Here is a 72,089-nt window from a genome sequence, read left to right as displayed (position 1 = left end):
CCTGAAGTGAAATCCTTCCTGATGTTTGTCTGAACTCTCCCTGTTACCAGTCTCCACCTATGGCCCTGTGCCTTTTCTGATGGATTAACTTTGAAATCGCAGCTGGCATCGTTACTTATAACCTGAATGGTTTTGAAGACCTCTATCATGTCTCTGTTAGTTCTACATCTACCTAGGCTAAAATATTTGGTTATTTCAATCGTTCTTCTTAGCTCATACCCTACAGACATGGAGTAATTCTAGTCGCCCTTGTCTGAGCTGTCTCCAGTGCCTGCACATCCTTCACTCTATATGGAGATGAAGATTGTACACAGTACTCATGATGTGTCCTTATAACCGCATTATACAGATCCAGGTAAACGTCTCTAAACATGAACTCCACTGAGTTCATTGCATAACTCAACATTCTGTTAGCTTTCTTAATCGCGTCTGTAAATTGTCTCGATGTTGATAGTGATGAGTCTAACAGGACTCCCAAATCCTTCGCATACTATTTACTATATAAGTCAAGACCCGCCATTGTATATTTATGTCTAATATTTCTACTTCCTAAATATAATACTTTATATTTACTTACATTAAATGTTCTGATGTTTATATACTCAGATCTGGATTTTATTTGGATCTAACTGTATTGATTCTGCTGCCCGAATACCATCAGCCCATCACCCTAATTCTGTGCTTAACCAAAATATTAATGTTAATTAAAGCCCCAAAACCGATTAAAATCCAAAACCGAAACCTGCGGAACCCCACCTTTAAAATCTTCTATGTGTAAAAATGATCCTCTCACAATAACTCGCTGTTTTCTGCATTTGAGTCAATTCGCCAGCCAGTCGTATGCTTTTCTCTGATTCCCTACCTCCTGTATTTGGATAATTAGCATAATATGAAAGTCTTGGAAAATGATATCAACCGCTCTAATGTTTTCATTAATGTTATTTTTCATAGAAATTCAGCATATTGGTAAAACATGATTTCCGCTTTCTGAGACAATGCTGACTTTCTACGGACATGCTGGATCTTATCAGCTGTTTTTGCTTCTCATTGTTATATACCGGGACAACTTTAGCCGATTTTCCCTCCGTAGGGATTTCCCCAGTCATCAAATTCTTCTGAAAAATACATGTTTGGGGTTTGTATGTACCCTTGGATATCTGTTGTCTGGCCCTGGGGATTTATTAACGTTCAGTTTTTTTTTCAGATGAAGATGACCTCACTTGCTAAGGTCTATAAGTCACCTAAAATATCTTTTTTTTTCTTTCTACACTTGCTGGCATATCGCTAGCATCTTCACGGGTGAATGCTTCAGCAAACTATATGTTAACCGTATCCGCTATGTCTATTCCAGCATAATTTAAAACCTCACTGTTATTCTTAATACACTTAAGTTCTTCCACAACATTCCCTATACTACTAATTTTTTTTTTTTTTTTAAGTCTTTGGGTCTATCAACGGCAATATACATCTCAAGCTGCCTTTTGGCAAAAATGCAGTTCCCCCTTCTCTCTAGCTCACATATTTACATATATCCTACAGTTGACATCATTAATATGTTTCTGTATTCCTTATATAGCTGTCTTTTCTACAATATTTTATCTATACCTTCATTCATCCATATGAACTTCTACAGATTTCTTATGTATGGCTACAGGAAAAGAATCTCAGGGCTGTGTGTGGTGTCATATCTGTATTCTGATAATGATTTTTACACAGAGTCGACTGTACTTCCTTAGAACGTTGGCGTCATTCAATGTCTGTAGTGAGATGCTGAAGATGTTCTATAGGTCAGTTATGGAGAGTGCCCTCTTCTTTGTGGTGGCGTGTTGGGGAGGCAGCATTAAGAAGAGGGACGTCTCACGTCTTAATAAGATGGTAAGGAAGGCGGGCGCTGTCGTGGGCAAAGGACTGGAGAGTATAACATCGGTAGCTGAGCGAAGGGCGCTGAGTAGGCTACGGTCAATTATGGAAAACCCTGAACATCCTCTACATAGCACCATCCAGAGACAGAGAAGCAGTTTCAGTGACAGGTTGCTATCGATGCAATGCTCCTCAGACAGGATGAAGAGGTCAATACTCCCCAATGCCATTAGGCTTTACAATTCAACCGCCAGGACTTAAGAACTTTTTAAAAGCTATTATTAATGCTTTTTGAGAGAGTGATTTAGATGCATATCATATTTTTACTGAGTTAAGTGTTGTATGTAATTAGTTTTGCTACAACCAGTGTATGGGACATTGGAAAAAATGTTGAATTTCCCCATGGGGATGAATAAAGTATCTATCTATCTATCTATCTATCTATCATTGACCTATTGTTTTAATTGCTTGTTCCGAGAAGGTTTTCTGCACTGCGTGTCTTACTTCTTTAAATCGGACCCATTGCTGCCTAACTGACTCAATCTCAAGCAGTTCTTTCCAGTTGACCTTCTGAAGTCTTAGCCGCATCTTCACACACTTTTGTTTTCTGGAATTGAGTTTACTTGATTAGGTTTTTACTGATATACTCTCACAAAAAACTTCGAGACTAACAATGTTATAATCACTTGTTCCTAAAGGCTCAACAACTTCCGTATTCTAAATTCTATCCTGATAGTTACATAATAAGAAATCAAGACAAGATTCTCCTCCCGTTGGTGTATGAAAATATAAGGTTAAAAAACAATAATATAACGTTTTGATGATATCACCTTTCCTGTAATCCATTACTCACTGGGTTTTCCCACTCGGTATTTCGGAAATTAATGTCACCCATAACTGAAACACACCCTCACAATTTGCTTTTTAAAAATATTCTGATGGAGAAATACATAACGAGGAATTGTCCTCATTGTGTAGACTACGATTCTCATGCAGGTATGAATGAAAATAAATAAATTATTAAAAACTATGATAAAGGTTTGGATGATTACCCACGGGGAGTTATGACGTGTCGTATCTAAACGAAGTCGGAGCAGAAGGATATTTAATTGAGTATTGGGGGAATGTCGTCAGCAATCGTAAGTACAGCGGAATAATTAAAATAAACATTTATGAGTTGTATGAGGTGGTGTTCTGGTTTGAAGAGAAATTATTCACCTTAAGGGGAAGCCGAATAATTTACAAGGAGAGTGGGTTCGGGGAGCGTGGATAATGATGCATTCGAATCAGTTTTAGAAAGCTTATTATAGTAAAGAGTGAGTGACTAGAAACATTTTAGCTTGTACTAAAGTGGAAGGATTGGGACAGAATTGCACCGATTTAAGCACATTATGAATGCAATTCCTAAATCAATATCAGAAAATAAACATAACACTAGAGATCAGAGCAAGTGTCTAAATCAGATAGAAAAGCTGCAGGGCCATCTTGCCTATTCAGAGAGAAATAATATGGGTTTTTGAAATAGAAGGGGACGTAGTGACGCAACTCCGTACGGTTATGACGATGATAGGCAGCCTCGTTCCAAACATCTCTTGCCAGCATACAAACCGAAGAACACTGCACTACTCTTGCCGGTTTCCCCGTGTGGGACCAGTGAGAAATCGCAATGTAAAGAAACGAGGCAGGAAACTGAAACAGGAATATAACATGCACTGCTTCCTTTGTGTTTAAGCTTTTGAGAGATATTGCTCAGGAAACTGGGATATTAGTGCCTGCGAAGAATCATACTCAGCTGTGGCAGACAACTGATCACCAGAGCAGTACACGGTCTAGGTACCGCTGTTGAAAGGAAATTGATTTGAATGTGTTTCTGTTGGAACATATCATTAGCTCATAACACATAGCAGCCTTTATAAGTCTCAGAATTACATTCTGCACACTCGAATTTGCGGCAAATACAACAAAAAGGCAGCACGTGAAGAATTAAACAATCCCTTATTTCGAGGTATGAACAGAGAATCTCATTAGACATGCCAAGCAAATGTAACCGGACGAGCGGCAAGCACTCAACTGCATTTATGTTAGATCTATGAATGGTATTCCAAGGTCCACAATAAATAAACATTAATCGAGACAATTTAAAGCCAATAGTCAGATATATGTGGTGGCGACATTTAGTGTCCCGCAACACCGACAAATCTAGAAAGTCTTTGATATTGTTTCATCCCTCTGTCCTAACACACAATGAATAATTGAGACAGTAAAACGTTTTAGAGTGTGTATAAGAAAGTGCAATTGTGAAATTATAAGGAAGGTATCGCACTAAAGGAATATACATTCACTCCATCTGTATGGAGATAAAGGCGATAGTTCCGGACTGGATTTCGTTAGCAGTTAATGTTCCCAGTACTGTATCCAAACCTATTCATTCAGCAGTGGTAATGAGGATTATTAGCCTGCTATTATGCAAAAAAAAAATCATTTACTCCGAATCCTATCCATGATCAGAGATTGCAGGTGAGAGATCGTGGACGCCACTGGAGATTAAAGTGGACAGCTATGTGTGGAGCCGAAAGACATGGGGGAGAGTTTGAACAATTTATTTTCTTCGGTTTTCACTAAGGAGAAGTCTATTGAATTGCGTAAGGTAAGGGAAGTTATGAGAAAACAAAAACAAAATGTGAGAGTAAGCATTCGGCACGGACTAGAAGGGCCGAAATGGCCTGTTTCTGTGCTGTAATTGTTATATCGCTATATTGATATATTTGATGACGCGATGACGTTATTCTTAAATAGGTTGAATATTAATCTCCGGATGATACATAACCTCCAGCTTTCATTTGCTTTAGAGGCGAAAAGACTTCTTAAATGTTGTATGATTCTAATTATAGATCATTTGTAAATTATTCCTTGTTCTGCGTTTGTTTAAAGTGTGAATGGATTGCGAACGTAAAATATTGCACACGGACTGGACATTTGTCAGTTCACTTGAAATATAAAGAGAGATAATGCGTGCGTGAATGAACGAAAGGCAGTCGTGTGTTTGTTCGGCTTGTATTGACAGAATGTTTGAATTAATCCTCTGTTTCACAAGACGATATGATTATCGGAAAATGTCTGTCTCATTGTGTGAAATACATTGTGTTCTTTTATTTGCCTGCTTTTGTATTGAATTCAAGAGGCAGACGCGGATTCCACACCGGCCAGGTTGAATCAGGGTTAAGGGGATCGCGATATGAGTGTATCTATTCCGGGTATGACAAACCCACTGTTCAAGGATAAACTGGCATAAAGAAAAATTCATATATACCTGAAATTGGAATTTGAAAATCGCATTTTTGGAGATTGGTTGATTTGAGAAGCACAAACAGATGCTACTGAAGACTTTGAATTGTTGACTGTATGGGTTCATTTGGGAAAAAGAATGTTTTGATATCATTGTAGCACAGGCCTGCAATATGCAAAAGGAGGTCAGATTATATAGCGGTCAGTTCCATTCAGAAATTTTGCACTTTGCATACATCCTCAGCTGTAAATTCAATAAAATCGCATCATTCTTCTCTGTGGGAAAAAAAACACAATCGCTATGCCAGTGGTTCATGCATTTTAGGGGACAGGAGTGAGTGTCATTGCTATTTCAAAGAGAAAAGAGCCTGGCACCTCAAATGTCTTACGGTTGATAAGTCACTTGTACCTGATGGACTACGTTACAGATTCCAGAGAGGTAGCTGATGAGATAATGGATGCATTCGTAATGATCTTTCAAGAATCACATGAAACTTGCATGGTCCTGGAGAACTGGAAGATTGCAAATGTCACTCCACTCTTTAAGAATGGAGGCAGGCACAAGAAAAAAAATTATAGGCCATTCAGCCTAACCTAACCTCAGTGGTGAGGGAAGTGCTGGATTTCATTATTAAGGGTGAAGTTTTGGGGTACTTGGAGCCTAATGATAAAATAAGTCAAAGTCAGTATGGTTTCTCTGAAGGAAAAGCTTGCCAGACAAATCTGTCAGAGCTCTTTGAGGAAGTAACAAGTCGGTTGGATAAATGACAGGCAGGGAAAGTCATTTAGATGGATTTCCAGAAGACATTTGATAATGTGATACTGATGAGACTGTTTAGCAAATTAAACTTCTATGGCATTACAGGACGGATACTGGCATGGAGAGAGGAATGGTTGGCGGACAGGAGACCGTGAGTAGGAATAAATGGGGCCTTTGCTGGATGGTTGCCAGTACTAGTGGTGTTCCTCAGGGGTCAGTATTGTGATCTCAACTTATTGTGACCACTACTTACACATTTTGTTTGTCTATAAATTGGATAATATAATTGAAGGCTTTGTGACAAAGTTTGTGGATGATGCAAAGATAGGTGGAGGGATTGGTAGTGCTGAGGAAGCCATGTGATTGCAATAGGAATTAGACAATTAGGAAGAATGGGCAAACAGTGGCAGATAGAATACAGTGTTGGAAAAGAGAACGCATTTTGATAAAAGGGACAACATTGCAGACTATTATCTAAATGTGGAGAAGCTCAAACATCAGAGGTGCAGAGGGACTTAAGATTTCTTGTGCAACATTCCCAGAATTCTTCAAGGGGAATAGACCCCAAAAGCAAGGAAATACTGGTGAGCCTTTATAAGATGCTCGTCAGGCTGAGCTTGGAGTATGGTCAACAGCTCTGGGCCCTATATCTCAGAAAGGATGTATTGTCATTGGACAGAGTCCAGATAAGTTCACGAGGATAGTTCCAGGAATGAAGGAGTTGACATATGAGGAGTGTTCGGCAGCTTCCAGTACTCACTGGAATTTAGAAAAATGCCCAAGGATCTCACTGAAATCTATTGGAAGTTGAAAGGACTAGACATGGTGATTTTGGAGAGTATTATTCCTATGGTGGGGTTATCCAGAACTGGACAGCACAGCCTCAAAATTGGTGGGTGACCTTTCAGAAAATAGGTAAGGAGGATTGTTTTAGCCAGAGAATGGTGGATCTGTGGAATACTCTGCCACAGACTGCAGTGGGGCAGAAAAATTTGTAGAGGCATTGGCAGTGATCTTTCAACAATCACTAGAATCTGGAATGGTTTCAGAGGAATGGAAAATTGCAAATGTCACTCTACTCTTTAAGAAGGGAGGGGGCAAAAGAAGTAAATAATAAGCTAGTTAGCCTGACTTCAATGGTTGGTAAGAATTTCCAGTATTAAAAATAAAGTTTGGGGTACTAGGAGGCATATGATAAATTAGGCCATATTCAGCAAGGTTATCTTGCCTGCCAAATGTTGGAATTCATTGAGGAAATGACAGGTAGGGAACACATAGGAGAGTCCGTGGTTGTTGTTTACTTGCATTTTCAGAAGGCCCTTGACAAGGTGCTGCATGAGAGGCTGCTTAACAAGGTAAGAGCCCATGGTATTACAGTAAGGATGCCAGCATGAATGGAAGAATGCCTGACTGACAGAGATCTGGGAGTAGGAATAAAGGGGGCTCTTTTCTGAATTCCAGTCAATGACTTGTTTTGTTTCACCCTGATCGGTGTTGGGATCACTTCCTTTCACATAATATTGTATGTCAATAGTCCGGATGACAGGATTGATGGTTTTATGGATGATACAAAGATAAGTAGAGGGAGGTAGCGTTGAGCAAGCAGGGTGCCTACAGAAGGACTTACATAGGTCAGGAGACTGTGCAAAGTGTAGCAGATAGAATACAGTGTTGGGAAGTGTATGATCATGTACTTTGGTAGAAGGATTAAAGCTGTAGACTTTTTTCTAAAAGAGGAGAAAATTCAGAAGTCAGAGAATCAAAGGGATTTAGGAGTCCTCCTGCAGGATTCCCAAAGGTTAACCTGCAGGCTGAATTGGTGGTCTGGAATGCAAACATGACGTTAGCGTTCATTTTCAGAGGACTAGAATATAAAAGCAAGGATGGAATGCTGAGGCAGTTGTCTGTGTCAGACTGCCTTTGGAGTGTTAAGTAGTTTTGGGGCCCTTTTCAAAGAAAGGGTGTGCTGGCATTGGAGAATATCCAGAGGAGTGTCACAGGAATAATCCTGTGAATGAAAGGGATAATGCATGTAGAACATTTGTTGGTTCTGTGTAGGTATTTGCTGGAGTTTACCAGAATGAGGAGGATTTAATTGAAACCTATCGGATATTGAAATCCCTGGACAGAGAGTGGTCATTGGAATTCATTGCCAAAGATGGTTGTGGAGGCAAAGTCTGGTATATTTAAAGAGGAATGTTTTTTTAAGTGACCTGTTTTTACAGATTCCTTCTAAATAATATAATGTGTCTCTGCAGTTACTCTATTTCAAATAATATTACTGCATGTTTTAATCCTGTCTTTTTTTGACACCACATTTGCAACAGGAAACACACAGATTGAGAACAAAGGGCTGTTCATCTCACTCACGCAGGTATCACATGTTGAAAGCCACAAATGCAAATTCACCCACAGAGAGAGGTGACAGTGTTTCCTGGAAAATAGGGTGGTAATGTGGTACAGAGAGAGAAAGGGTCAGAGAGATACCATGCAGTTTCTAGAGCTGAATATTCTATTTCCCTGCAAAATTGACAAATTATTTACTCTTGCTTCTGTGACCAATCCTGATCTAATAGGAATATCCCTCTGGTTAATTCAGCCTGGCTCTGTTCTCCTGTTCGCCACTGAATGCAAACAGACTGAGAACAGACGGATTTCACATCATAGACATAGGTAACATTTGATGAAAGGTCACGGAGCCTTTTATTTTTTGCTGTAGAGCCCAAATCCAGGGAGAATTAGAAAGCAAAAAAAACTAAAAAATTCAAAAGTTAATAGTATTCATTCCCATTTTCTCATTAATTAGTTGAATCTCTCACAGCTATTACAGAGACTAATGTTTTAAATTAGTGTACTAAATTTGACCAATGTGATGGAACAAGATTTGCTCATTATTCCTTGCAAGATTGCTCAAGCTGTGTCAGATTAGTGGGGAGCAGTGGTGGACAGCCATCAAGAGGTCTTGCCAGAGATGTTTGATCGGTTAAAGTCCAGGATCTGACTGGGACAGGGGCATTAATTTTCTTCATTTGAAGCCACTTCATGATTGCTCTGGCATTGTGCTTTGGGTTGTTGTCTTAATACAAGATGAACATTAAGCTTTCTGGCAGAGGTAGCAGGATTTTATCCAGAATCTCTGTGTTTAGCAGCATTCATCTTCCCATCAATACTGACCAGATTTGCAGTCCCTGCTCTTGAAAAGCATCCCCACGGCATGATGCTACCTACATCAGTTTGTCTTTTACACATTGCTTGTGTGTCAATCTTTATTTGTGCATAATTTTTCATTGCTTCTATTGTAATTCTTTATAACACTGAGTGTCTGCATGGAAATGAATCTCAGGGTAGTGTATGATGACATATAGTATACTGTATGCACGTTGGTTATGAAACGACTTTGAACTTTGAAAACACTCTAGTCATAAAACTGGTAGCACGTACAGGACTTTTGGCCCTTCCAGACCATGCTGACCATCAAGTACCTATCTATACTAATCCCAATTGAACACACTTCCTTCATCGCCTCCTACACCTTGTTGATTCCAGTGCTCATCTGGATATTACACTCTCAGGAACTGCATTCCAAACTCTGAAGAGCCCCTGGGTAAAAATAGAATCCTGATATCTGTTGTGAACCTTTGACTACTGACCGTAAGACTGCACCCTATGGTAATAACTATCTGGTCTGAGATGGCCACTGGTGCATCTGGGCATTGGGAAAGGTGAGGGAGATCAGTTAGAGATTATTGTTTAGCTTGCTCTTAATTTCAGAGCAATGAGATGTTGCAGTGTCTGCTCTGGAAGTTGGGTTGATGGTTAAAGAGCTGGAGTTCCAAGTTTATAATCTCTGTTACATGCTCTGAGTTTAGAAATATGAGGATTGGTCAGTGATTGCATGGCTATGTGACATTTCAGAGGAGCAGACTTTAATTCAAGGTGCTTTTGGAAAAAGATATGGATTTAGATTTTAAATTTGGAGGGGAGATGTAGCCATTGTGTTGTAATAAGAGAGACCCTGGCAAATCATAAACATGAGATTCTGCAGTTGCTGGAAAACCAAAGAAATGCATGTAAAATGCTGGATGAACTCGACAGGTCAGGCAGCATCTCAGAAAGGAATGAACTGTTGAAATTTCAGGCCTGAACCCGAGGGGGGACCAATATCATTGCAGACCTTCTTTGACAGGGAACTGGAAACTCGAGTTATAGGGCTGAGGATGGGAAGTTGGTATACAAGTGGATACAGTGTATGGCTGAGACAGTGAGGAAGGAAAACCAAATCATGTTTATTGCCATCAAAATACGTAGATGTATACCATCAAAGGAGACAATATTTCTCTGGACCAGGGGTAAAGGGCAGATATGCACATAACACACATACAAGGTACCATAACTTGGGAAAGTTAGAATAAACTCTGCAAATGAATTACGCATAAATACACAAAATGCATAAATTAAATATTGTTGGGTACAGAAACAATGAACTGGTGACATGACAAATGAGATGCAGCAGTGAGTTCAGAAGGCTAATAGCCCAAGGGAAGAAATTGTTTCCCATCCTGACTCTGCTTGTCTAAATGCATCAGAGTCTCCTGCCTGGCAGTAGAAAGTGAAAGAGGATGCTGGATGGATGGGTGGGATCCTAAGGGCCCAGTGTACACAGCACTCCTGATAAATGTCCCCGATGGATGGTAGGGAAACCTGTTCTTAATGCTGCCTCCCCAACACGCCACCACAAAGAAGAGGGCGCTCTCCACAACTGACCTATAGAACATCTTCAGCATCTCACTACAAACATTGAATGACGCCAACCTTCTAAGGAAGTACAGTCGACTCTGTGCCTTCCTGCACAAGGCATCTGTGTTGGCAGTCCAGTCTAGCTTCTCGTCTAACTGTACTCCCAGATACTTGTAGGTCTTAACCTGCTCCACACATTCTCCATTAATGATCACTGGCTCCATATGAGGCCTAGATCTCCTAAAGTCCACCATCTCCTTGGTCTTGGTGATATTGAGACGCAGGTAGTTTGAGTTGCACCATATCACAAAGTCCTGTATCAGTTTCCTATACTCTTCCTCCTGACCATTCCTGACACACCCCACTATGGCCGTGTCATCAGCGAACTTCTGCACATGGCAGGACTCCGAGTTATATTGGAAGTCTGATGTGTACAGGGCGAACAGGACCGGAGAGAGCACGGTCCCCTGCGGCGCTCCTGTGCTGCTGACCACCGTGTCAGACCTACAGTCTCCCAACCGCACATTGATGCTATTTCTCTACAGCCATGATTCATGTAGATGTGCTCAATAGTTGTGTGGGTTTTACCCATGATGTCCTGGGCTGAATCCACTACCTCTTGTTGGATTTTCTGCTCAAAGACATTTCTGTTCCCTGACCAGGCTGTAACACAGCCAGTCAGCAGACTGTACCACACAACTACAGAACATTACCAAGGTTTCTGATGACATGCCAAATCTCTGCAGACTACTGAGGAAGTAGAGGTGCTGTCATGCTTTATTCACAATTATCTTTCTATAATGGGTCCAGGACAGGTCCTCTGAGAGAGACACCCAGCAATTGAAACTTACTGACAAGCTCCCCCTCTGATCCTTCGGTGATTACTGGCTTATGGACCTCTGGTTTCCTTTCCTGAAGTATACTATTAGTTCTTTGGTCTTATTGACATGGTGTGTGAGGTTGTTGTTAGGACATGACTCAGTAAATTGTTCTGACTCCCTCGATATGCTGATTCATCACCAACTTGGATACAGCTCACAACAGTGGTGCCATCAGCAAACTTGTATATGGTGTTGGAGTTGTACTTTGCCATGTCATAGAATTCTGAGAGACAGTTGGCATTGGAGTTCATAATGGATCACTGGGAAATGTTGCTGGTGATGTAGTAATGGTGGACAGAGAAATGGCAAATGAACTTAATGGGTACTTTGCATCAGTCTTCTCTGTGGGGGGGGGGGAAGCAAGCACTGTGCTAGTGATTCATGAGTTTTAGGGGACAGGAGTGAGTGACATTGCTATTACAAGGAGAAAAGAGCATGGCAAACTCAAAGGTCTTAAGGTTGGTAGGTCACTGGGACCTGATGGACCACATTCCAGATTCCAGAGAGGTTGCTGAAGAGATAATGGATGCATTCGTAATGATCTTTCAAGAATCACAAGAAACTTGCATGGTCCCGGAGAACTGGAGGATTGCAAATGTCACTCCACTCTTTAAGAATGGGGGAATGCACAGGAACAGAAATTATTAGGTCATACAGCCTAACCTCACCTCAGTGGTGAGGAATGTGTTGGAGTCCATTATTAAGGGTGAAGTTTTGGGGTACCTGGAGTCTAATGATAATATGTCAAAGTTAATACGGTTTCTCTGAAGACAGACAAAGCTTGCCAGACAAATCTGTCAGAGCTCTTTAAGGAAGTAACAAGTAGGTTGAATAAATGACAGGCAGTGAAAGTCATTTAGATGAATTTCCAGAAGGCATTTGATAATATGATACTGATGAGACTGTTTATCAAATTAAACTCCTATGGCATTACAGGAAGGATACTGGTGTGGACAGAGGAATGGTTGGCGGACAGGAGACCGTGAGTAGGAATAAATGGGGACTTTGCTGGATGGCTGCCAGTACCTCGTGGTGTTCCTCAGCGGTCAGTATTGTGATCTCTATTTATGGTGACCACTACTTACACATTGATTGTCTATGAATTGGATAATGTAATTGATATCTTTGTGACAAAGTTTGTGGATGATGCAAAGATAGGTGGAGGGATAGGTAGTGCTGAGGAAGCCATGTGATTGCAATAGGAATTAGACAATTAGTAAGAATGGGCAAACAGTGGCAGATGGAATACAGTGTTGGAAATGAGAAAGCATTCCCAGAAGTCTGATTCGCAGGTTGTGTCTGTAGTGATGAAGCAATGTTGGCATTTACTATTTACTTCAAGAGGAATAGACCACAAAAGCAAAGAGGTACTGGTGAGCCTTTAAAAGATACTAATCAGGCTGAGCTTGGAGTATGGTCAACAGTATTGGGCCCCATATCTCAGAAAGGATGTATTGTCATTGGAGAGAATCCAGAGCAGTTCACAAGGATAGTTCCAGGAATGAAGGTGTTGACATTTGAGGAGTGTTTGACAGCTTTCAGCCTGTACTCATTGAAATTTAGAAAAATGCCCAAGGATCTCATTGAAACCTATTGGAAGTTGAAAGGACTAGACATGGTGATTTTGGAGAGTATGTTTCCTATGGTGGGGTTATCCAGAACTAGAGAGCACAGCCTCAAAATTGTGGGGCGGCCTTTTAGCACATAGGTAAGGAGGATTGTTTTAGCCAGAGAATGGTGAATCTGTGGAATGCTCTGCCGCAGACTGGTGGGGCCAGTCCATGCGCACATTTTAAGGCAAAAGTTGATGGTTCTCTGACCGGTCAGGGTATCAAGTGATATGGCAAGAATATAAGTGTATGGGGTTGAGTGGGATCCAGGATATGCCATGATGGAATGGTGGATTAGACTCGGTGGGTTGAATGGATTAATTCTGCTCATGTGCCTTCTGGTCTTGTGGTCTTACAGGATTGGGAGGATGCAGAATCCTTGTGGGTAAAGCTAAGAAACTGCAGAAGTAAAAAGACCCTACAGGAATTATATGCCAGTCTCTGAACAGTAGCTGGGATGCCGGCTACAAATTACAACAGGGGATAGAAAGGTAAATTACAAGAGAAGGTCAGAGAGATGCAAAGTATTTTGTGGGACTGAATATTCTGTTTCTCTGCAAAACATTCCAAATTATTTGCTCTTGCTTCCATGGACATTACAGACGTAATAGGATCATCCCTCCGGTTAATTCTATCCTGTTCTCTTCTCCTATTTGTCAACAGATGCAAGCAGAGGGAGAACAGAGGGGTTTCATGTCCTAGAAAGAGTAACATTTGGTAAAACATCACAAGTTGAAACACAAGGTATTGCTACAATGTGAGGAGCTGGGGGGGGGGGTGGGGGGGATGAGTTAGAAAGTGTAAGACGGTAGAGCTGAGAGAGGAAGGGAGAGAGTCAGAGTCATACAACACAGAACCAGGCCATGAGGAATTTCTCTTTGCAGGTGGATTGGGAAACTAAGATTAGTACTGGATCCCAAAAGAAGGAAATAGTACAATCCCTATGAGATGGCTTCGTATAACAGCATGTGGTTGTGCCCACCAGGGAGAAGGCAGTTCTGGATTAGGTATTGTATAATGAGTCAGTGAGGATAACATAACAAAATTCACCCTGCAGTTTGAGAGGGAGAAGCAAAAATCAGATGTATGATTATTATTACAGTGGAGTAAAGCACACTACAGAGGCTTGATAGAGGAGGAAGCTGGTTTATTGGAAGGCAACACTCACGGGGTAATGGCAGATATTCACCGGTGGGATGTTCGGGGAGCAATCTGGAAGGCCCAGGATAAAGCAATCCAAAATACAATGTGTCTAACGGGAGGTTGAGCTGGCAAGGGAAGTCAAAGAATGCAATGAAACAAAAGACAAGGCATAGATAGCAAAATTAGTGTGAAGCAGTAGGATTGGGAAGTTTTTACAAACCAACAGGAGGCACCTTTAAAATGCAATAAGGGGTGAAAAGTGAAATATGAGGGCAAGCTATCCAATCATATAAAAGTGGATACAGAGAGATTTTTTTGGATACATAAAGAGGAAAAGAAAAGTGGGAGTGGGCATTGAAGCACTAGAAATGATGCTGGAGAGGTAATGGTGGACAAAGAAATGATGGATGAACTGAAAATGTATTTTGTGTCTCTCTTCACAGTGGAAGACAGTATGGCAGAAATTCGAGTGTCAGGGGTCAGAGTGGGCGTGGGTGCCTCAAACACCATCTATAAACTTGCTGATTGCACTGCTGTTGTTGGCAGAAGTTTAGTGGTGAAGAGCTGGTGAACAGGAGTGAGATAGATCAGCGAACTGTGTGCTGTCTGAACAACAACCTTGGACTTAACATCAGTAAGACCAAGGAATTGCCTGTGGACTTCAGGAAGGGGAACTCAAGGGAATTCATACCAGCCTTCATTGAGGGAATAGCAGTGGAAAGGGTGAGCAGTTTCTAGTACCTCGGTGTCAAAATCTCTGAAGATCTATCCTGGGCCAAACATTAATCAAATTACAAAGAAGGCATAACAGTAGCCGTATTTCATTGTCAATCTGAGGAGACTTGATATGTCACCATAGACTCTCAGAAATTTGTACAGATGTACAGCGGAGAGCATTCTAACTGGTTGCATCACTGGCTGGAATGGTATTGTGGTGGGGGGAGGGGGGTGCGGGCTGTACTGGTTCAGAAAAAGCTGCAGAAAGCTGCCAACAGACTGATTCCTCTAAGGTGCTATACTCCCCAGCAGTGAGGACATCTTGGACAGGCGGTGCCTCAGAAAGGCAGCACCCATTATTAAGGACTCCATCACCCAGGACATGCCCTCTTCTCATTGCTACTGTCATGGAGGAGGTTCCGGAGCTTGAAACCAAATATTGTTTTAGGAATAGCTTCTTCCCAACGCCCACCAACATCAGCATTATGAATGAACAATGAACTCACATACTCAACCTGTTTGCTTTTTCGTTTGTTTTGGTTCTTTTTAAGCACTACTAACCTTAATACTATATATAAATGCAATTACTACTGTAACATCCCACAAGATCTGAGGGACCTCTATGTATTGATTAAGGAAAAACTCTGAACACATTTGCCAAACCATCCCATTGAGTCTTTTTACACTAGTGGCATCCCAGTCAATATGTGGAAAGTAAGATCACCTACTATCACAACCTTGTGTTTCTTGTCACAGTGTGTGATCACTACAAATTTGTTCCTCTAAATCCAGCTCACTATTGAGTGATTTATAATCTGATCCCTTTAATGTGGTCACCCATTTTTATCCCTTAGTTCCACCCATTTATCCTTAGTCATTGATCTCTCCATCCTGTCCTGTTCGAACAGTGCCGTGACATTTTCCCTGACTAGTAATGCCACCACTCTCCCCTTCAATCCTTTCTGCTTTGCTGTGTCTAAAACTACAGATCCATGGAATACTGAGCAGCCAGTCCTGCCTCTTCTGCAACAAAGTCTCATTAATGGCCATGGAGTCATTATTCCATATGCTTGCCCATGCCCTGAGCTCAGCTGCTTCTGCTATAATACTCGTTGCATTAAAATTTAAATTGAAATGTACAGAACTCAGAAAATTAACCTTTCATTCTCAACCTTTTGATTGCTGACTTCATATATAGGCGTAACAATATATTTCCCCACAACCTCTCCACGATGTGATCCATTGCACTGGTTCCCATCCCCCTGCAACTTGAGTTTAAGCTCCACCACCTCCACCCAAACTCCACCCAGTCAACCAACCTCGTGCAGTAGCACTAGCAAACATTCACCCCTTCTCACCAAATTCTGGAAAGTCTCGACCTTATGAAATCCCTCTCCTGCTACACACAACCGAGCATCTCCTCAGCAACTGTGGTATACTGAATGCAGTTAGAGGTGCAAACGGACTTGGGAATCCTCGTGGTTAAATTCCAAGTTGAACTGACAGCAAGGAAGTTAAATCCAATAATAGCATTTATTTAGACGACAAAAATATCAAAGCAAGGATGTAACACTGAGATTTTATAAGGTATTTACTGGACTGTATTTAGAATATTTTCAGTAGCTTTGGGATCCTTACCTATGAAATGATGTGCTGGTATTGGAAAGCATCCAGAGGAGGTTCATGAGAATTTTTCTGTGAGTGAAAGGGTTAAAATACACCTGAGGATCATTTGATGGCTCTGTGTCTGTACTCACTGGAGTTTAGAGGAATGGGGTTGGGGGAGGGGTGATGAGGAGAAATTTATTGAGCTATGTGGTGGTAAATATGTGGAGTTCATTGTCATAGATGGCTGGAAAGATAAAGTCTTTTGGTATAGATACAGCAGAGGTTAATAGATTATCGATTAGTAAGGGTTCAAATGTTATAGGGAGATGCTGGAGATTAGGATTATGGCAGAGCAGATTCAATGGGCCAAATGGTTTAATTCTGTCACGATGTTTTATGAAAAAATAACAAGAATTCAGAACTGTCATATTTCCATCAATGTAAGAACCAAAGGTAACAAGTACAGACAACCTAATATGGTGAGGGAAATGTCGAGGGTTAGGTAGAAAGAAGAAAGATATTTCATAGATACAGACAGGATAAAAAGTATAGGGGATGGCTGAAAAGGAAATTGGGATGGCAAGGAGAAAATCTAAATTGGAGAAAAACAAATTTTGATGGCATCAGACGGGATTCGCTAAATGTGGTTTTGACAGGGTAGAGATGCCTGGTGAATGGGAGGCTTTCAAAAGTGAAATATTCAGTGTACAGAATCTGTATGCTCCTGTTAGAATAAAAGGCAAAGCCCACAGGTTTAGGGTACCTCTGTTATTGATCCATAGGTTGTGGAGACAGTTCACCGATGAGGCAAGGAGTAATGACTGTTCCTGAAACTGGTGATGTGAGTCCTGAGGCTTCTGTACCTGTTTCCTGATGGCAGCAGGTGAGTAGCGAGCACAGCCTGGATGGCGGGGTTTCTTAATGATAGATGTTTCTTTCTTGTGACAAATTAGGAGAGCTAAAGGAACACATGAGGTTTCTCTGTCAGACGAGGTAAAAGAGAATCCCAATGGCTTCTAAAGATACATTAAGAGCAAAAGAAGAGCAACGGCCAAAATTGGTCATCTTAAATATCACCGTGGTCATCTATAAATGGAGCCATATCCAGATAAAACCCTTATCAAAGTACAGATATGTTACACATACAGATATGCTGAAGCTCTGAAGAACTGCAGCAAAAGAGTAATGAGGTCATGAACCATATCCAGATTCCAGAGGAGGAAGTGCTTGCTGTTTTGAGGCAAATAAGCCCTGTCAAGATGTCCCCTAGCCTTTGTGGAAGACTAGTGTAGAAGTTGCAGTGGTCCTGTTAGAGAGATTTCAAATATCCTTAGGCAAGGGTGTGTGCCAGAGAATCGGAGGATAGTTAAATGTGTTCCATTGTTCAAGAAAGCCTCTAAAAATAGGCCAGGAGATTATAAGCCAGTCAGTCTGACATCAGTAGTGGGTGAATTATTAGTTAGCATTGCAAAGAACAGGATATATAAGTATTTGGCTAAAGAGAGTTGGTTAGAGATTGTCAACAAGGCTTTGTGCAAGGCAGATCATATTTAACTGAATGTACTGGGTTTCTTGAGTAGGTTACCAAGAGGCTGATGAAGGAAAGGTGATGGATGTTTTTATGTGGACTTTCACAAGACTTTTTGCAACTTCCCACATTGGGAGGTTGGTCAGGAGGTTAATTTGCTTGACATTCCTAATGACGTAGTTCATTAGATTCGACATTGTATCAGTGGAGTGGCCAGAGAGTGGTAGTGCGCTGGTTGTCTCCAACTAGAAGCCTGTGGCTAGTGGTGTCCACAGGGGTTAGTGCTGAGTCTGTTGTTTGTCGTCTGTAACAACAATCCGTTGACAATGTGGTAAACTGGATCAGCAACGTTGCCAATGATGTCAAGATTGTGGGTTTAATGGACAACAATAAAGGCTATCAGTGCTTGCAGAAGATCTGGAGCATCTGAGAGAATGAACTGAAAGGGGCAGGTAGAATTCATTGCAGATTAGGGTGAGATGTTGCAATTTGGGAGGACAAACCAGGATAAGATTGGTAGGGCTCTGAGGTGTATGAGCCAAGGAACCTGGAAATACAGATTTATATGCTTGAAAGCAGTGTCACAGGCAGATACATTTCAAAAGAGAGCTTTAGGTATAATGGCCCTCATATATCAGGGCATTGAGTACAAGACATGATGTTATGTTAAGGTCAAAATATGTCAATTAAATTGAAAGAGCTGAGAGAAAGTTTACAAGGATCTGAATTACAAGGAAAGTTTGAATACATTAGGAATTTATTTACTGCTGTGTTTAGTCAGAACAATGACATGTTTGAGAGGAACCTGAGTGGAGAATTCACTCGGGTGGTGTCAGAGGAATGAGCTGCCAACAGAAGTGGTAGATGCAACTTCTATTGTAACGTTTCGGAAAAGCTTGGGTAGCTGGATAAGATAGTGACCATGGATGAGAGATGTATGGTATGGGTGAAGGTAGATGGGACTAGAGAGAACAGGCTGGCATGGGCTGAAGTTGTTGTTTCTGTGCTGTAGTGCTCCATGACTCTCTGACCAACACTGCCTGCCCCCCAATACACTAAAGGTCCACCTGCCAGTTGCCTTCCTAACTACGTTTGGCTCTTCCTGCAGTCTGAGATAAACACCCAATGGTTGACCAGTGTGACTACACTCTTACTTCTGTATAAAAGTCTTTGCATTTTTCGTAAAACTCTCTCTGAATCCTTTCTCAGTTATAGGCCCTGAACATGGTCCACTCCGTGGTACTGATCCATTTCCAACCTGACTGGAGGTTTATCCTGCGTCTACTCCCAATAATGTGTTAATCCATTACAGATGATATATCCAGTTGCACACCTTCCACTCCACAATTCTGCCTATTTTAAACCTGACAATTGTTATCCTGTGACTATTTTGTCTCCAGCAGCTATGTGCAATCCTGTTCTTCAGCTCAATACTGACCCATCACTGAACCTTTGGTTGTTAGGGGAAACGGACTGACAGGGAACAATAGGCTCTTCATTGCAGAGGCTCAGGATAGATGATGTTTGTTTTATTTTGCATAATTTTTCCAAACATACTGTTGCAAAGCTGCTGCACTGCCCAGCTCAAACTTCATTGCTTCGAGAAGCCGATGCGGAAAGTAGTCGACCTGTCGCTGAGCCTGACACCACTCATTGCAGAGAGTGAGGAGGTTGTTGGTGGTCCCATCTCCCTCCAGTCACACACCCACATCTCATCCGGATTCACACGTGAGTAGACATCCCCAAACCTGCTAGAACTTGAAATTTGTCTTATGCTCTGTTTGCATATGTGTGTGTTGCACAGGGACAGTGTGTGGGGATGGGGGAAGAGAGAGAGTGTAAATAAATTAATGCTGATGGACCTCCTCTGTCTCATCCATCTGTAAGGTTTCAGAACACAATTCCTCACCTTTGTTTAGTGCCTCAATGAGGGAGATCTTGACTCTGTCCGTGGGTTCCCAGTGAGGGAGATCTCACCTCCATCTGTGGCATCTCAGTGAGGGAGCAAAGGAGATGAAACCTCTTACTGTGGGGTCTCGGTGAAAGAGATCCACCTCTGCCTGTGGGGTTTCAGTGATGGAGGGATATATCTATCCTACTACAGTTGGCAAACCATTTTGATCCTCAGTTTCCTCCCCTATTTACACTTTGTCCTCAGCCCCAGTGTGTCATTTCTCACTGAGTTAATTCCAATCTTTCATTTCCAGAATGTTACCGGCTGAGCTGATCATTTTGCTGCTGATCCTGGGTTCTCTGGGTGAGTAATGTGTTGTAGGGACAGACTGCATGCGGTGTACAGTAAGAGGAAGTGGATGTTATTTATTGTTTCTGTAGCTGAGCCTGTACTTAATGGGGGAAAAGTACTGAAGGACATGGGGAACATTATGAATCCAATTTGACTCTGGAACATATGGCATTAAAGTCGGTGATCAGAAACATCCAGATACCCAGTTTGTTAAATAAACATTATGGAGTGGAGGGAGATGATGGGGAGGCTGAGATCTTTCAGCAGAGAATTTCAGTCTTGAAGACAGAGGAGAAAGCATGGCTGGCAATGCAGTGATTACACTCTGAGAGGCTGGGACTGGGGGAGTTTTAAGAGGCTGGAGGAGATTACACTGGGAGGAGGTGGTGAGTCTATGTCGGGATGTGAAAGTAAAGTTGGATTGTACATTATGTAACCTGATTAGTGGACATGGATGGTTGGTGAAGGAGCCTTGGTACAATTTCAGGCATCAGAGTTTGTGAAGAGCAGAGGGAAGAGTGGGAGATAGCAGAAGGTGTGAATGAGAGATGGAGTGATGCAGAGGCGTAGCTGGGTGACGTTACAGAGCCGTTTGTCACGGTAGGGAGAGGTGTGACTGGAGCACATCCGTGACTGCAGCAGACCCTCTGACTGAGAGAGAAACCTCAGGAACGGAGGTGCCCCTGCTCCTTGGCACGGCTTGAGGAAGGACCAAAGGCAGTTCCAGTGACCCAGTTCAAACCTGATCTTCATGGAGCTTGCATGTTCTCCCTGTGACCATGTGGACTCCAAACGGTTCTCTCGTTTCCCTCTCATACCAGATGTGGTCAGGTTTGGTTCAGAGTGAGACAACATCTGTGGAGAGGAATAAAGATCTGATGTTTCAGTTCAGAACTCTTATCAGGACTGCAGGTTTGATTGGTTAAATTGCCACTGTAAATGATCCTTTGCCTGGTGGTGAGTTAGATCCTGGAGGGAGTTGTTGGGTACATCTGGATGATTAAAAGTGAATAGGGTTGGACTGGGGTAAGTTGGTGTGTGATGCTCACTGTTCACCCTGTGAGCAGAAGTGCCACTTTCAGTGCAGGATATCCTGTATAAAAGCTGGGGCTTGATTGGTGAGATTCAGACAGGACCCTTGCTGTTAGTCTTGGGGTATCCCTGCCCAGGTCGCCTTCAACCTGACGCATGAGCATTGACTTCTCCTTCAAGTATTTTATTCCCCCCCTTTCCTCCTCTTCTATTCCCATCTGGCCTGTTACTTTTTTTCATAACCTGCCTATCACCACCCCCTGCTGCCTCCTTCACTTTTTCTCATGATCCATTCTCCTTTCCTATCCGATTCCTTCTTCTCCAGCCCATTCCCTTTTCCACCACATGGCTTGACCTATCATCGTCTGTCTAGTCCTAACTTCCTTCCCACACCCCCCCCCCCCAGACTCACCTTTTCTATTTTGGCATCTTCCACCTTCCTTTCCAATCCTGAATAGGGGTCTCAGTTCTAATTGTTGACTGTTTACTCATTTCCATCGATCCTGCCTGACCTGCTGTGTTCACCTAGAATTATGTGTGTGTTGTTCTTGCAATCAGTGTCACTTTATACACCCATTATCCAGTTTATTGGGTATTGAACTTTTTTGTTGTTGTTTTTTTTCATGATTCTTTGTAAACTCCAGAGACTGATGTGCATTAAAATCCCAGCAATTTCTGAGATACTCAAACTACCCCCTCTGGCACCAACAATTCTACAATCAAAGTCACTTAGATCACATATGTTCCCATTCTGATGTTTAGTCTAAACAACAAATGAACCTCTTGACTATGTCTGCATGCTTTTATGTATTGAGTTGAAGCTACATGATTGGCTAATTAAATATTTGAATTAACGAATTAGTGTTCAGGTGTACCTAATAAAGTGGCCACTGAGTTTATCCCGAATAACTTGGCCAATGCAGCAGTCTGAGTTCCATTGGTTCACCACCCTCTGGCTAAAGAAATTCCTCCATATCTCTGTTCTAAAGAGCTATCCTTGTATTTAGAGGCTCTGTCTTCTGATACAACACTCTCTCACTGTCGACATGTCTCTGTTTCCAGTCTATCAAAGCCTTTCATTATATGATAGGGCAGGTAATGGGACATCGATGGGCACATGGATGGTAGAAGCATGGAGGGTTGTGTCAACTTGCTCAGGATCATCCTGAAGTCCATGTCCAGAATTGCTCCATCTCCTGTTGGTTTTGTTATGTACGATTCAAGAATGGTCTCTTCTGTGGATTCCAAGAGCTCTACTGATTCTGTATCCTTCCGGTGGTCCTAACCCAATTAGTGACAGGATAACTGAAGCACCCAGTCCTCACGCAGCTCATAAAGTTGCCAGTGCGTTTATTCTTTGATCTTCCACTGATATTGTGCAGCCTGTTGTGCACCTCACAAAGCGTTTGTCCATTTAAACTTTCCCAATTTAACCAGCATGGCCTTAAATGCAAAATACTCCATGTATACTTTTAGTAAATATGTCCCTAACTCTTTGTATTTCATCTGAAATTTGTAATTGAGAACATTTGGTGGTTTCTTCTCCAACACAAAGGCTTGACACTATCATAAGCCTGCCAGAAAACTTGGTCTCATATTGTTCATCATATTTCTTTCCCTGATCACGTCCATTACAAATTGAACAATTGAGACAAGACACAAAAATGTTTTCTTTCTCTTTGTTGCACTGCTTGATACCGCTGCCTTCCCCACTCATATCTCTGCCTTCGGCTGATTCCTCTGTACTCCCATACCCCTGCATCTTGTTGAAAGCTCTGAGCTGCATTTTGGAAACTTGAGAACGTAGATTTGGGCTGATTTGTGGAACAGTACTGACTTAATTGTACAGGGATATGCAACATGCTGCAGGAAAATTAGAAAACCTAATGCATTGTCGAGTAAATTAATTCAAAAAAGAAACACATTGATTTTAGATTCTTCATCATTTCTGCAGTTCAGAAATTAATCACTGTTTTTTCAGCATTTCTAATTCAGTTATTCAGTACACTCAGCTTACGTAAAGGATTTACATGATATTATTTGAATGAAGTGATTTCTTACTGAAACCTGAGTTCCGTGAGGGTTTCTAACTTCTTGTTTTATTCTGGCATTTACTGTTTTATTGTATATATGACATCATCAGTTTGTTTCTGACTTTTCAGTATCAATGTAAGCTTCTCTGTGACAGACTGAGCTGCCTGCTTCAGGGAGTTAGTTGGGGGTTTGAATGTTCTATAGGAGCAAAAGACATTGGAGCAGAATTAGGTCATTCAGCCAGTCTAGGCTTCTTTGCTACGCCATCATGGCTGATTTATTACCACTCTCAACCCCATACTCCTGCCTTCTCCCGATAACCTTTGACTCCCTGACTAACCAAGAACCCATCAACCTCTGCTTTAAATATACTCAGTGACTTGGTCTCCTCAATCATCTATGGAAATTAATTCCACAGATGCACCACCCTCTGGCTAAAGAAATCCCTCCTCATTTCTGCTCTAAATGAATGCTGTTCTTTTCTGAGTTTGTCTCTCGTGGTCCGAGACTCAGTCACAAAAGGAAACATCCTCTCCATATCCATGCTATCTAGGGCTTTCAATATTCAAGAGGTTTCAATCAGATCCTAGCACATTTCTCTAAATTCCAGCTAGAAAAGCCCAGAGTCATAAAATTCGCCAAAAATTTAACCCTTTCATTCCCAGAATATCTCCTGGGAACCTCCACTGGATCTTTTCTTAAATAAGCCCAAGACAGCTCACAATATTTCAAGATTGGCCTAACCTCCATATGACATCCTTGCTCGTATATTCTAAAAAAGAACGGTAACAGTCCATTTACCTTCCTAACCACCGACTCAGCATGCAAGGTAACCGTTAGGGAATGCTGCACAAGGACAAGTAAGTTCCTTTGCAACTCTCATTTTAAAAAAATCTACCCGTTTATAAAATTGACTATGCCTTTATTTCTTCTACCAAATTGCATGAGCATACACTTCCTGACATTATTCTATCTGTCACTTCTTTACCCATTCCCCCAATGTGTCTAAGTCCTCCTACAGACTCCCTGCTTCCCAACATTACCTGTCCTCCACATACCTTCTATTCTCTGAAAACTTAGTCACAAAACCATCAGATCCATCATCCAAATCATGGCCACATAATGTAAAAAAGTAATTGTCCCAAAACTGGCCGTTGTGGAACAATCACCAATCAACAATCATCAAAAAAAAGCCCCCTTTATTCATTTTGTTTTTGCCTGCTTCAAGTCAGCCAATATTCTACCCGTTAATATCTTTCCTGTAATGCCATGGCCCCTTATCTTGTTAAGCAGCTTCACGTATGGCAGCCTGTCAAAAGCCTCTGATAATTCAAGTAAACAACATCCACCAACTCTCCTTTGTCTATCCTGTCCGCTATTTCCTCAAAGAAGTCCGTCAGAGTTGTCTGGCAAGGTCTCCTCAGAAGGAAACCATACTGACTTTGGCCTACTTTATCACATGCATCCAACATCTTCCCAACCACTGAAGTCAGGCTAAATGACCTTTGATTTCCTTTGTTTGTACTCCACCACTTCTTAAAGAGTAGGTAGACATTTACAATTTTGCATTGCTTCAGAATCTCATAATTTGTGAAAAATCAATAGTAATTTCTCCACAGTCTCTCACTTGCCTCTTTCAGAACCCTGTGGCTTAATCATCTGGTCCATGTGACTAATGTACCTTCAGACCGTTTTGCTTCCCAAGCACCTTTTCCATAGTAACGGCAACTCTCTTCTGTCCCCTGATTCTCTCAAAGTTTTGATGCAAAATACTCATTGAGTTCATCCATCATTTATTCTTATCTCTCTGCTGTTATTTTCCAGTGGTCCAATATCCACTCTTACTTCTCTTTTACTCTTTACGTATCTGACAAACTCTTCTGGTATCCTCTTTGATATTATTGTTAAGCTTACCTTCATATTTCATCTTTTCTCTCATTTATTTTTAGTTGACTTCTGTTGATCTTTGAAAGCTTCCTAATCCATGACCTTCCAACTAATGATTACTCTATTATATGCTCTCTCTTTTGCTTTAATGCTGTCTTTAATTCCCCTTGTCACCCACGGTTCCCTCATTCTTCCTATAGAATACTTCCTCATCTTTGGATTGTATCTATCCTCAACCTTCCTGATATCCCCCCAGAAACACATGTTCGCTGAAAGGCAACATAGTTTTTTCCCTGTTCTCCTCTTTCCTCCCACTTCACAAAAACTTGTAGGAATGGAGTTGTGTGAAGGATAGCAAAGGCTGAATGAACAGTGGATATTACATAAAACCCAGTCATCATTCTCTCCCTCAGTTGCAGCCTCCACCACTGGTGATCCGTGTAAAAATCACACCATCCTGGATCAGCCCTGGAGGAACTCGAATTGCTCTGAAACTCAGTGCAGTGGTCGGTGGATGGATGACGGAAACCTTACAGAAGGATGGTACAGATTTAGCAGGTGAGGTTCAACAGTCCTGGGATCCCAATTACATCCTAATGGGATGCTGTCAGTGAATTTTTCATCTTCTTCCTGGCTGTTTCTATGTACTGTATTGTGAGCTAGCAATATAAATTGCCTTCTAAATTCCCTAGCTAAAGCTAATGTATCCGTTGGTGGCGTAGAGATATCCAAGAAGGTGTAAGGCAGTCCTTCCCTCTGCTAGACTGCAGGTCCCCCTTGGGCAATGTCTCCCAACTGCTTAGACCTTACCCCCCACCACCACCAATGATCTGGGACACATGAAGCTGGGGAGCAGGTAGTGGATGGTCGTATAGCAGTTGGTGCATATCCCATGTCCTGTTTATGTGACCATTGATGGCAGCAGACAATCTCTAAAGAGTATGGATATAGCTGGAGTCACCATCTTGTAAAGACACTGCCCAGTAGAAGGGAATGGCAAATCACTTCTGTGGAAAGTTTTACAAATAACAATCATAGAAAGAACTTGATCGGCCATGGTCATACGACACAGTATATAACAAAATAACATAATACCAAAAAAAATGTAAATGGGTCAGTTGAATTTTGTAGGTTTTTTTTGGTTAGAGGAGATGGTGAATGGTGCTAAAAGGATCACTTTCCAAGGGTACAGTCTGAATCTGATGGGCTGAATGGTTTCCTTCTGCATTCAGTATGTATATGATTAGGGTAAAATGTGATAGAATGGGTCATGCAGAGAAGTGAGGGATGTCACTTTTTTGGGGTGCCAGGGTGGGGGTGAAGAGAAGAGTAAACTCCCTCACTCATCTTTGAGGAAAGGATTATTTGCACAAGAATTTGGAGGGGCCAAAGGACAAACTGAGTTTCCTGTGATCTGTCCAGAGCTGAACAGTGTGTGGATATAATAGACCACAGTTCCTGATCTGAACTGACTCTCTGATCATTGTTTCAGTCATGGCAATGTGACGATTCCCGAGACTACGGTTCCATTCTTTCACTGCTCTGCATGGAGTCCAGGCTGGTTAAAAGGTAAGTTTACAAGAATTTACCACAGTGATTATTGAGTTTGACAAGATTGACAATGTCAGTCTCTTATATTCCAGAGAGCTATGTTGGCTGGAGTCAGGGCTTTAGCTGGCTGCAGTAGGGTAAGCAGCAGCGTTCACTGAGTTTCCTCACAGTTACTCAGTCTCCACTCCAGTTGTGGATCTTTATGGAGTCCAGAAGAGGGGCGGGTTTGCAGGAGTGTTGTGGATCAACCTTCTTGACCCCCTTACAGATTGAATAGAGCACCACTTCACTGAAAGTTCTTCTTTGGTTAAAAATTATCTTTTGCCCTTCATGATGAGAGTGTTTAAGCCAACAATGAAAGCCCTCCATTGCCCAATTCCATCTCCAAATGGCCCAATTCCATTCCAATATTTTATGGTCTACTGGACAGGGATTCACAACCTTTTTTATGCCATATACCCCTCTCATTAAGGCCATAGGAGCAGAATTATGCCATTCAGCTCATCAAGTCAGCCCTACCATTCAATCATGGCTGATCCTTTTACCCCTCCTCTGCTCCACTTCCCGGCCTTCTCCCCATAAAATCTGATGCCATGGCTAATCAAGAATTTCTCAAGCTCCACCTTTAGTACATCCAATGACCTGGCCTACACCGCTGCCTGAGGAGGGGTCTGTGGACCTCAGGTTGGGAGTCCCTGTCCAAGGGCTTTACCAGCATTAAGTGACCTCAGGGTGCATGGATCGTGGGGAGGGGAGTGTGAACTTTTGACTGAGAATGGAACGGTGCTTGGATTATGAACCACTGTGCTTTGGTAGGTACTGACATCATTCCTTTTTGTACCGTGGGATCAGGTTCATTTTTTTATAGTGTTTGTAAACCTCCTTCCAGTTTTCATCCCAATGTGGGAATGGGTTCATTTTACAGTATTTATAAACCTCATTCCAGGTCCCCATCCTGACATGGGAGCAGGTCCATTTTACAGTGTTTATAAACCTCATTCCAGGTACCCATCCTGACATGGGAGCGGGTTCATTTCACAGTGGCTGTAAACCTCATTCCAGATCCCCATCCTGATGTGGGAGCAGGTTCATTTCAGAATGTTTATAAACCTCATTCCAGATCCCCATCCTGATGTTGGAGTGGGTTCATTTCACAGTGTTTATAAACTTCATTCCAGATCCCCATCCTGATGTGGGAGCAGACGAAGTGACCAGGACCATCTGTTTCAACTGGGTCAAAGATAACCCACAGAGAGACACTTGCACTAAGGAAATGAACATCACAATCAAAAACTGCACAGCTTACTTTGTGTATAAGCTGAAGCCAACACCGGGCGTATATAGTGTGTATTGTACGGGTATGTTTCTCTTCATATTGGCTCTGTACATCTGTGTGTCTGTGTGAAGCCCAGTGCATTTTTGGAGCATCCAAGTCTTTCGACAGCCAGAGTGTCCTGAATTTTCCAGTGTGCCATTAGTGAACAGCTCAATTACTTTTCCCTGACCTCCAGAATGAGGCAAATGCTGTGACTGAATTCAATGACTTGACCAATAAAAGCTCGCATTCCATAAGCCACCTTCACCACCTTATCGAGCTGTGTAGCTACTTTCAAGGAGTTACGAACCAAGATCCCAAGATCTATCTGCTCAGCATTTAAGCTGAGGACCTTGCCCTCAACAGTGTAGTGTTTCTTCCCTTTTTGTAAGTTTGTCCAAAAGTTTCAGGTATTGAAACTCTGTGAAAATTTAGCAGGGGTGTCAAACTTATTTTAGGTCACGGGCCTGATTGAGCAAAATGCAGCTTCATGCGGGCCGGATCAGTCGGACGCGTGCCAACGCAGCTTTCGTTGCCTCCGTTTTTTCAGCCTGCTCTCATGTGTCTCAGTCTCTGCTATAACTGCAAAGTGTTTCACTTTACAAATTCCGTTTCATATGAAGAAGACTGCCGAGCAAGACTGCCGAATAAACACTAAAAGCCCTGAAAACCTGGTACCTGAATAAACTCAGCATTAGCCATATCATACGCCATAGGCGCTTCGCTTACTGGGGCCAGCTTTAATAGTAATTAGATATTATCTCACGGGCCAAGGATAATTCCACCGCAGGCCGGATTTGGCCCGCGGGCCTTGAGTTTGACATATATGATTTAGAGGAACCTGAGTTACAGCAGTTTTATTGAACTGCGTTTAACACAGTTGAAGCACACCAAACACTCCAGCAGAAAACATCAATGAAAGATGACTATGAAGAGGCTGGGAATTTGTCCTGATATCCATGTACGCTAGCAGCTAATCTAGGAGAGGTTGGCCATTGCCTGCAGGGCTTCCCACATTGAAACACAAAACACGAATACAGGACTTGTTTTCTGGCTCTCAGAGTGACCACGCAGAATGGGAGCTGAAGCAGAGACTGTTCTTTGAGTTTACTGGACACCATAAGACAGTAAGATATAGGAGAACCAATAGTCCATTTGGCCATTCGAGTCTGCTCTGCAATTTCATCATAGCTGATACGTTTCCCTCTCAGCTCCAATCTCCTGCTTTCATGCCCATAATCTATCACCTCCACCTTAAATATACCCAATGGCTTGGCCTCCACACCCTACTGTGCCAATAAAATGCACCTATTCACTATTCTCTAGGCTAAAGAAATTCCTCCTCAACTCCATTCTAAATGGACACATTGTATGTGTAGTTAGATTATTTCTTACATCCAATGGACTAAACACCATTATGTTGCATCTTCAGTGCATTGGACAAGCTATAAAGAAGGGAAATGTGGGAGGATATTACCCAAACACTAACATTGTATATTTCAAACAAGAGAAAATCTGCAGATGCCAGAAATCCAAGGACCACACACAAAATGCTAGAGGAACTCAGTGGCCCAAACAGCATCTGTGGAAAAGAGTATAATTGACATTTCAGACTGACACCCTTTGGCAGGACTGGAGAAAAACAGATGAGTAGATTTAAAAAGTGGGTGGAGAGGAGAGATTATAGGTGATACCAGAAGGGGAGTGATGAAGGAAAGAGCTGGGAAATTTATAGATGTAATATTTACAGGGCTGGAGAAGTGGGAGTCTAATAGGAGAGAACGGAAGGCCATGGAAGAATGAAAAGGTGAAGAGCTTCAGAGGGAGGTGATGGGCATGGAAGTAGAGAGGGAAAAAGGAATGGGGAAAACATCAGCTTTTTTTTCCATAGATGCTGCCTGGCTTGCATAGCTCCTCCAGCATTTTGTGAGGATTGTATATCTAATTGTGTATACATGAATGTACAGTTAGATCAATCTCGGTCAGATATACAATCGGATCAATGAGTATTGATAAATCTGATGGCCTGGTGAAAAAAGCCTGTTGGTCCTGGCCTTAATGCAATGGCACTGTGTGCCAAATGGCTATTCTGAGGCTGTGCCCACTGTTCCAGGTTCCCCTACCACTGAACACATCCACTGAGACAGGGGCTATGGTGACATCACTGGCAATGTTTATCTCTGTTTATTTTGTTCTTCCAGGATTGATTTTTTTAAACTCTTATTCATGGGGTGGTAGATTGTCATGGTGCATTGGAACACTAATTGTGTTGATGAGTTTCAGACAATTGTTGCAGGGACACCAGCCTTTTGGTCCGTTAAGATTGTGCTGGCCCATTCTCATCAATGCTACGTTGTTTGCGGATTGCTCTCCGCACATGCATATCAGTCGACCATATACCGGGGCAATATATGGTGGCTAATTAATCTACATATTTTTTAAAAAAGCAACCGGTGAAATGTGGTTACAAGCAGAAGGTGGCAAATATCATTCACTGAGAGATGACCGGGTTTAAAATTGGTTAATTAACCTTCCCAAGGGGAAGGGAAGAAATGGAAGGTCTGAATGCTGAGGTGAAAGGGGGTGGGGTGGTGATTGTGACAATCATGAGCGATTGGCAGCCTGGTAACAATGGATAACACAGTACTTTACAGTACCTTTAACCCAAGTCCAATTCCCACTGTTGAGCAAGGCTCACCAGAATGGTTCCAGGAATGAAGGGGTTAACATACGAGGAGCATTTGGCAGCTTTGGGCCTGTTGTCAATGGCATTTAGAAGACTGCAGGGGAATCTCAATAAAACCTGTCGAGTGTTGAAGGGACTTGATAGGGTGGATGTGGAGAGTATGTTTTCTCTGATGTGGGGTATGCAGACCTAGAGGACACAACTCTAAATTGAGGGGTGACCTTTTAAGGAAGTTTTTTTTAACCAGAGTGGTGAATCTGTCAAATGTTGTGCCACAGACTTCAGAATTTGATGGTTTCCTGATTGGCGAGGGTGTCAAAGGATATGGTGAGAGGGCAGGTGTGTGGGGTTGAATGGGCTCTGGTATCAGCCATGATGCAAAGGCGGAATAGACTCAATGGGCTGAATGGCCTAGTTCTACTCCTATATATTATGTTGCCTGCAAGAGTTTGTACGTTCTCCCTGTGACAGCTCAGGTTTCCTTCAGTGCTCCAGATTCCTCCCATGGTCCAAAGATGTACCAATAGGTCATTGTAAATTGTCCCACAGTCGCGATTGGTTTAAATTGAGAGATGCTGACCAATGCAGAATGAAGGGCTGAATAAAATCTGAGAATAGCAGAGAGACATTGGAATGGTGGCACTGAAAGGAGGAGAGACAGAGAAGAGTAGCAGAGTGATGGACAGGATTGAGGAGAGTTTGCAAGAGTGTGGCAGGGAGCAGAGGTGGGCAATGCTGTGTGAGAGGAAGAGCATGGATGGCACTTGTTACAGGGGAGAGTGTAGCTGGGGATGAGGATAGCACTGGGGAATGGTGGTTGGAAGTGGGGACATAGCCCTCAGGATTTTGAATCAGCATCAGTATGCAGAATGCAGGCAACCATTTCATCAGAAATTGATGACAGTGCTTCCTGCATTACCACAACTCTGGGTGCAGTTGACTAACGTTCTCCAGTACACCCAGAGAGAATGGCTGAGGCTACTTTTTCTGTTACCCATCGGTTTATCACCGGTGTGAGTTTGTGGGTGGACTGGACCAAGTTCAATGGAGCCAAGGTATGGAATAAGGCAATGTTTCCACCATTCACTTGTGGAATTGTTCACTGATTGGAAAACAAGACTGTTGCTTGTCCTGTGGGGATGGTGGAAGTGGGCTGAGTGAATAAGATGCTGTGTGATATCAGGTGACCCTAAAAACTAATCATTGTCACCATGTCCCTCAGTTACAGACTCCACACTGGGTGATCCGTGTGTAAATTACAGCATCTTGGATCAGCCCTGGAGGAGAATGAGTTCTTCCAGCACGAGTGGACAATGTATGTCTGACAAAAATCTTGAACAAGGATGGTACAGATTCAGCAGGTAAGAGGGAATAATGCATTCAAACCCAGCATGAATGGAGACTGAAGGGTGTTGGAAGGGGAATTGTTAGAAGACCAGATTATCAGTCGGTTGTCACAAAGGGGCAGCAGGCAAATGTAGGGATAAGAGAGCTGAGACATTCTGCACAGTGAGTGAGTGACCTGGAGGGAGAAATGGAAAATAGGGATGGAGAATTAAAAAAGAAAATCAGATGGCATGGGGTTTGGTTGAATGCAGACAGGGTGAAAATATGGTTCAATTTTCAAAGTGAATACTGTGCCTCAATTTAGGAATCCATTTTCCAATTGTTATTTCAGTTCCGGCAGATGGAAAATTCCCGAGACAGCAGTTCCACAGTATTGTTGCTGCGGGAAGAGACAAGGCTGGTTGGAAGGTAGGCTCAGAGTTCACAACAGTAAGGCTTTGCCTTTGAGGAGGGTCAGAATGATGACCCAGGTCTCTGCACAAGCCCCAAAGCATGGACACTGGTCTCCACGTCCCTGAAAGATGCCTTCCACAGTCACTCAAACCATACACTGGCTCTGAATCCAAATGCAGTCGGGCAGTGGAGTACCACTTTCCTGTTCATTTCTGGCAGTGGTGCTGTGGGTCTGACTGCTGACCACACTGAGACTACAGTCTGCAACAACTGGGTTCCTGATTCTGCTGTGGATTCACTTTTGTAAACTTCAATTCAGAATGCCATCGGCTTACTTTTATTGTTTGCCACATTGGATGGTTGACGAGTTTTTTTTAATAGGTTCTCTTGTGTTTTTTTTTCTACTGTTTGGGATGGCCTGTAAGGAGTCACACCTCAGAGTTGTATATAGTATCCATATTCTGCTATTAAATGCACTTTGAGCTTTGACACCACTCCGGATCAGACCCAGGAAAGGTTCTGTGACTCCTTTGCTTGCCGTGCAGGAGCAGTTCCCAAGCAGCCCAACCTGTCTCAGGGCACCAGGAGCTCATGAGCTAATGGAGTTACTTAAAGTGCTGTTGTTTCTATTTCAAATCGTGTAAATTCAGCTTTTCATTGCTGATTATCTGTTTTTAATTTGTGTTTTCTAAAACTTTTGTGTTCCAATTTGATTTTAAGTTACATTTATATTTAAATTGTTTATTATTTAGAGATTAAATGTAAAATGTTTTCCCAAGTACAGAAATGTATATATTTATAACATGTGCAATAAGTATGGTCAAGGTGTCGGGGTCCGGTCCGTGAAGTCCTCATTCCGGTTCATGGTCTGGTCCTTAGATCCTTGTTCCGGGTTTTCTTGTTTTCTCATTTGTTCTGATGGGTGCCTTAATTGAGCCACCTGATTCTCGTTGTGGGCTGGCACATAAATACCCCTCAAAACAAGAATTCCCTGCTGGACTGCTCCCTTCCTTCTGAAGCCTTGCCTGCAACCTATACCTGTCTATGTTCCTTGCCCAGCCTGGTGCTGGAGATTCCTCGTCCTGTGGTTCATCCGCATCTGAATCCTTGGCAAGTATCCGTGGCAGTCATCCTGGCCCTGCGCTCCGAGGAAGAGTCCCGGCCCTGTACCCAAGAGCCTAGCTAAGCTGAGTCAGAGCCAAGCCAAAACGAGTCCAAGAGGCACGTCTGGTGCTGGAGATTCATCGTCCTGTTCTGGAGATTCCTCGCCCAGCCCTGGAGTACCTCGCGCAGCCCGGTGCTGGAGTTCCCTTGCCCTGTGCTGGAGTACCCTCATCGTGTCCAGGCATCTCTCTTTTTGTCCAAGCAACGACCAAGACCTTGTCCTGTCCAAGCCATGGCTTTGTGTGCTCATCCTGTCCTGTAGCCAAGTCTTGTCATAGCCTCGACCTGGGTTCCGGTTCCAAGTCAAGACCCAGCTTCCTAGTTCCAACCAAAACCTAGATTCTGGGTCCTTATCCAGGCACTGCTCCGGAGTACCGTATTTCCTGTCTGAATTTGATCTCCAAGTCCTCATCTTGTTCCTGTGCTTCGCCAAGCCTGATGCTGGAGATTCTTCGTTCTATGCTGGGGTGCCTCGTCCTGTCCTGCAACCACATCCTGTCCTTGCCAAGATTCTAGTCCTGTGTCTTCACCTGGATCTGGGTTCCGAGTCCGAGTCCCTGTCCTGTCTCTGGCTCGGAGTCCTAGACTGGGCAGCTAGTTCCAAGTTCCCTGTCCTGGTCCCGCTTTCCTATTCTTAGTCCTAGCCCTAGCCCTGAATCCTAGTCTTGTCCAGGGCCTGTGTGTCTATGTCCAGTGTCGTTTTGTCCCCACTTCCCTTGCTTTCATGACACACCTCATCCAGTTCCTAGTACTTCAGTGTCCGTGTCTTGCATTTGGGTCCGCTCCAGCAACGTCCACCTTATGACACAGGGTGTGTTGTAAGTAAAAATAAGTTTAATCAACAATTAATTCCTTTCCTGTATGATAAGTGGGCATCCCTCACATTTCAACTCTGCACTGGAAAAACATTGAGAGGTTGTAAACAAGGTCAAGTCCCTCAATATTTAGTAGCAGCAGAACCTTTACAGTTGTGCTTCAGCACAATATGATTTCAAGCCCAGTGAATGTCTCTTAACATCAGTGAATCTCAATAGCCTTTGACTTTCTTGTCTGCTCAGCCTGGGTAATGGCTTTGCCGCCAATTAACTCCTTAATCACATTTCATTTACTTATGCACACCACCGTTCTGAAGTTTGAACACAAAAGTGCCATTTCTGTACAGCAATTGGCCAGTGGTTACAGATAATGACCAATTGGTAATCTTGTGTTTGTTCAAACCCCATTTGCATGATGAATCTCTAATCACACAACAATAACACCAATATTAATCTTCAAGGTAATCTATGCATAAAAGGTCAATAATACTCAGAATTCGTATACAGTAACTGTTACCCTAGAATCCTTCATTTGCATCTTGTAATGCCAATTGACTCCAGTCTGCGGCTGTGCAGAGGGAAGCTATGTTCTTCAAAGACTCATCTTGCCCTATCCCACTTTATCCTCTGTTGGCTCTACACTTAACTTCCTTAATTGCTCCACCTTTCACCATTCACCCATTCCTGTTTCCCCTCTCTCATCTCATCTCCTTACTTGCGCATTACCTCCTAGCACTCCTCCCCTTTCCCTTTCTTCAATTGGCTTCTGTCCTCCCCTGTCAAATTCCCCTTTCTCCAGCCCTTTATTTGTTTAAGCAATCAACTTCCCAGCTCTTTACTTCAACCCTCCCCTTCTTCCAGTTTTACTGATCAACTACCACCTTGTACATCTTCCTCCCCATCCCACACCTCACTGTTCCATCTTCTCATCTTTCTTTTCCCTGTCCTAATGAAAATTCTTGGCCCAAATCACTGACTCTTTTCTCTTTTCCATAGATGCTGCCTGGGCTGCTGAGTTTCTCCAGCAATTGTGTGCATGGTGCATCAACTACTTTTGCCTGAACACTACCTAAACCCTTGTTTTGCTGCATCTTCTAATGCTTCAGAGACTGCCAGGGTAAACCTGGAGAATTACAAGCTCATAGCAGCTGTAGCTAACTTTAGAGGGTTAACTGATCATTTTTATTTTGGTATTGTGGTTAACAGCAATAAGTGTTGTATGTGTGAATGTCTCTCTCTGAAACAATGTTTTGTTTGAAATGTGATCATTTGCCCTGGTGGTGCAGCTTCACCAGCTGTCCAATATGCATCAGGGGTGAGGCGGGAGTTTCTTGTCCAAGCTCTGGGCCCACAGGCTCTCACCAGCAGGAGCTGGTCTCGGAGCAGGATCTGCAGCAGCGAGTTTGGATTGCAGGGTGGGGTGGGGTTGAAATCAGCAGCTTGCCATTGACTGAGGCCAGAGCAGATCATGGGTGAATCTGAACACTGCATTAGAATGGTGCAAATTCACATTTCTTGTGGGGCTGGGTACAGTTAATTCTGTTTTCAATTTGGTAAGATGGCAGCACACACAGATGCAGAGCCAATAAAAGCTGTATTTTTTTAAACCTCTTTTCTTTAAATCATAAATTGGACATTAAGAATTGCTTCAAGCACTACAGGTCTACTCCATCGGCATGTTGCTCCTTGGTGGAGGAGCTGGACCTGTTAGGGTCCGTTTTGCCATTAGAGTTGGTGTGCGAAGGTGGTGTGCAGTCCAACAGCATGTGTTATGGTTTTAGTTGTTTCTCCTATAATCGCAAGGTCCTGTTGGGCATTGGTAATATGAAATGCTGAATGTCAGGTTCACTGGTTTAGTGTTGGGATCATCTGTAGATAGGACCGGGCATCACGCTGTGGTGTCACCTCTTTGCAGCCGTCCATGAGAGAGGCATCGGAGTTAGTGCCGAAGATGCTGTGACGTGCTGACCACGCTGATATTGGTGCTGCCCTCTAGTGTCTACTAGTGGAAGATGAGCTGGACTGGGTTCGACTACTTATTGCTGCGGGCTTGCTCTTGCCAGCACATTCATGGGCTCGGGGAATTGGGATATACTATATTATTGAGTGATTGTATGTTTAACTGCTATCTGATAGATGTTATATGTGTCTTGTGCTGTGTATTACTGTTGGCACAGTGTTTTTCACTTTGGCCCTGGAGCAGCATTGTTCTGTTTGGCTGTATTCATGGATGGTTGAATGACAATTAAACTTGTATTAACCTTATTGCAGGTTCCCATCCCACTGTGACAGAGGGGGAGGTGATGAGAAATGTTTGCTTCACCAAGAATGGAAACGACAAAACTGAATCTGTTATGAATGGAAACAACACTTGCCTGGATATTAAGATCAAAAACTGTATTGGTTACTTTGTGTATCTGCTGAAGCCGACATCTGCTGGTCACTCTGTGTACTGTGCAGGTATGTCACTGCTTTCAATCACACAGAGGTGTAAGGGATGAGGGGAAATTCTGTGATATCCTGAGTCATCAGTACCCGTAATGGACTCTGCCCCATATGTCCCTCTGAAGCTATCTGCCCAGCAAGTACAGTCTGTTGCAGCAGGTTGTCTACACGTGTGGCTAGACCTTACAATTACATTGTCATGAATGCTTCCTTGTACATGGATACTGCACATTCAGTTTTACCACTGCATCTTTTCTTTGGTGGAGTGACTCGTAGTTACAATGTGAACACTGAACAATTGTTTTCTGTACATGTCACGTCAGAATCAGAATCTAATTTATTATCACCAGTATGTGCCGTGAAATTTGTCAACTTAGCAGCAGCAGTGAAGATATTATATAGAATGAAAAATAAATGAATCAATAAATTCCAGTAGTATATATATGCATGTTAAATGATTAAAGAGTGCAAAAACAGGTGTTCATGGATTCAAAGTCCGTTTAGAAATCGTATGGCAGAAGGCAAGAAGCTGTTGCTGAACGGATAACTGTGTCCTTTCAGGGAATGACAGGCCATTCCCCCCATTATGTTAATGCTAGTCTTCAGTGTTCTACCTTATCCCCCCTTGCTTATTTAATTGTAACCCTTCAACTTTTTTTTGTAGTTTCCCAAGAGTTCCCCTGTGCTTGTTTCCCATCAGTATAGAATATGGATATTTACAATATCCATTTCACCTACTTGCAGTTCATTGGCATGAGAGAAGTAACTAGAGCACAAAGGATTCCCAAATCATCAGGGAAGACTCCACACTGACTTTCTCTGCACTGGAGAAACATTGGGAGGTTGTAAACAAGGTCAAATCCCTCAATACTCAGTAGTAGCAGAACCTTTATGGCTGAGCTTCACCACAATATGATTTCAAGACCAGTGAATGTCTCTGAATATCAGTGAATCTCAATAGTCTTTGACTTCCTCATCTGCTTAGCCTGGGCCGTGGTTTTGTCATCGCCAATTAACTCTTCAATCACATTGCTTTTACTTAGGCACAATGAAACAGCCTGGCCCCTGGCACAACACACTGTTCTGAAGTTTGAATACAAAAATGCCATTTCTATACAGAAATTGTCCAGTAGTTACAGATCTTGACCAATTGATAACATTGTGTTTGTTGAAACTCCGTATTTGCATGAGGAATCTCTGATCACACAACAATAATACTGATATTAATAATCAACATAAACTATCCATAAAAGGCAAATAATACTCAGAATTAGTAAAGTACAGTAATTGTTACCATAGAATTCTTCATTAGCAATCTTGTAATGGCAAATGGCTCCAGGCCCCTGCTGTGCAAAGGGAAGCTATGATTTTCAAGGACTTCCCTTCAATGCCTGGCTTGCTGAGATTGTTATCACTCATCCACTTTATCTTCCATTGGATCCAGATTTTAACTTCCATAATTGCTTTCCTTTCACCATTTGCCCATTCCTATTTCTGTCTCTCATCTCACTGCCTTACCTGCCTATTACCTTCTGGTGCTCCTCCCCCTTCCCTTTCTTCCAAGGGCTCCTGTCCTCTTGGAGCTGCAAGACTGCATGATTAAATGCATTCAAGATCCTCTGTCCCTCTACAATTTTTTGCTGTGCTTCGGTTATCCCATGTCGCCTCACTTTGTATGGGTATCTCTGCGCTGATATTTTTGGATTTCTCCAGAAATATTTCTGTTTGCTGCTTGTGTTCCAATCGAAACTTTCCAGTGTTTTCCTGCAGACCTTTATTCTTCAAAGCAAAGAATGTTGTTGGTATCAGAAAATTTGTTAGCTGCATTTTTCATAATAACAGCATAAAGTAAAGGAGCAGCGAGTTCCTGATACTTGCAGAACACCAGCTGAAGCATCCTTTCACTCACTTACATTTTTATTGTGACATTTTCCCTTGGATACCATGGGCAGCAATCGGTCAGAATCTGTGCTTTTTGATCAATTAGTCAGAATCTGTGTATCAAGTATCACCATCAATCCACCCGAATTGCTTTCTCAAAAGAACAATGAGTTACCATTGTTGAGGATGACATCCCGTTGCAGGTTTGTATTGACTGCAGTTGATAAACTTACATCCCAATAGACCCCAACTTTAGCACTTCCAACTATTTCAAATGGTTTTCTAAAGCCAATGAATCATTGTGTCATTGCAATTACCATGCCACATCTGTACCCTGGTATCATGTCAATATCATACCCTATGTCCGTACCATATTTTATTATATCTTGTCAATATCATACCCTATGTACGTGCCATATTTTATTATATCTTGAGCACTGGAAAACACAGCTTGCCCTATTTCCTCTCTTGCTTCATTTAAAGGACAGGATGGACTTTGTGCCGGTCTAGCAGGTTTTCAACATGAAGATCCTGAAGTGTCCTCACCTTCATTACAGCATAACTGCTCGTGACACCAGTGAAATGGGGAAAATGAGTCTGAAGGCACACACTCAACAGTTCAGTAATAGTTTCTTCCCCTCTGCCATCAGAATTCTGAATGCACTTTGAACTCATGAACACAACCTTACTACTTTATTTCTCTTTTTGTGTACTAATTTAACTTCTTAATAAGAATGATCAATTAAACTAAATAAATATTTATGTATTGCCACATACTGCTGCCACAGAGCAACAGACATTTACTATCAAAGAATGTATAAATTATACAACCTTGAGATTGGTTTGCTCACAAGTAGACATAGAGCAAGACCCAATTTAAAAAAAACACAAATTAAAACAAAATAAAAACAAACACCTAATGCACAAGGGAAAGAAAATAAAACAAATCATACAAACAATTGAAGTGAACAACATTCTGAACCAAAACTGCTGACACACAACAAATATCATAACATTGTCTGCCAGTGACATTAAACCTGATTGTGATCATAACATTTCAGGCTGAAGATCCTCCATCAGCTTTACATTAGCATTTAGTGAAATGCTAATATCAGTCCCATCTTACACAGAGACCGATACAGAAGTGGTTGAGGTATTTACTTGTATCTTGTCCCCTCCACCAATGGTCATTAAAAGGATCCAAATTCAATACCAGTCCAACATCAAAAGGTGTATTTGATTTTAGCTGAATGCGCTTTCTTGCAAACTTTGCCATTCCAGTTTCAATTTTAATCTCAGTCCTGCTCGCATCGGGTCATCAGCTGTCAGTACATGTCCTTAGCACCTCTTTATTGTTTCATCGATTGGTGCTTGATAAACATACATAGGCATTGGGCTTTGCACCTGTTCTCATTTGGATGTTTCTCTCTTTGCAATTCATTATCTCATCTTTCAATAACTTTAACTGCTCTCAATTTCCTTTGTCACTAGATCTAGTCTAGTTTTAACCCTTTTTGAAATACAATTGTGCTCTCTCCAATTTAATCCATCCCCTGCACAACATATCACTTGCAATATCTCTGTTTGACGCAGTTCATTTGTAGGTTCAGAACCACCTCCTCTCCTGCTCAGATTGCCACATGCTGATTAAAGACTGTGCTCTCAATCACATTCCAAAACTTGGCTCTTTTTCTATACTTCCTTCTGCTCCTGCACAAGAGACAGGGTGATTTAAATCCACAATGTCTGTACATGTGTGTAAAGTAACATGCACACACGTACACCACACACAGAGGAACACAACGGGTCAGGCAGAATCTCTGAAAATAAATAAAGAGTCGACATTTTGAGCCAAGACCCTCTTCAGGACTGGAAAGGAAGGGGGACGACCGCAAATAAAAAGGTGAGGTTGGGAAGGGGGGAGGATGATAGGTGAAGCCAGGTATCAGTGAAAGATAAAGGGCTGGAGAGAAAGACGTGAGGTGAGAAGATGTGTTTCATTATGCTTTCCGCTGATTATTGAGGTCAAAGCTACAGATCATAGATATTTTGTCTCAGTCCAACATACTTTTGAATCTACACATTTCCTATAGAGCAGAAGAAGCTCATTCAGTCCATGCTGATCGCTGTGTACGATTCCATTTCATGTAGAGCATGGAAGCAGGCCATTCAGTTTATCAGATCCATGGTGAACATTGTGTATCATTCCATTTCCCATAGAGCAAGGAAACAGGCCATTCAGCCCATCATATCCATGCTGCCCACAGTTTGCTATTCCATTTCTCAACATTTGATTCAAAACCGACAATGTCTTGGCAATTTCAAAGTTCAAAATATATTTATGATTAAAAATATGTGGGCCATCTTCTCACATGTAGCCACAAAGCAAAGAAACACAAGTGGTGGCCTAATCCTGAATGAGTATCTGTTCACCAATAACTCGGGCAGTGTGTTTCAGAATGCAGACACTCACTGGGTGATAAGAATTTTTTTTTGGTATACCCTCTAAAACTCATATTCCTTAGCTGAAATCTATAGTCTCCCATCTTAGATACTTGAGCCTTGGAAACTGGCTTCTTCAAACTTATTCTGTTTATGTAACTCATTACCTTCTCTCTTCATTAGATCTTCCAATAGCAACTTCTGACCATGGAGACCCAAACTGGCTTCTCAAACCCAAACTGTCACATCCCGTACCAGGCAATTGCTGAGTAAATCTGTTCTGCCGTGTTATCTGGGATATCATTGGGAAGGGAGTGTAATTCCAGAACATAGAACATTACAGTACAGTACTGGCTCTTCAGTGCATGACATTGTGCTGGCCTTTAACCCAATCCTCCCCTCCAACATGACTCTCCTTTTTTATCTATCATCCAAATGAGTTTCTAAATTTCTTAAATATCCTCAATATATCTGTCTCTACTACCACCCCTGCTAGGGTGTACCATGTACCCACCACACCCTGAGTTGAATGGAGATGCATATACTTGAATGACTTGGATGTAGACATGTGAGGTGTGATAGTAAATTTGCTGGTGACATGAAGATTGGTGAGTGCTTTGCGGTGCTGGAGTTTCTCAGACTACATAGAGATCCATGTGTTGGTACAGTAAAGATGTCTGAAGATGCAGCATGGACTATCAAATGGAATTTCATACAGTTTAGATTAATCTATTAATCACATTTACATCTACACATGCATTTTGGGATATTGATAAGACTAATGCACACCGTGAATGCTCGAGTACGAGGGTGGATTGAAGGACAACGTCAGGGCATTCTTTGGCAATGACGAGGCAGCTATTTGTGAATGTAGATGTAATACAGACCTTTTTTTCGGGGTACAGAATACAGATTTTTATAAAGCTTTTGTCAGACATCGGTGGTATTTTGTTCACCTGAGCATGGGATGAATACACGGATGATTCAATGGCTGATAGCCGGGCTGGAGTTTTTCAGTTATGATGAGCGTATGGAGAAGTTAGGCATGTTCTGGAGCAAAGGAGGTGAAAAGGAATATCATATTGGTGTATAAAATGAAAGGGTACTGAGAGGGTCGGCTGTGCGTAACCTTTCCCATATCAATGATATGGAATTAATGGCTGTTGCAAAGTTTACAGAAAATACATTGATAGGTGGAGGGCAGGTAGTTCTGAGGAAGTACAGAGGTGAGAGAAGGACAGATGGTTAGGAGAATGGCCAACGAAGTGGCAGATTGAATACAGTGTTGGGAAGGGTATGGTTATGTACTTTGTTAGAAGAAATGAAAGTTTCTCTCCATTTTTTACATGGAGTGAAAATTCAAAATTCTGAGGTGCAAAGGGACTTTGGAGCTTTTGTACAGGATTCCCAAAAGGTTAATTTCCAGAATGAGTCAGTGGTGCGGAAGGTAAATACAATGTTACCATTCATTTCAAGAGGACTAGAATACAAAAGCAAGGAGATAATGTTGAGGCTTTATGAAGCACTAGTTAGGCATCACTTGGAGTATTGTAATCGGGTCTTTGCACCTTATTTTAGAAAGGTTGTGCTGATACTGGAGAGGGTTCAAAGGAGGTTAATGGAAACATTTCCAGGGTTGAACAGCGTGGCATAGTGTCACCCTTCAGAATAGAGGGTCACACTTTTAGAACAGAGATAAGGTGAATATCTCCTGCCAATGATTGGTAAATCTGTGGAATTTGTTGCTGGAGGACATCTTTACATATATTTAAGGCAGGGGTTGATTGATTCCTGATTGGCCAGGGCATGAAGGGATATGGGGAGAAGGCAGGAGAGGGAAAATGGATCAGCCACCTTGTAATTGTGGAGCTGTGTCAATGGGCCACATGGCCTAATTCTGTTCCTCTAGCTTATGGTCTTACATCAGAGGTAGATAAAACTAGGGAACGTGTAGCAGTTGTTTAGAGGGTGTGTGAAGGAGATCTTAACCCATGGAGCTGCAAATGCTTGGAATGCACTGACTCAGAGAGTGGTTGTTAACAGAATTTATGTGTTTAGCTGAGTAAGAATCATTTAGGCAAACAAATGCTATGGATCAGGTTGGGACTGATAGGAATGGGGGGTGGCTACTGTCAGCATGGATTTTTTTTATTCAGCATGATTCAGTGATACTGCCGTCAATTCAATAAAGAGAGCTGAATGTTGAAACTGCACTGGCAGTGTTTATGTGAGAAGGTGACCATTATTTTAGAGAGTGCAACTGAGGTTGGTGAGGCGAGTTACAAGAGGCATTAATATCAACACTTAATTAATATTGCTAATTAAGATTATTGTTTATACCATTGACACTGAGCGTACTCCTGCTACAGATTCCACACTCGGTGATCCGTGTGTAAACCACACCATCCTGGATCAACCCTGGAGGAGCACGGATTGTTCATTGGAAGAATGCAGAAATTACATGAATGATGAAACCCGGACAGAAGGATGGTACCGATTTAAGAGGTAATGGCAGGAGACAAAAATAAGTAATCAACAATGAAACAGAAAATATGCTGGGAACAAGGAGAATGTGAAGGAAAATTTATTTATTTTGTTCGAGAATTCTGGCAGTACCCATAAACATCTTTGTGGGTGGGAGAGGGACTGGATAAGCTTGTTTGGGATCATCATGCAGAAAGGAATGGATACATAGGGTTTGGAGTTATGAGTCAAAAATGGGACAAGTTATGGATACACAGAGATGGGGCCATCAGTCAAACAGGGATGGGATCATCAGCAACAGGCATGGAACTGGAAGTGGGTGCAAGAAGTCTGAGATGTAGCAGAGACTAAACATAAGAAGTGGGAAGCTCACAGCCCCTTTTCCCAGGTGATGGGCATTGATTCAATGGAGAAAAGCTCAAGGCATAAAAGAGACACCACAAGGGAAATACTGGAGAAACTCAAAACGTTGAGCAACGTCTATGGTGAGGAATAAATAGTCATCATTTTAATCCAAGACCCTTCACCAAGACTGCAAACAAAGGATGTAGAATCCAGTTTAAGAAGATGTGGAGGAGGTTTTCAATTGGAGAACAAGCTGGAAGGTGAGAGATGAGACCAGGAGACATGGAAGTTGGGGACGATGTGAGAAGCTGGGATTGAAGTCAGCACACCATCGCAGCCTTCAAAGCTAAACGCAGTGGAGTTTCCCACATTGCTGCCCCTCTCCCGAATGAGCAAAATATTCCTTGCGCTCGATTTGATGTTGACAATTCTGAGCCCCTGAAGAGAACTGCTGATGTGACCTGCGGCTTGGTCATCTAAGGCCAAAGGGCGCAAGCATTTCCCACAAGTGGACAGTCGCAAAGCTGAAGGACTGGACGGCTTCCCAGAATGAGTACTCAGGATGTGTACGGCACAACTAACAGGTGTGTTTACAAACATTTTTAGTCTCTCTCCCAGTGTGGAGTGTCCTTCTTCTTCAAAACATCCACCATTGTACCGGTACCTAAAAAGACCACGGTAACATGTCTGAACGTCCTGTTGAATTCACCTCAAGAGAAAGCATGTTTTTTAGCAGCTGGTCAAGGACTACATCTGCAGCATGCCACCACCCACACTGGACCCCCTACAATTCACCTACCCACACTGGACCCCCTACAATTCACCTACCCACACAAAAGATGATGCAATAGCCACAGCTCTACACACAGTTATTACACACCTGGAGAAGAGGGATGTTTATCTGAGGATGCTGTTCTTGTACCACAGTTCAGCATTCAACACCTTAGTTCCTTCCAGGCTCAACAAGAAGCCCAGAGACATCGGCCTTCATTCTGCCTTGTGCAGATGGATCCTGATTTTCTGTCCGATCGCCGGCAGGCAGTAAGAGTGAACTTACTCACCTCTGCCCCTCAACACTGGTGCCCCTCAGGGCTGTGTCCTGAACCACCTCCTTTCCTCTCTGCATAGCCATGGCTGTGTCACCAATCACAGTTCCCATCTGCTAAATACATTTGCTGACAACTCTACATTGATTGGCCTGCTCTCAAATAATAATGAGGCAGCCTTCAGAGAAGTCATAATCCTGATAAGTGGTGTCAAGAAAACATCCTCTCCCTCAAGTCACAAAAGCAAAGGAGTTGTGGCCTACAGATGGAATGGACAACTCTACTGACTTCAATGGATCTGGGGTTGAGAGAGTGAACAGCTTTAAGTTCCTCATCATAAATATCACCAAGGATCTCACATGGTCTGTACAAACGGTTGAGTGGTGAAAAAAGCACTTTCACCTCAGATGGCTGAAGAAGTTTGGTATGGGCCACTAAATCCTAAGAACTTTCTATAGGGTCACAGTTGAGAGTATCATGAAAGGCTGCATTACTAACTGGCATGGGAACCGTACTTCCCTCAGTTGCAGGACACTGCAGAGAGTGTTGCGGCAACCCAGCGTATCTGTAGATATTAACTTTCCACTATTCAGGACATTTATAAAGATGTTTGTAAAAAGGGGCCCAAAGGATCATTGGGGAATCGAGTCACACCAAACACAAACTGTTCCAGCTGCTATCATCTGGGAAACGATACCACAAAATTAAAGCCATGCTCAACAGGCTCTGGGGCAGATTCTTCCACCAGGCAATCAGACTGATTAATTCATGCTGACACAACTGTATTTCTACGTTATGTTGACTGTCTTGTTGTACATACTATTCATCATAAATTGCACATTGCACATTTAGACCGAGATGTAGCGTGAAGATTTTTACTCCATCTGTATATGAAGGATGGAAGGTAATAAATCAATTAAATTTGATGGTTAGAAGAGCTGGAGGAGGAAGGAATGTGATAGGAGTGGACAGTGCAGTAAAGGGACGAAGTAGGGAGGCAGTGCGAGGTGATGGCATTGACATGTGGCAAGGGAGGAGAGAAAGGGTTGAGTTGGCTACATTCTCTGTTTCCTTCCAGTTTGGAGGAATGCTGTCAGCTGAAATGGTCATGAATTTATTGCCAATAGATGTTGCATTTATTATCTGCTTTTGCACTTTATTTACAGTTTACAGTCCTGATGTTTACAGTTTAGAGATCCCGTTTATAGTTATTGTTCTAAAGATTTGCTAAATATGCCTGCATATTTGTATGTGGTTACAGTATTTACTCTGATAATAAATTTTACCTTGAACCTTGCCCAACTTACTAAGTTTCTGCAGCATTTTATGAGTGTTGATCAGGATTTCCTGCATCAGCAGAGTATTTTATGTCAAATTTCTCACTTCCTGAGATTAGCGAGAATGTCAAACCAATGGAATGGCCTGCAGTTTCTGCTCACTCTCTCAGTGGATGCTCAGTTGAGAATGAAGATGCTTTTTTTTTCAGTTCTGGTGGTTGGAGGATTCCTGAGACTGTCATTTCACCAAACAAGTGCTCCGGGACAAGTCCAGGCTGGTTAGACGGTAAGGTCATAGTGTGCAACAGGAGGGCTTCGTTACTTTTTAGGTAGGGCAGACTAGACACAGAAACAGATCTCAACATCCCCGAGACTTGCTCCCCACAGTCACTTAAGCCATGTTGCAATTCTGGTCCCACTTGGAATCTGGCAGTGGTGCATCAGCTTCCTGGTGATCACTTGTACATGTGGCTGGTCTCTGGTTCTGTCGATAAAGCCCTTTCCAGATAAGACCCGGTACAATTTCAGTTGTGGAGCAGCACACAGGGAGTTAAATGTAATCCACAGCAGCCCCAAGTTCATGAGGTAATTAATAAATCAATGTGATTTCTCAATGAAACTGTAATGTCTATCAAGGTTCTCAGTCATCCAGGTCATTGAATTTCAAGCAATTGCAAATCAAGGCAACTGGACTTGTTGTGTTGTCTGGAAGATGTTTTGCCACTCATCTGAGAGGCTTCTTCAATTCTGATTCATGGTGGGCAGTTTTCCGGCTTATAGACTTTGATTTGTTTAAAGGGAGAGCAATCACATGAGGGTCGTTAAGAGTCGTAGATGTAATGAGGCAATTATTAGTCTTATCTGTGTAAGTAGATGTGTCCTGGCATAGACATGTTAGGACTGTATTGTAAATAGTGATAGGCGGTGTTGTACCCAACCTTCTCTGTTCAGGGATGGGTTTTCCAGTTTGACGAAGATGGCTTCTTTAACCCATCTTTCAAATCATCCATCTTCCTGTCCTTGTTATCAAAGGAGTGTCCTTGTCCTTTATGTGTAGACGTACAGCCGAGTCTTTATTTGAGTTGTTAGCCCTCGTATGTTGGGCCAGCCATTTATGAAGTGGTTGCTTTGTCTCACCGATTTACAGATCTGTGCAGTTCTCATTGCTTGATACAATATTGCTCTGTCTATGTTTGGGTGTAGGATCCTTGAGGTGGATGAGTTTCTGTCATGTTTGTAAGTCTGAAAAGCACAGGGATTTGTTTTTTTTTTCTTATAGACAACACAGCAAGTACAGTTGCCTTAATTTACTACTGCTTGATAAAACTGCAATGTTTTCAGTTAAACACAGTCGTTAGTTTTAATTTTGAAATTATTTTAAAACTCATGTTTCTTTTCTATGTTTATGTTACGTTTATATTTGAACATATCCAAAAATTATAGTCAACTTACCACCAGTGCAATTGTCATCAGTTTTGTATATTTCCCGAGCCTGCAGATGTCCCTGATTCTCTTTGGAGATATTCAACAGTGGGTCAGCTTGCTCGTGGCTTCATTTTTGTCAAAGCACCTCAGGGAAGGACTCGTGTTTCATGGGACAGGGACCCACAAGTTCTCCTCAACAGAAGCTGTCCTCTGAGACTAGGTGTGGCTGTGGGAAGGACAGCAGCTCACACTGTCTGAGCCTGGTCCAGAGAGCAGGTTATGAACAATGGATGTGCAGTAGGTCTGGTTGCTTGTTTCCCATTGTACTGTGGAGACAGATATATTATACAATGTTTACAACCCTCCATTTCAGGTAGCCATCCCAGCGTGGGAGAGGGGGAGGTCAACAGAACTGTCTGCTTCAGCTGGGAGAAAAACAACTGCTCAACAAAGCGGACAATCAAGATCAAAAACTGTGGTGCTTTCTTTGTGTACTGGCTGAAGCCGACACACTGCTGTAATAAAGTTTATTGTACAGGTACGTTACCATTCCCCATTAACACACTTTGGGGGGTGGGCGGAAGTTATTTGGAAATTTTGAGACATCCCAAATGATCAGAACACATAGTTTATTGAATATTCCAGTCAATCGCAAGATTATCTCGATCATCTCAGTCATTTCCCCTGTACCCACAATCCAAGTCAATCTGCCATGTCAGAATCTCATCCTTCTGGTCTGACATGAAACATCCTCTCCCACACCGAGGCTGACATGAACCATCCACTGACTGTGTCACATGACTGCTGAGCAACAATCTCGAGTCAGCACCTCCTCCTCCCATGAGGACCAAGCAGACACTTCTATCTTCCTGAGGCCCAGACTGTCTACCCTCCCTTTCTTTCACTTCCCTTTTGGTAAAATTGTTTGCCTCCATACAGAGAGATGTCCCATTCTCCAACCCTCAGACTGAGTCACCATTTCTTCTTCCCCAACCAAACCCCAAGACGGAACATATCATGAACAAGAGAATATCTGCAGGTGCTGGAGATCCGAGCAATACACTCAAAATGCTGGAAGAACAGCAGTCCAGGCAGAGACTATGGAAAAAAAAACGTTTGAAATTCTGGGCCAAGACCATTCAGCAAGACATATCATTCCCCCTTTCACCATTCCCAAGTGGGATAAATGATGTTGGGATGTGAAAGGAAACCGGAGGGTCACATGCAGCTTCCTCACGGATATCATCAGAAGTCAGGATTGAAGCCTGGTTGCAAAGCATCTGAGCCAACAGCTCTACCACAGACCATGAGATACAAGAGCAGAGTTAGGCCATTCACACACCCAGTCTGCTTTGCTAGTTAATCATTGTTTACTCATTTTCTTTCTCAACCCTGTTCTCCTGCCTTCTCCTAGTAACCTTTGGCACACTGACTAATCAAGAATCTATCATTATCCACTTTAAATACACCCAATATCATCACCTCCGCAGCGATGTGTGACAACAGATTCTACAGGTTCACACCGTCAGAGTAAATAAATTTCTCCGCATCTCTGCTCTAAATGGACACTCTTTAGATGCTTGTCCTAGACTTGCCCAAAATAGGAAACGTTCTCTACACACCCACTTTACCTATACTTCCGATATTCTATAGGTTTTAGTCCACTAATTACTGGCAGCCAGCAAGAAAAAAACCTCCTTTATTCCCACTCTGCTTCCAGCCGGTCAGCCAATTTTCTACATATGCTAGTATCTTTCCTGTTGGGCACTGTTCTTGTTAAGTAGCCTCATGTGTGGCATCTTGTCAAAGGCATTTTGAACATTCAAATAAACATCCTTTGTCTGATCTACCTGTTATTTCCGAAATAATTGTCAGATAACATTCCCACTCAAGGAAACCATGCTGACTTCTGCATATTTTATTGTGCCCCCAAACACCTCAAACCCTCATCCTATATGGTGGACTTGAACATCTTCCCACCACTGAGATCAGGATAACTGGCCTCTATTTTTTTTCTCCCTTTCCCTCCCTTCTTAAGGAGTGGAGTGAATATTTGCAACTTTCTAGTCCTCCTGTACTATCCAGGATCCAGTGACTGTCATCCACCTGGTCCAGGTGACTTAACTGCCTCAGACCTTCTGTATTCCATTCTCTTCTCCTCAGTAGCAGCAACTGCACTCACTTCTGCCCCCTGACACTCATGTTTTTGGCAAGCTGGTAGTGTCTTCCACCATGAAGTCTGACACAAAATGCTTATTAAGGTCAGCCATCATTCATTTGTCCCCCATTACTGCTTCCCTAGCATAATTATCCAGTGGTCCAAAATCCGCACTCAACTTACATACCTTAATTTTTTCTCTATCTTCATTTACATTATTGGTTAGATAACCTTCATATTTCATGTCTGTGAAGGTTCTCTATCATCTAGTTCACTGTATTAAATGAAGCAGTAGTAAATCAAACAACTGACAGTTTATAAGCTGGAAAACTACCCACCATGGATCAGAACTGAAGAAGCCTTTTGGCTGAGAGGTGACATGTCTTCTAAACATCACAGCAAGTCCAGTTGCCTTGATTTACAACTGCTTGATAATTCATCTTTCATGTTTCCTCTCCCTATAGCTTTTTTAGGTGCCCGCTCCTGTTTTTCTTCAAAGCCTCTGTTGGATTTTATTTTTTTAGTAAGTTAGGAAAAAGACACAAAACTTGTTGCTTCACAGTTTTATTAGGTGTTGAGAGAATAAAGGGAAGTTGAAAATGGACAGTTACTGGCTAGTAGCAGAAAAAGGGGCAAAAAAAACTGATGGTGATATCAGGCTCACCAGTGTCTAATTTTCCTCTTTATTTTTTAAGCCTTTTTAAACAGTGTAACAACATAGGCTATTCTCCAGCACCTCACCTGTCGTGAAGGATGATTTAAAGATCTCAGATGGTTCCCTAGTGATTTCTGCATTTACCTCCCGTAGGGTCTAACTGAACACCTGGTCAGGTCCTGAGGAATTATTCACCCTAATTTTCCTCAGGACAGCAAATGCCCTTCTGTAATCTTTGAGCAGTGGCCCTTCGGATAGATCAGAATTTGGAGTGGACATAATTCACTCAAGAAATCAGAATGCCAGAACAGTTTCTGAAAGAATCTGGAGGTCGTGTTGGAAAGACCCCAGACAAAGTCAGGAATCAGTAGGTTGAGTATGGTGTGACTTGTGTCCTGAGCTGCATATATTTCAATGCCAGAAGGTATCGTAGGAAAGGTCGATGAGCTCAGGGTATGGATAAACATCTGGAATTATTTCCTAGCCCAGGTTATGCATTACGAACCAGAGGGCAGGCTGTGCCTTACGAACCTGTTTGATTTCCTTGAGGATGTAACAAGACACATTGATGAAGTTAAAGCAGTGAATGTAGTGTACATGGATTTCAGTAAGGCATTTGATAAGAAACTCCAGTCGCTGTTGCCCTGCCATCATCCCTGCTTTTGTCTGCTTAATCTCTCAACCTTTCTGTGTGCTGGGATTAATGCTGTCCATCCTCAGGGTATGGCGGTGTACTGCATACGCTAATTCAAAATGGCGTCCTTGTCTGTTAAAAGTAAAACTGCTTCTTTGTTATGATAACTGGAGAGAGTGTTGTCTGGCAGAGCATTCTCGAAGTTTCTCGCAGTCTGTTTAGGTTTATAATTGCGGATTGTATTCATTTGCTAACCAAAGGGGTTGGATGTAATTTTTTCCATGTGGGTCGCTGGAGGGGCAGGACAGGGAAAGTACTCACTCCAGGGGGCGACCCGTGCAGTGGGCTGGGAGTGGCGCCGTCCCGGGAGAGGAGGAGCGGCGGGCAGCATGTGCTTTAACTGTGGGAAAGAGAGGCATTTCAGGCCAAAGGTGTGTTATAGCTGTAGCTAGAGCTATAGCTGTGAAGAGGAGGGACACTTCCTTTCAATCCGGTGAGATTGTGAAAGACAAGGCGTCCCGCGGAGCAGCATTTGAGAAAGGGGGTGCCTTCCAAGGGCTGGACCCGGAGTGTAAACAAGGGACAGTGTGGTGTAAGCAGGCAAGGCCTAATGTGATCCAACCAGGGGAGGTTGTATTCATGATGGGGACCCAAGATTCGCCGGAGTGCCGGCGGGCGAAGCCCTGTTAGTAGACACCCCAGACGATCTTGAGGGGGAGACACGATTTCCAGCGGGGGCGCTGGTGAGGCCTGAGGTGCAGAAGCCAGCGGTGGTGCATGCGAGGCGGATGGCTGTAATTGTCAGGAACACTACGGCAAGAGAAATCACCATTAAGAGAGGGATGCCGCTGGCACATTTATTCCTGTTGACAGTAATGTTTGGCACACCAGTGAGGGCCACTAAAAGGGTAGGATTTGAACACTAAAGGGAGCTGACCGCTGAGGCTTTTAACTTCGGGGATTCTCCTGTATTGCTGGAGTGGAAACGCAGTCTGGTGCAGAAGATGTTGAAGTTGGAAGCTGTTTTTTCTCGGGGGGGAGTTTGATGTGGGCGACTCCAACAGCACCCGCCACACCATCAGGGTGACGGAGGACACCCCGTTCAGAGAGAGGTTACGGCGACTGGCACCAGCAGATGTTGAAGATGTGCGGCAGCACTTGTGGAAGTTCAAGGAGGCTTGAATCATATCTGAATCACAAAGTCCCTAAGCGTCCCCAATGGTGGTGGCAAGGAAGAAGAATGGGAGGGTGCGACAACAGTGGCGAAGGAATTATGGGAAAGTATTTTGTTCATTATGGCCTCCCCCGGCGGATCCATAGTGATCAGGGACCGGACTTATCTATGAATTACTGACCATGCTTGGGGCTGAGAAATCCAGGACAACTCCTTATCACCAGCAGGGTGATCCTCAGCCAGGGAGGTTTATTCGGACACTGTTGGATATGATCAGGACGCTGGAGATTGGACAGAAAAGTAACTGGAGTCGATATTTTGGACAGTTGGTTCACTGTTGCAATTGTACTCGCAATGACGCTACAGAGTACTAGCCTTATTATCTGATCTGAGATGAAGAGGGAGCCCAGTGAGAAAGAGGGTGGGGGTCCAACAGGAATGTCCCCCATGGTGTCTGAGGCGGAAGGGTCGGCAGAAGGGGTACGGAGATCTCAAAGAAGAAGCCACACCCTCCCCCCCCCCCCGGAGCGGTTGACATATGCAGTGCCAGGAGAACCGAGTGTGATCTCTACCGCCCTGGGCAGTTATGTTGTTGCTTTGTGCACCTGGGTTGGGTTTTGTGCGTTGCAAGAAGCTTTGGGGAACTCTGGTAATGTCATGATGGCATGATTTTTCTTTTGTTGGTGAGAGAATGTACTGCGTATGATGATCAAAATTGCTTCTTTTCTAAAAGTAAAGCTGTTTCTTTGTTATGCTAACTGGAGAGAGTGTTGTTTTGCTGAGCATTCTCGAAGATTCTTGCAGTTTGTTTAGATTTAGAATTGCTGATAACGGGATAGTATTCATTTGTTAACCAATGGGGTTGGATGTCATTTTTTCTTGTGGGTCTGAGAGCGGGGTTTTCGCCATCTTTTGGGAGAGTGGGAAGAAGACGCCGAAGAAGGTGGACGTGTGCCGCACTACCTGGTCAATCACCTTGGGTGGTCCCAGGTGTGGGGTTGTGGAGGTCGGAGGACAGCGAAAGGCGATCGAAAGGTTCAATGGTTGAGTTCCAACGATGTGCACTAAATTGACTGAACTCTGATAAGTTTGGCGCCTTTTACTTTATTTTCTTTTCCTTCATATATACTGTATTGTTAGTAATCATTTAGTTGTAGTAAAATCTTTAAAGTATATTCCATAACTGTATTTGATGTGAGTTGCATTGGCTTGGGTTCCACAGCACCTGCGTATACAGGAGGTGGGGTTGGCGAGTGGCTGGAAGTTTCCCCTCGACATGTACCAGCCTGTTGCGTAAGGGTTACAGTAGTGACATGAAGGTATATGGAAAGTCTGATGTGAGAATGGTGAGTGTCTTGTAATGAGTCGGAGAGCGGGCTGTGCTTAGACAATGAGGACTTGTTATTGGAGAGTTTGTCAGTCTGTTGCCAATCATTGTTGACAGATGGTCTCCAAACTAAATGTTGATTCTTTTCCTCTTCCTGCAGATGAAGGCTGACTGACTCAGCATTCCTGTGTTTTCTGCTATAGTTTTAGATTTCCAGTATCTGCAGTTCTGTTTTTATTGTTGGCTGTTCACTTCAGTTTCATTTCATCCCAAATGGGTGGTCCATTGTCTGTTCCTCTGTTCCCATCATACACCACTGTTTATTACAGATCCAGCATCTGTACCAACCCTGCATCTAGAGGGGACAACTCCTGAGCCAAGTGATGATTTTTCCATGATCACGGACACAGAGACAAGCTCAGGTATTAATCGTGGGGTTGTGTTTTAAACAAACTCCTTTCTGAAATCATCATCCATCAGATTCAACCAGAATCAGAGAGAGTGTGGGATTGACTGGGGGGAGAATGGTGATAGGGTGACCAAGTGGAGGGGTAATCGAAGGACTGAGGAGAGCAGGGTGTGGGTGGACCTTAATGGTGTGGGAAGACCGAGGGGAGGGGTGAGTTGAATTTAATTGAATTTAATTTATTTCTTTATTTTATACATCCTTCACATACATGAGGAGTAAACATCTTTGCATTATGTGTCCATCTGAATGTACAATGGGCATTTCATAGTAATTTATAATAAATTGTGTGTACCACGAACATACAATTGTATCAGGATGAATTAATTAGTCGTAGTGGCCTAGTGGAAGAAGCTGTCATGGAGCCTGTTGGTCCTGGCTTTAATGCTGTGCTAACAATTCCGATGGGATCAGCTGGAACAGTTAGGGGTTGAGGTGACTCGGGTCCCCAATGATGGTTTGGCCCATTTCTACACACCTGTCACTGTAAATGCACTGAGTAGTGGGAGGTTCACGTCTACAGATGCACTTCACTGTCCACACCACTCTCTGCAGAGTCCTGCAATCGAGGGAAGTACAGATCCCATACCAGGCAATGATGCAAACAGTCAGGATGCTATTAATTGTGACCCTGTAGAAAGTTCTTAAGATTCGGGGACATGTCAAACTTCTTCAACCATCTGAGGTGAAAACAGTGCTGTTGTGCTTTTTTTACTGCTCAGCAGGTATGTACAGACCACGTGATGTCCGTGGTTATGCGTACACTCAGGAATTTGAAGGTGTTCACCTTTTTAATCCCAGATCCATTGATGTCAATAGGGGAGCCTGTCTCTGTTCCTCCTGTAGTCCACAATCAGCTCCTTTGTTTCTGTGACATTGAGGGAGAGATTGTTTCCTTGACAGCTCTATGTCAGGGTGACGACTTCTTCTCTGTAGGCTACCTCCTTATTATTTGAAATGTTATATTCCCTTGTTTCCTGCTGGTAGGAAATTCTGTCTCTCAGTTCGCACAGATTGTTTTCCAGGGACTGCATGTTAGCCAGCAGTATGCTACGGAGCGGCGGCCGATTGGCACGCCATCGCAACATCACCAGGATGACGCTGCTTCTCTCTGGCCTTCAGTGCCGCTTCTGTGATAGCGATGAGTAATAAATGAGCCTTGGCCATGGATCGTGTAAGCAGGGTCCCCAGTGTAGAAAAGGCGGCACATTGTGGGAAAATGCCATCTTCCCGATGTTCAGAAGAGTCAGTTCGTCATATTTGATGTGACTATCAGCTTCTTGAATAAGAAATGCAAAGGAAATTGCAGAAATTATCATACACTTAATGTTGGTAAGGAGCCCACAACACACCAGCCATACCCAGTGCCATCTTATAATACTTGGGTGAGGGAGGAAGCAATGTGTTGGGGGAATGAGTAAAGGTAGAGTAAGATATGGAAGAAAGACATATGATCAAGGGATTGTAGGGGTGATCGAGAAACTGATGGGAGAAGAGTGATAGAGCAACAAAAAGAGTGAGATAGGTGACATGGATAGTGAGGACAGAGGGTTGTGATCAGGCCAAAAAGTTGTGAGAGTGACGAAGGTGTGAGTGATGAGGAAGCAAGTAAAAGAGTGTTGCATGTCAGGACTGACCAATGAGAATGGAGACAAATATGTAGGTTTCCAATGAGCGTGGGGTGGGGGAGTACAACTGGGCCTGGTAAATGTGTGAATGGGATAAACAGAAGATCGTGCATTGAGATAAACTGGAAGTGAAATGAATATACAGATGCTCTGATTAATTGAGTGACTGCAGTAGACAGGGTCATATCTGAGGATCCCTGGATGCTGCATCCTCAAGGATTGTTCTAGAGTGAACGATCAAGGAGTATCTCAGAGTGGGAATGGAAGGAATTGTCAGAGCGTTCTGGATGGAATGATGGAGCTGATTTGGACAGAATGATTTAAGGTTATGATCGACAAGTTGGAAGTATTTTTCCCTTAGTCTTGTCCCATCACAAGGTCATTCAATACTTCCTCTCCTACACTCACCATGTGGGCCTGATTTAAAACAGATTCAGGATCCCTTGGAAAATTACTAATGTCACTCCACTCTTCAAGAATGTAGAGAGGTAGAAGGAAGGAAATGATAGACCAGTTAATCTGACTTCAGTTTTTGGGAAGATGTTGGATGCCCAAATGGGTGGTTAATTGTCTGTTCCTCAATTCCCACCATGTCCCCCTGTTTATTACAGATCCAATATGTGTACCAACTCCACAACCCAAAGGGACAAGTGCTGAGCTAAGCAATGATTTGTCCATGATCACGGATCCAGATTCAAGATCAGGTATCAGTTCTGGGGATGTGTTTTACACAGACTCCTATCTGAAATTATCATCGAAGTTATTCAACCAGAATCAAGTGACTGAATGAGGTGACGTGGGTGACGAAATGACTGAGGGAGATAGGTGACGGAGAGAACGAGGAGGGTGGTTGATGGAATGATGCTGATGGGTGACGGAATGACTGAGGGAGATGGGTGATGGAGAGGCCGAGGGTGATGGGTGAAGAGGGACTTTGCTGATGGAGTGACCGTGAGATGGGTGACGGAACGGCCGAGGGAGACATGTGACAGAGGAAAGTGGAAACCCGGAATAGTGCTACATAATGGGTCTGACCAATTGGAACAGAGACATATACCTAGGTATTCCAAGCAGTGGGATGGTGGAGGCCTCTCAGCCTGGTATGTGGGTGAGCAATGTGACCAGAAGTTTGGTCATTCAGCTAAACATGAAGTGAAATGAATGTAAAGATGCAGGGAATGTAAAGTATAGAGCGTCAGATATGACTATCACTGGATGTTGTATCCTCGAGAATTGTTCAGAGTGACGGACGTAGACTCAAGGTGGGTTTGGAGGGAAATGTCAAAGAGGGATCTAGCCATCACTTCGAAAGATGGAGTTGGTTTGTTTCCTATGACTTATGACAGCTGAGTGGACCTCTCATTGGAGGAGCATGGGGAATACAGTGAATGGTGATTGGGTGAGTGGTGTATAACCTCACACTGCGGCTGTGATGGGCATTTGCTAGTATGATGGATGGTTGGTTTCGATGATTCCTGCAGTTTCTCCTATCACAAGAGAGCTCAATATTTCCTCTCTCCACACTCACCATGTATCCCTGACTTAAAAGGGATTCAGTGTCTCTGGGGAACAGTAGGGTACAGAGCAGGTCTTTGCCAAAAATCCCATAGCAATCCAAAACACTGTTGTCAGTGGCAGGTTTTGTAGAAAATTAGCCTCCTGCAAGTCTCCATGGTGAATGCCTGTGTTACCATAACTGGAGAGAGGTTTATTGAGAAACTGAAAGGTCTGAATGTAGATAAGTCACCTGAACTAGGTAGTGTACCCCTAGTGTTCCAGAAGAGGTGGCAAAGAGACTGTGGAGGCTTTTGGAATGATCTTTCAAGAATCATTAGATTCTGGAATGGTTCCGGAAGACTGGAGAATTTTCAATATCACCCACTTTTCAAGAAGGCAGAGAGGTTGAAGAAAGGAAACTAGAGGACAGTTATTCTGACGTCAGTGGTTGGGTAGATGTTGGAGACCCCATTGTCTGTTCCTCTGTTCCCAACTTGTACCCCCGTTACTTTCAGATCCAGCATCTGTACCAACTCCACAACCCGAGGGGACAAACCCTGAGCCAGGCGATGATTTGTCCATGATCACAGACTCAGATACAAGCTCAGGTATCAGTTATGGGGATCTGTTTCAAATGGAATCCTCTCTGACATTATCATCCAAGGGATTCAATCAGAATCCAGGGACTGACTGATGAAAGATGGGTGACAGAACAGCCGAGGAAGATAGTAAATCGACACAAACCTGTAGGTTTTCCATGAGGAGTGGGGGTGGGGGAGGTCACTGGGCCTGGTGTGTGGGTGAGCGGGAAGAAGGTCGTGCATTCAGACAAACATAAATTGTTTGGGGATAATTGAGCGGCCGTAGCAGACAGGGTCAATTCTGAGGACCCATGATTGTTCGATAAGATAATTGTTCTGAAGTGGCTGATGTACAGGAAAGGAGTGACTCAGAGTGGGAATGGAGACATTGTCAAAGAGGGTTCTGAACATCTTTTGGAAAGTTGGAAGTGATATGTTTGGGACTTCTTAGGACAGCTGAGCAGACATTGGAGGAGCATGTGGAATGGTGGGATGAGTTCTGGATATATTTATATGGCTGCTGTGCTGGGCATTTGCTTTTAAGATGGAAGGAAGTTTTCGGTGATTCCTGTTGTCTCCTCTATCACAAGCGAGCTCAATACCTCCTCTCCTAAACTCATAATGTTTCTCTGATTTAAAACAGATTCACGGTCACTTGGGTGCATTAGGGTGCAGGTCTTTGTCATCAAACCCATAAATAACTACAGGTACATCAGTCAGTGTTAGGGGTTGTCGAAATCAATCCTCATAGAAGTCTCTATGGTGGAGATTCGACTGGTCTGTGTTACCAGAACTAGAGAGAGAAGATACTTCGGAAACTAAAAGGTCAGAATGTGAATGAGATGGCGTGGCCCCCAGAGATCTATAACTATAGGCTAGTTGTTCTGATCTCAGTGATTGGAAAGATGTTGGAGTCCAATATTGGTGGCCAATTGTTCCTCTGTTTCTACCTTGTTCCGCTTTTTATTACAGATGCAGCATTAGAACAAACTCCACAACCTGAGGAGACAACTGCTGAGACAAGCAATGATTTGTCCATGATCACGGACCCAGACACAAGCTCAGGTATCAGTTGTGGGGATGTGTTTTACACAGCCTCATCTCTGAAACTAGCATTGAAGGGATTCTATCAGAATCAAGAAACTGACTGAGGGGAGATGGGTGACAGAGTGACTGCAAGAGTCACAGAGGGAGAAGGGCGGGTGACCGTGCCAGATGGGCAACGGAGTGACTGAGGGGAGAGGGGTGAGGAAACAACTAGGAGTGTTACATAACGGGTCTGAATAATTGGAAAGGACAGAAATATCAAGTTATTCTGAGCTGTGGGTTTGGTGGAGACCACTGGGCTTGGTATATGGGTGAGCAGGATGACCAGATGATCGTACATTCATATAAGCAAGAAGTGAAATGAATGTACAGATGCAGCGGGTAATTGAGTTACATAGTACAGAGGGTCAGAAATGAATATCCCTGGATGTGGCTTCCTTGAGAATTGTTCCGAGTGATGGACATACAGACAAGGAGTGAATCACGATGGGTATGGAGGGAATTGTCCAAAAGAGTTCTAGCTGTCGCTCGTAAAGCTGGAGATAATTTGTTTGGGACAACATAGGAGAGCTGAGTGAACCTCTCACTGGAGGAGCATGTGGAATACAGGTGGTTGAGTGAGTGGTGTATAACCTCACATTGTGGCTGTGATGGGATTTGCTGGTACAGTGGAAGGATGGCTTTGATTCCTGTAGTATCTCCTATCACAAGCGAGCTCAGTAATTCCTCTCCTGCACTCACTGTGGGTCCCTGATTTGCAACAGACTTAGGGTCTTTTGGAAACAGTCGGGTATAGAGCAGGTCTTTCCCACAATCCCATAAACATCTACAAGCACATTTGTCAGTGTTAGGGATTGTAGAAATGGAGCCTCACAAGTCTCCATAGTGGTACTTTCAATGCCTGTGTTAAAATAACTGGAGAGAATTGGGAAATAATTGGGAAACTAAAAGGTCTGAATGTAGATAAGTCATCTGACCTAGATAGTGTACACCTGGACTTCTGGAAGAGGTGGCTAATAGATTGTGGAGGTATTTGGAATTGTCTTTCAAGAATCATTAGTTTCTGGAATGGTTCCAGAAGACTGGAAAATTACAAAATGTCACACCACTCTTCAACAAGGTAGAGAGGTAGAAGAAAGGAAACTATAGGCCATTTATTCTGACCTCAGCCTTTGGAAAGAATTTGGAGTCCCAACTGGGTGGTCAATTGTCTGTTCCTCTGTTCCCAGCATGTATCCCTGTTTATTACAGATGAAGCATCTACAACAACTCCACAAACTGAGGGGACAACTCCTGCGTCAAGCGATGATTTGACCACGGTTATGGACACAGATACAAGCTCAGGTATCAGTTGTGGTTATGTGTTTTACAGAGACTCTTCACTGAAATTTTCATTTAATTTATTCAACCAGAACCAAGCGACTGACTGAGGGGAGATGGGTGATAGAGGGTCCGAGGGATATGGGTGACGTTGTGGCAGATGGGGATGGGTGACGGAGTGACCGAGGGAAAAAGGGAGCTGAGTAGCTGAGAGATCTGTGTGATGGAGGTGCTGAGAACAGAGCGGTGTTTGAGGGCCAAGAAAGTGTGGGATTGATCGAGAGGAAAGTGTTAGGGAAGAAAGTAAAATAATGTGGCCTGACTGGTCTGACCAACATGAATGGACACAAATATCTAGGACTTCTGTGCAGTAGATGTTGATGAGGCCACTGGGACTGGTCTGTGGAACAGCAGGGTGAACAGAAGGTCATATATTGTGAGAAATCTGAAGTGAAATGAATGTATAGATGCTGGGGATATTTGAGTGACTGTAGCATACAGGGTCAGATCTGAGTATGCCTGGATGTTACGTCCAAGACAATTGTTCTGGAGTGTCTGATGTACAGGCAGGATTGACTCTCACTGTGAGGGGAGGGAATTGTCAAAGAGCCATCTAATAGAAAGAGGGAGGTGATTTGTTATGGACAACGTAGTTCAGCTGATCGGCCCACTCACGCGAGGCGGATGTGGAATTCAGTGACTGGTGGATCGATGAGTGATGTATAAAATTACATGTTGGAGCAAAATTTGGCCTGTGATGGCATGACGGAATGTTGATGTTGGTGATTCCTGTAGGTCATTACATTACAAACTTGCTCATTACTTCATCTGTGACATTCAGCTTGTGTCCCTGATTTAAAACACATCCATCTTCTCTTGGAAACAGTAGGGTACAAAGTATGTCTTTGTCCACATTCCCATAACCACATACAAGCACATGGTCAGTGATAGGGGTACTAGCCTTTGAGGCTCTCCTGTATGACTGTGTTGGAAATTTGTATGTCTGTGTTTCCATAACAAGAGAAGATGTTCTTGGGAAAAAGAAAATTCTTCATGTAGACAGGTCACCTGGACCATACTGTGTACACACAGGAGTTCTAGAAGAGGTGGCTGAAAAGATTGTGGAGGTATTAGTAATGATCTTTCAACAATAACTAGATCCTATACAATAAATTTCTGGAAGACAAGAAAATTTCAGATATCGCTCCCCTCTTGAAGAAGGTAGTGAGGCAGAAAGAAGGAAACTATCAGCCTGTTATACTAATCTCAGTGGCTGGAAGCTATTGGAGTTTCAAACCGGTGGTCTATTGTCTGTTCCTTTGTACCCACCATGTACCCCTGTTTATTACAGATCCAACAACTGTACCAACTCCACAACCCAAGGGGAGAACTACTGAGCCAAGTGATGATTTGTCCACGATCACGGACCCAGATACAAGCGCAGGTATCAGTTGCGGGGATACGTTTTACACAGACTTCCCGCTCAGGTTATCATCCAATGGATTCGACCAGAATCAAGCGACTGACTGAGGGGAGATGATTGATGGAGCAATCAAGGGAGATTGCTATTAGAGTCACTGTGGGAGATGGGTGATGGACGAGCCGAGGGAGCTGAGTGATGCCACGGCCGAGGGAGATGGGCGACGGAGCAGCTGATGGAGACACGTGGCCAAGGGAGACGGGAGATGGGTGATGTAGCGGCCAAGGCAGATCGCTGATGGAGGTGCTGAGGACAGAGGGGTGCGGGTGGCCCTAGAAGTTGTGTGAGAGACTGAGTGGTGAGAAGTGATGAAGCAAGTAAAAGAGTGGGTCTGACCAATGGGAATGGACACAAATATCACGGCATTCTGAGCAGTGGATGTTGGGGAGACCACTGGTACGTGGATCCGCGGGATGAATATGACGTGAAATGAATGTACAGATGCTGCGGATAATTGAGTATTCAGGGTGTAGCTATCACTGCCAGATCCCAGTGTCCTTGAATGTTACATCCTAGAGTATTGTTCTGGAGTGTCTGATGTAGAGGCAAGGATTGACTCAGAGTGGGAATGGAGGGAATTGTCAAAGAGCCATCTGGTAGAAAGATGGACGTGATTTATTATGGATGTCTTAGTTCAGCTGAGCAGCCCTCTCATGCGAGGAGGATGTGGAATTCAGTGACTGGTGGTTGTGTGAGTACTGTATAACCTTGCATGGTGGAGCATGGCTTAGCATGGTGGAATGCTGATTTTGGTGATTCCTGTTGGTTGACCCATCACAAACTCGCTCAACATTTCCTCTCCAACACACCCCATATTTTCCTGATTTAAAACACATACAGCATTTCTGGGAACAGTAGGCTATGGACTATGACTTTGTCCACAATCCCATAACCATCTACAAGCACATTGTCCGTGGTAGGCGTGGTCCAAATTGAGGTTGTCCCATGTCTCTGTGGTGGAGATTTGAATGCCTGTGTTTCCATAACAAGAGATGGAGTTTCTGGGAAACAAAGTTCTGAATGTAGACAAGTCACCTGGACCATATTGTGTACACCGCTGAGTTCTAGAAGAGGTGGCTGAAAAAATTGTAGAGGCATTGGTAATGATCTTTCATGAATTACTAAGTTCTATATGTTCCTGGCAACAAGAACATTACAGATGTTGCTTCACTGTTGAAGAAGGTAGTGAGACAGAAAGAAGGAAACTATCGGCCTGTTATCCTGATTTCCATGGTTGGGAAGATGTCGGAGTCCAAAACCGGTGGTGTATTGTCTGCTCCTTTGTTCTCACCGTGTAGCCCTATTTATTACAGATACGACATCTGTACCAACTCCACAAACCCAGGGGACAACTCCAGAGTCAAACAATGATTTGTCCACGATCATAGACCAGGATATAAGCTCAGGTATCAGTTGTGGGGACATGTTTTACATAGAATCCTCTCTGACATTATCATCCAATGGATTGAACCAGAATCAAGGGACTGACTAAACGGACATGGTTGATGGATGGATTGAGAGAGATTGATGATAGAGTCACCGTGGAAGCTGGGTGATGGACGGGCTGAGGGAGCTGAGTGACGCAGCGAGTGAGGGCGACGCAGCGGCCGCAGAAGGGTGATGTAGGTACCGAGTACAGAGGGGTGTAGGAGAGGCCGAGGGGAGAGTGGTGAGGAAGCAAGTTAAAGCGTGTTGCATGGCATGTTTGACCAAGTGGAATGGACAGAATTATCTCAGTGTTCTGAGCAGTGGGATTCAAGTAGAATTATGGACTGACTGTTTGGTGTCAGAGCGGCTGACGGAGATGGGTGTCAGTGTTCCCGAAGGAGTAGGGTGAACGAGTGGCTGAGGGAGATAGGTGAAGCCAGAGGTGTTGTGTGGGCCAAGAAGATGTGGGAGAGACTGAGGAGAGAGTGGTGAGGAAGCAAGTAAAAGAGTGCTGCATGACGTGTCTGACCAATTGGAATGGACACAGATATCTAGGTATACTGAGCAGTGGATGTTGGGGAGGCCACTGGGACTGGTGCTGAATGTGGAAATGCAGGATGAACAGAAGGTCATGTGTTGTGAGAAACATGTAGTGAAATGAATGTACAGATTCTGTTGATGACTGAGTGACAGTAGCATACAGGGTCAGTCCCAATATTCCTGGATGTTACAGCCTTGAGAATTGTTCTGGAGTGTCTGACATATAGGGAAGTATGGACTCAAAGTAGGAATAGAGGAATTTTCAAAGAGACCGAGTAGAAAGATGGAGGTTATTAGTTATGGACAACTTAGTTCAGCTGAGCGGACATCTCAAGCATGGAGGATGTGGAATTCGGTGACTGGTGGTTGGGTGAGTGCCGCATAACCTTACATGGAGTGGATCGGCTTGTGATGGTCTGATGGGATGCTGATTTTTGTGATTCCTGTAGTCTAGTCCCATCACAAACTTATTCCATACTTCCTATCCAACTCTCATCATGTGTCCCTGAAAGAGACACATTCAATGTCTTTTGGGAACAGAACGGTACAGAATATGACTTTGTCCACAACCCCATAACCATCTGCAAGTCCATTGTCAGTGGTAGGGGTGGAAGAAATGGAGTTCTAAAAGAGGTGGCCGAAAAGATTATGGAGGCATTAGTAATAATCCTTCAAGAATGACTAGATTTTATATGTTTCTGGAAGACAAGAAAATTACACATATCGCACTACTCTTGAAGAAGGTAGTGAGTCAGAAAAAGGGAAACTATCGGTCTGTTATATTAATCTCAGTGTTTGGGAGGATGTTGGAGTCCCAGACTGGTGGCCTATTACCTGTTCCTTTGTACCCACCATGTACCCCTGTTTATTACAGATCCAACATCTGTACCAACTCCACAACCTGAGGGGACAACTCCTGAGCCAAGTGATGATTTGTCCACGATCACGGACCCAGATACAAGCTCAGGTACCAGTTGTGGGGATGTGTTTTACAGAGACTCCTCTCTGCAATTATTGTTCAACAGATTCAACCAGCATCAAGCAACTAAATGAGAGGAGATGGGTAATGGATGGCACAAGGGAGCTGGGTGACGGAGTGGCCGTGGGAGCTGGGTGACGGAGTGGCCGTGGGAGCTGGGTGACGGAGTGGCCGTGGGAGATGTGTGACGGAGTGGCCGAGGGGGCTGGGTGACAGAGTGGCCGAGGGGGCTGGGTGACGGAGTGGATGAAGGGGTATGGCTGATACAGTGGCCGAGGGAGACAGGTGTAAGGGTTACTGAAACAGGTCAGTGAACGAGTGGCTGAGGGAGATAGATGATGGGGTGCTGAGGACAGAGAGGAATGTGGAAAGGTCCAGTAGGTGTGGGAGTGACCAAAGGTAGAGTGCTGAGGAAGCAAGTAAAAGAGTGTTGCATGACGGGTCTGACCAATTGGAATGGACACAGACATCTAGGTATACTGAGCAGAGTGTGTTGTGGAGGCCACTGGGACTGGTACGTGGAACTGTGGGATGGACTGAAGGTCATGCATTGTGATAAACATGTAGATGATGCAGATAATTGTGTGACCATAGCATACATGGTCATATTCCAGCATTCCTGGATGTTAAATCGTTGAGAATTGTTCTGGAGTGTCTCACATATAGGGAAGGATTGACTCAGAGTAGGAATGGAGGGACTTGTCAGAGCCATCCAGTAGAAAGATGGACATGATTAACTATGGACAACTTAGTTCAGCTGAGCGGACCTCTCATTGTTCGAGGGTGTGGAATTCAGTGACTGGTGGTTGAGTGAGTGCTGTATAAACTTACATGGTGGAGTGCGATAGGCTTGTGATGGTCTGATGGAATGCTGATTTTGGAGATTCCTGTAGTCTAGTCCCATCACAAACTTATTCAATACTTCCTATCCAACACTCATCATGTGTCCCTGAAAGAAACACGTTCAGTGTCTTTTGGGAACAGTACAGTACAGACTATGACTTTGTGCACAGCCCCATAACCATCTGGAAGTCAGTGGTAGGGGTGGTAGAAATGGAGGCTCTCCCATGTCTGTGCGGTGGTAATTTGAATGTCTGTGTTTCTATAACAACAGAGGAGGTTCTTGGGAAACAAAGATCCAAATGTAGACAAGTCACCTGGACCAGATAGTGTACACGCAAGAGATCTAGAAGAGGTGGCTGAAAAGATTATGGAGGCATTAGTAATAATCATTCAAGAATGACTAGATTTTATATGTTTCTGGAAGACAAGAAAATTACACATATTGCCCCACTCTTGAAGAAGGTAGTGAGTCAGAAACAAGGAAACTATCGGCCTGTTACACTAACCTCAGTGTTTGAGAGGATGCTGGAGTCCCAGACTGGTGGTCTGTTACCTGTTCCTTTGTACCCACCATGTACCCCTGTTTATTACAGATCCAACATCTGTACCAACTCCACAACCCAAGGGGACATCACCTGAGCCAAGTGATGATTTGTCCACGATCACGGACCCAGATACAAGCTCAGGTACCAGTTGTGGGGATGTGTTTTACGCAGACTATACTCTGAAATTATCATCCAATGGATTCAACCAGAATCAAGGGACTGACTGAATGGACATGGGTGATGGACTGATCAGGGCAGATGGTTAACTTAGCTGCCGAGGGACACAGTTGCCGTAGCGGCCGAGGGAAACTGGTGACTGTGCGGCCGAGGGAGATTGGTGTTGGAGTGGATGAGGGAGACGTGTGTCGGAGCATCCGAGGGAGATCGGTGACGGTGCAGCCAAGGGGGACGGGGGACAGACCAACCAAGGACAGAAGGGTGTTGGATGGCTCAAGTGGTGTGTGAGAGACCGAGGGGAGAGTGTTGAGAGAGCAAGTAAATCTCTTGGAAAATGGTTCTGAAGAATGGGGATGGGCTTGGGGTTTGCCATGTGCAGCGGGGATGGTATCGGTCACTGTGCCTGGCATATGTGTCCGTGGGAGGATTGACTGTAACATACAGATGTGCCTTTGTTGGTGAGTTGGAAGTCTGGTTGTGGTGATTCCAGTAGGCTCGTCGCATCAGAAGCTAGCACAGTACATCGTCTCCAACACATAGTGTCTCTTGCGAGCAGTAGGGTACAGAGCATGACCTTGTCCACATTCGCATAAACATCTGGAACGGCATTGTCTGTGGTATGGTGGTTGAAATGGATCCTTTTGCAAATTGCAATGGTGGAGCTTTGTCTGGACTGTGTCACCATAATGAGAGAGGAGATTCCTAGGAAACTGAAAGGTCTGAATGTCGATGAGACATCTGAATGAGATGATGTACGCCCAGAGTTCTGGAAGAGCAGGTTGAAGAGATTGTGGAAGGATTGGTTATGATATTTCAAGAATCATTAGATTCTGTATTGGGTCTGAATGTGAAAAATTACTAATTTAACTCCATTCTTCAAGAAAGCAGAGATGTAGAAGGAAGAATACTACAGGCTAGTTATTCTGGCCTCAGGGTCCAGATGTTGGATTACCAACGGGATGGGCAATTGTCTGTTCCTCTATTCTAACCACGTGCCTGTTTATTACAGATTCAGCATCTGATCCAACTCCGCAACCCAAGGGGACAACTCCCGAGCCAAGCGATGATTTGTCCACAATCAATAACCCGGAAACAAACTCAGGTATCAGTTGTGGGAATGTGTTTTACAGGGACTCCTCTCTGCAATTATTGTTCAACAGATAAAACCAGCATCAAGCAACTAAATGAGAGGAGATGGGTAATGGACGGCACAAAGGAGATGAGTGATGGAGTGGCAGATTCAGATGGGTGACAGAGTTGCTGAAGGGTATGGCTGACAGAGTGACCAAGGGAGATGGTTGTAAGGGTTCCTGAAGCAGATGAGTGCACTAGTGGCTGAGGGAGGTAGGTGATGAGGTGCTGAGGACAGAGAAGTGTGGGAAGGTCCAGAAGGTGTGGGAGTGACCAAAGGTAGAGTCGTGAGGAAGCAAGTAAAAGAGTGTTGCATGACGGGTCTGACCAATTGGAATGGACACAAACATCTAGGTATACTGAGCAGTGTGTGTTGTGGAGGCCACTGGGACTGGTACGTGGAACTGCGGGATGGACTGAAGGTCATACATTGTGATAAACATGAAGTGAAGTGAATGTACAGATGCTGGGGATAGTTGTGTGACCATAGCATACATAGTCAGATCCCAGCATTCCTGGATGTTACATCCTGGAGAATTGTTCTGGGGTGTCTGACATACAGGCAAGGATTGACTCAGAACGGGAATAGGGGGAATTGTGAAACAGCCATCTCGTAGAAAGTTGGAGGTGATTTGCAATGGACAACATAGTTCAGCTGAGGGGACCTCTCATGCGAGGGGCAAGTGGAATGCAGTGATTTCTGATTGGGTGAGTGCTGTATAACCTTACATGGTGGAACACAATGGGCTTGCGATAGCATGATTGAAGGTTGGTTGTGGTTATTCCTGTAGTCTCGTTCTATCACCAGCTCATACTATGCATCCTCTCCAACACTCACTATACATCCATCATTTAAAACACGTTCAGGGACTCTTAAGAGCAATCGGTACAGAGCGCAACCTAGTCCACTGTCCCAGAAACATCAACATGCACTTTGTTAGTGATATGGGTTGTAGATCTTTCAAGAATCATTACGAATCTCTCCACAATCTCTTCAGCCTACTGTTCCAGACCACTGGTGGTGCACAATCTCATTCAGATGTCTCATTCTGGAATCATTCTGGGTGAGTGGAAAATTACGATTGTAACTCCACTCTTCAAGAAGGTAGAGAGGCAGAAGGAAAGATACTACAGGCCAGTTATTCTAGCCTCAGTGACTGGGAGATGTTGGAGTCCCCACTGGATGGTCAATTGTCTGTTCTGTTCCCACTATGTGCCCCTGTTTATTACAGATTTAGCATCTGTACCAACTCCACAACCCGAGGGGACAACTCCTGAGCCTGGCGATGATTTGTCCGCGATCAAGGGCCCAGAAACAATCTCAGGTATCAGTTATAGGGATGTGTTTTACAGAGACTCCTCCCTGCAGTTCGCATTCAACAGACTCAACCAGCATCAAGTGACTGACTGAGAGGAGAATGGTGACGGAGTGGCCAAGGGGGATGTGTGTCAGTGAGTTGAGTGGTTTGGATGATGGAGTGATCCAGGGAGATGTTTGAGGGGGTTGCCATGGGAGATTGGTGTGTGGTGTGTGGGAAGGCCAAATAGGTGTGGGAGGGCCAAAAAGGTATGGGAAAGACCAAGCCAGAGGGGTGTGGAAATGAGTAAAAGTGTTTCATGTTGGGCCGGATCAATTAGAGTGGACACAAATATCTAGGTATTGTGTGCAGTGTCTGTATGGAGGCCATTTGCTCTGGTACGTGGCACAACAGGTTGAAGGAAAGTGCATGTGCTCTGATAAACATGAAGTGTTTCTGAAGAATGTGCAGATGTTGGTGATAATTGAGTGACCGTAGCATTCAGGGTCAGATCTGAGTTTCCCTGGATGTTGCATCCTAGGCAAATGGTCTGGAGTGTCTGACGTATTCGGAAGATCGGACTTAGATTGGGAATGGAGTAATTATCAAAGAGGCTTTGACCCAATTGGTAGAATGTTGGAGGTGATTTGTTTGGGATGACTTAGGATCTGTCATGGGAGGAAGATGCGGACTGCAGAGACTGGTGGTTGGATGAGTGTTGTATATCCGTACATGTCCAGGCGTGATGGGAATGTGTTGGTATGATAGAAGGCTGGTTGTGGTGATTCCTATAGTCTCTTCCCATCACAATCTAGCACAATACACCTTCTCCTAAACTCACCATGTGTCTCTGATTTAAAACACATTCATGGTCTCTTGGGAACAGTCGTGTACAGACCAAGAATTTGTTCCACAATCCCAGAACCATCTACAAGCACATTTGTCAGTGGTAGCTGTTTTAGATATGGACCCTCACCCAAGTCTCTGTAGTGAAGCAATGGACTGGTCTGTGGGATGAAGGGAATATTATCCCAGGTTACACAACCTCTCCTTATAACTTAGGTACTGAAATTCAGGCAAGTGTCTTGTGAATATATTATAACAAGTGTCTTGTCTTGTGAATATATTATAACAGTCTTTCTGATTTGGTGACATGTTTCCTAAAACTGATGAATGAAGCTGGTATTCTGAGTGCAGCCTCATCACCGCCTCATAGCACCACAACATCACTTGTCACATCCTATAGTTAATGCCCTGACTGATGAAGGGCAGCATAGTATGCATTAACAAGAACAGGTGAACCACCCAGCCAACTGAATGTACTGTATTTGAGGAAATGTCCATTCTTGAAAAGAAAAAATATGGAAACCTGTTCACACTGCATGGAAGCTCACTAGAAGAGAGTCTAATATCAAATAATTTTGAATTTTTAAAGCTCCGTAGACCTGATAACTGTTTTTTCCTCACAAGAGCTCAGAGCTGAATGAGCTATAGTTATTAATCTGAACATTCATCTGCTGCTGTTTACACATTTAGGATCACTTAAGTTACCCAGCCGATTCTCATCATTCTGAGTCAGGTGGTGGTTTTATATAAATATGTCTTTTCAGGAAGATTTTCTCTGTCAGTCTGTGCAATTTAGTCGCATAAATATGCTGAAGATATTCAAGTCTTCAGATTCACATTAACTGAATGATGGCTGAGTAATTGCTTGTCATGTCCATAAAACCATGAGGCATCTGGGCCTGTACTCCCGCGAATTCTGCAGAAAGAGGGGACATCTCATTGAAACCCTTCAAATTGTGAAAGACCTCTAAGGAGTAGATGTGTAGAGGATGTTTCCTCTGATGGGGGAGTCTAAGACCAGTGGACACAGCCTCAGAATAGAGGGATGTCCACTTAGAACATAGATGAAGAGGAATTGCTTTTGGCACAGAATGGTAAATCCGTGGGACATTTGCTACAGGTGGCTGAGGATGTCAAGTCATTGGGTATAGTTAAGGTAATGGTTGGTCAGGGTATGAAGGGAGAAGCCAGGAGACTGTGGCTGAGAGGGAACTGTGTCAGCCATAATGAAATGGTGGGGCAGAAAATGGGCAAAAAGGCTTTATTCTGCTCCTGTATCTTATGGTCGTATAGGAGCATAATTAAGCCATTTGGCCTAACGTGTGTACTCCCCATTCCATGGCTCTAAACTTCGCTCTTTGCCTACTTCCCTACTTTTGACCCATGCTGCCCCAGTCACCACAGACAAACCTGATTAACCCTAAACTAATCATGGGACAATTTACAATGACCAATTAACCAACCTGGTGTGTGTTTGGACTCCGGGAGAAATCCTGATAACCCAGGGAAAACCCATGCATTTTGCATGGAGACATACAAAATGGAACCAGAATTCATCTCCAAACTCCAGAATGCTCTATAATGTAATAGTGTCGTGCTCACTACTACGATACTGTGGTGCCCATCTCTGTTCTAAATGTCAGATGCTTGAAAGGCCATTACTAATGCTTCCTCAATCCCTTAAGCTGCTTGTTTCAGATCCCTCTGGGTGTAGACCAACTGGATCAGGTGAATTATCTACCTTCAGGCATTTTCTCTCCAAGCAACTTCTTCCCCCGACACTATTGAATTTATGGCATTCTGCTTCTGTCTGCCGCAGTGAAGATTGACACAAAATAATTATTTTGTTTGGCACCTTTTCTTTCTCCTACATTAATACCTCCCAGTGTCAATTTCTAACAGTCCGATGCCTACCCTCATTTCTCGTTTCCTCTTTATATACCTAAAACTTTTGAGATTTTTAAAAATATTATTTGATAGCTATCCTTCATATTTCATCTTCTTTCTTATGTTTTTTTTAGTTGCCTTCTGTTGGTTTTCAAAATTTCCTAATCATGTATCTTCCCACTAACTTCTTCATCTTTGGGGTATCTATCTTTGCCTTCAAAAGTGCCTCCAGAAACTCTTTCCATTGTTTTTCTCTCTTCTTTCCCTGCTAATGTCCCTTTCCAATCAAAATTCACCAGCTCCTCTCTCATGCCTCTGTAATTCCCTTTACTCTACAGAAATATCGATGCATCTGACTTCATTCTCCCTCTGAACTTGTAGGGTGAATTATTTCGTATTATGAACAGTGCATCTTAAGAATTTATTACCCTCAGCCAACCATGCATCTGTACCATCCCCCTATTCCTGTCTTGACTAACACGTGACACTGGGAGTAGTCCAGAGA

At 43.4% G+C, this 72,089-nt stretch overlaps 1 protein-coding gene across 1 annotated transcript; it reads left to right on the top strand.

The window, feature by feature from the left end:
* Positions 1–32,115: 32,115 nt before the first annotated feature.
* Positions 32,116–68,964, top strand: LOC140722243 (uncharacterized). The gene is made up of 15 exons (XM_073037029.1): positions 32,116–32,240; positions 32,558–32,634; positions 36,870–37,058; positions 43,736–43,871; positions 46,728–46,804; positions 48,317–48,481; positions 54,221–54,313; positions 56,597–56,689; positions 59,036–59,128; positions 60,362–60,454; positions 61,782–61,874; positions 64,753–64,845; positions 66,294–66,386; positions 67,432–67,524; positions 68,786–68,964. The coding sequence occupies exons 1-15, from the start codon at positions 32,167–32,169 to the stop codon at positions 68,962–68,964; spliced, it is 1,641 nt and encodes a 546-aa protein (XP_072893130.1). The 5' UTR covers positions 32,116–32,166.
* The last annotated feature ends 3,125 nt before the right edge of the window (positions 68,965–72,089 follow it).

The sequence above is a fragment of the Hemitrygon akajei genome, unplaced genomic scaffold (assembly GCF_048418815.1).
Source record: "Hemitrygon akajei unplaced genomic scaffold, sHemAka1.3 Scf000073, whole genome shotgun sequence".
NCBI classification, from domain to species: Eukaryota; Metazoa; Chordata; class Chondrichthyes; order Myliobatiformes; family Dasyatidae; genus Hemitrygon; species Hemitrygon akajei.
The sequence above is the reverse complement of the archived record's forward strand: the minus strand, read 5'-3'. Positions and strand labels throughout refer to the sequence as shown.

Excerpts from the sequence above, each read along its gene's own strand:
- LOC140722243 (XM_073037029.1), top strand. The coding sequence starts at position 32,167 with ATGAGTTCTTCCAGCACGAGTGGACAATGTATGTCTGACAAAAATCTT. Across the intron at positions 32,241-32,557 it reads GGATGGTACAGATTCAGCAG|TTCCGGCAGATGGAAAATTC; the intron begins GTAAGAGGGAAT and ends TTGTTATTTCAG. Across the intron at positions 32,635-36,869 it reads GAGACAAGGCTGGTTGGAAG|GTTCCCATCCCACTGTGACA; the intron begins GTAGGCTCAGAG and ends ACCTTATTGCAG.